Genomic DNA, 69,451 nt, shown 5'->3' on the forward strand with positions numbered 1-69,451 from the left:
CACCCTACAAGGGATTCATATTATCGGAATGTTTTATTTTTCTGGTATTTCAGAATCTTTTTTACCTGTTTTGCCCACATTTTTTGTCTTTCTTGAATTTATACGATGAAAATATCAAGCACCAACCCACAACTAACTTATTGAGGGGATTGACTCATTGCCCTGCATGACCTACTGTGTACCATTGATCAAATTGCTTAACTCCCATTTGGCTGGCCCCACCGCCATCTTAGTTTATTTCTGACACAGTGCCCGGAACAGAGGAATCAGTAAATTATCTCGTTATCTGTCTAACAGTAAATGTGAGAATTGTTTTACAACGAAAGGGTGTGATTTATACAATAAAGACTCGGGTCGTGGAAAACATAACAGTTGAGACAAAAACATAAACAGTTGAGAAGTAAAAAAGAACGATTGGTCCTCATTCAGGTCACAGTCTTTTTCGGAGAACGGGGCATTCGATTTCTTAAAAGTGGCTGTCACAGTTAAAAGGACTGAATAATACCAAACATGTCTGAAACTCAAGTAAGAAAAAAATAAATTAAGCGTATGTCGTCTCAAATTATCTGTTGCTTTAAAATACTCCATCCTTTTCGGGAGCTTTCATGTCTTCGATAACCTCGGGGTTATCGATTACTTCTGAGTTGCCGGCAAATTCTGAGCCCTTTGAAACTTTCAGGGGTTCCCGAGCTGTGGGGCTATCCTCGGATACGGCATTCGGCTCTTCTTTGGCTCCATCCTGGACATCATTCGAGAATGACACTTTTCTGGTTTGCTTGGGTCTGGTCCTCTTGCGCTTTGGCTTCCTAGGATAAGCTTCGGACGTCTGCATCATGCTCATTTGTGGACCAAAAGACATAAGCTGTGACTGAGCAAACCCTTGCGCCCACATTCCAGACATTGCTTGGGTTGAATAGTTCATCCGGGGACCTCCCAGGCGCATCTGCAGGTTTGACTGCATCAATCTACTCTGGCCAGGGTAGTTCAGTTGTAAGGGCACAAATGATTGATGATTGGTCAGCACGTTTGTGGCGTCCATCGGCTGAGATTGCTCTTCTCCCGCAAACATATCCATCGATTGAAACTCCATTTCCTCCTCACCATATTTGGTCTTCCTTCTACACAGACAGCATATAGTAACGATAGAAATCAACACAAAACCACCAAGAGCACTGGACGCTGCTATTAGTGTCTTCATATCGAGCTTTAAGCCAAGAATCGTGAAAATTTTTCGATCTTTTGCCTTTGTTCTTCTTCCTTTATGTGGAAGAAGGAAAGGATTTCTTCGTCCCAGCACTCCACCATAGCATTTCCGGTCGGTCTTACAGCTTGGGGTCTTCAGAAGCGAGCCGTCCGTCTTTTTATAACACCAGAAACATCCGAATACCAAGTTGCAGTCATTTTCCTTCTTGTAACCTTCGCAATGTACACTGAAGCACTTCCCAAGGTCATCTGGATGCTCTTTAAGGGGAGCGTGCGCAGCGACAGGTGGTGAAGGCTGTGCGCATACTGGAATATCACTAGGAAGAAAAATCTATAATGAGAATCCCGGGAGAAAAGTTGGGTGGGGGTGCGCGGCCCACTTCCCAAAACCCTTACCCTATTTATGACCAAAATCTGCGTTTTTCGCTACACTATTTATGACCTGACCAAAAATTCGATAGCCTATTTAATAAAGCTGCGGCTGACACAGTTGGCCTAAACATAAGTTATGGAGGGCTTTTGTTGACGGTCTTATTGATAATGATGAAAAACTAACTTCTTCTAAGAAATATACCCTTTTCAAGACCAGAGTGCAAAAAATCCTATCCTATTTCTTACCGAAATGGCCAAAATCGATACTCTATTTATGACCAAAACGGCTGAAAAACCCTACCTTTTAGGGTCGCACATACCTATATAACCCATATAAGGGAGTGCACCCTTCCCCCCTCCCCCCCTCCCCCCGAGGGCGAGAATCGCTGATTCAAAGTTTGGTTCAATTTTGCTAGAGCTGTCACGAAAAGACAAGTAGTGGATCAAATCAGTAGCCTTCCTTGCAAAAATATAAATGTTAAAGTCCCAATTTAATACAATTGTAAATTACAAGTAACCACACCACTCAACCAAAGGCGCAAAACTTTAGATTTAAAGACGAGTGCGAGATCGAGTAGGAGAGCGACTTTTTCAATTCTAGTTTGCACATCATCACGTCACATACCCATCAGCTACTCTCTCTGTCTAAAACCAACATGAAAATCGAGAGCCCTGGAGAGGTCTCTGGTTTGAAATTGGAAAACCGTACTCGTACTTAATCTCATACTCGCAGTCCAATCAAAATCCTTACTGTTAATACCATGGAAGTTTCATTGCCAAAACTTAAACCCTTGGGGATAAGGGAAAGATACTATCTCTTCTCTACTGTCCAGTAAACAAAGCTGAGCCTACAGATCAGAGGTGCGTTCTAAAGCAGGACCAACTGAACTACTTACCTCTCCCCAGTGAGGTTTGCACTGCAGAAGTTATATTCCAAGCGACTTTTACATGGACATTCACAAGCATTCTTTTCATCCGAGGTGCAAGTGTCGTGGCATGGGCACGAGGCTCGATTAGAGAAGCAGTCAGGGCTCTTTGTTACAATCACAAACACGTTTGTGCCAGGAACCTTGATTATCGCGTAAGAGTCACAAGTTGGCTGTCTGGTTTTCTCACTTCTGTGCATGTCTTTGTCCATCATGATCTGGAAACAAAAGAAGTGAAAAAATTGGTAAAGGCTGCTGCACGCTAGTCGATTTTCTGTCGTGGAACTGTAGATTTTTTTGTCGGAATCAAATCGGGTTAAAATTTGTCGGGACATCAGCTTGCCGTGCACTAGCCGATTTTTTGTCGTGACAAACCGCGTTGAGGCTTTGGGCCGACTCATCCAAAATCAAGATGGCACCTATTCAACCAACGTGACTCTCGTGACATTTCCTGATTGGTTGAGGCGCGCGCGAGCCCCGAAGAATTGTCTTGGTCCACCGCACACTAGCCGACAAGGCCCGACAATACGTTTTGAGATCTAGCACTGTCAGATATCGCCCGACAAGTCCCGATCTTGTCGTAGATTTGTCTGAATTCACCGCACCCTAGCCAACAAGTGAAGATTTTTTGTCGGCCGACAAAAAATCGGCTAGAGTGCGGCGGCCTTAAGGCTCCCCGGCGGTAACTCAAGACAATAGAGAACTTAAGCAAACCACGACGGCAACGGCAACGATAACGCCCCGAAAAGAAAAGGCTTAATGAGGAAAACAATGGTTGTGCATGTGCGTTTTAAATCTTTGTACATTTCTTTGCCGTCATCTGCAAAACAACAACGTGAAATGACTAAGTTCTGCGTATTTGGGGAAACGCCAACGACTGTGGGTAATGAACGCTGTGGAATTCATCGTAGGAAAAAAGATGGCGGATGTACATTTTACCACAAGGCCTTGCGAACCTAACACAGCCTAAAAGGTACAAAGAAAGCCAATATTTTACAATATATGTCCCTGTACTAAGGACATTAAGTAGCCTAAGTTTGAAGATTGTATAACGTTTCTGTGCGTTTTTATGAACGTTGTTAAGGTTTTAGTGCGCTAAGAACTATGGGTAAATGTACCAGTCGCCATCTTTTTTCCTACGGTGGATTGAATGCTGACATTTCATATTAAGCTTAGGCAAGTTCTGAGACCAATAGAGGCTCTGAACAGATATCTGGACATTTGCAAAATTCGAGGGTAAAATATAAATTTGTTTTTTTACTAGGCGTTATCCTCAGGGTCGCGGTGGTCATTGCTTAAGTTCTCTAAAATTTAAAGAGAAAGCCACATCAGCCTGAGCTGGTTTTCATGTAGGTCCTCTATCCTGGTGGAACTGGAATTTGGAGATGTTGGTTTTAATGAAGGGCAGAAAACCAGAGAGCTCGGAGAAAAACACTCCGAGAAAGGCGAGAGCAAACAACAAACGCAGCCCACGTATGGCACCTTGCCGGAATCCAACCCGGGTCACATTGGTGGGAGACGCGCGCGACCAGTCCATCTTATGATTTTTTTGCATCTGAAGTTAGTATACTGGGGACCAGGGAAACTGCAGAAAACAAGCTACCTCGTAGAATCTCTGTAGCTTCAAAAGGTTAAAATTCTGGCATTCCCGTCTGACCATCACTCCACTTCTGATCATGCCACGCGCAATTACAGCGTCTACCACAGTGATGTGTTTATTCAAAACCTTGCTGGAGTCATTGTACGCGTTATCAAAGTTTGGATGATAGACAATATAACCACTCGAATCCACGAGAAAGCAGTGCAGCTTATTGCCAGAACCCAAACATCGTTTCCCGATGTGTTTTCTCAACATGGCGCCGAAGTTTGAGACAGTTAGGTCAGCACCGATGACTCCAAAGAGGTTTTTCTTGCCATATGCCGTTTTTAGTGATTGACTGATCGACACGATGAAGCCCGCTCCCAAAGGATCGAGATATGGAGCTGTTAATGACGCTGAACCTTCATTGGCAACGGCGCGAATAAACCTAAAAAAGATTAAATGAATTTGTATAAAACATACATAAGTCAAGTGATGAAAGAGTACTTGACACAAAAATATATTCATCCTCCCCAGAGTCAGAAGCGATCTCGGGAAAAGAAAAGTAGTTAATTAGCTAAGACCTTATTTCCTCCTTTCAGAGAAACAAATCTGGATATTTTTCACTGCTGTTGATTCTACTGCTGCTACTTCCACCGTAAACATTCATACACAGCTGCTGTTGATGCCATTGCTGCTGATGATGATGAAATGCTGCTGCTGCCGCTGCTGCTCCTTCCCAGGCTACTTCAATACAACTACTATGCTCCTGCTGTTGTCGCAAATGCTACTACTACCGCTGCAATAATGCACTGCTGCTGCTTTTACTACCGCTGCTGCAGATGAACTGCTGTGGCTGCTTCCGATGCAGCTACTATTACCATCACTGCTGCTCCTGTCGCTACTTCAGTACAACTACTATGCTTCTCCTACTGCTGCTACTAATGCTACTACTACTGCTGCTGTTGCATAATAGATCAAAGCTTACCACGGTCGAGAGATATGATCAAACTTTGTTGGCAGTGGTGCTCCAGGAAACAGACGTAGGACGCCATTGTAAGTTCCAATGTAACGACGTACAAATTTCCTTAGGTATTCCTTCTGATTAACCGCACTGAACCAAGTTTCATCCATTAGTGAGGTTAGCATAGCTGTCACTACTGCATCTTCAGCAAATACTTCGCTTTCCTCAGAGAAGTGGGCTCTTCCTATCATCTGCTCAACATACTCTTTAACAGCTTTTGCGCTTTCCTCAGCCTCCAGGTATTTTGATGGATCTTCTAAAGCTTTCGTGGAGAATTTGATCACCGAGCGATCTAAGAGAAACAAAAAAACATTATCCTTCACACTTTTGATCGTTATTAAATAAATATCCAAAAAAATTAACATTCTTCGCGCTTCCGTCGAGTGCCATTGTATAAATTATAATTTTTATTACCCCCGAGGGGGGCTTATGTTAATAACCGAAACGTTGGGTTGTAAAGATTTTTAATGTTCACCATCCTCATTCACTTATCACTACTCACAATGACTTGGACAGTGCTGATGCTAGCAGTATGCAGGACGCCTGCCACATGACCTCAGTTAAATGACCTTGCTCTCCGTGAGTTCACGTACCTCAGTGGATAGAGCGCCCGCCCGGTGTACGGGAGGTCATGCGTTCGATTCCTGTCAGGGACTCAGACCTTTTGTTTTCTTTATCCCACGGTCGTGTCAGGTTGATAAGTTCACTCTTCAGATTTTTAATAGCTTTTTCTTAACCAATGTAACATTTTAATATTCATCATGGAACCACCTGGTTACAAATCAGTTTTTAAAAACTTCAAGTAGAAGTTTATAAGAAAGAGAAATGTTGTGCGAACAGGGGCCGCAAGCGAGTATTTCAATAGCTTTTACGAGTTAAACTTTTGAGAAAATGAAGACGTTATTGATGTTATTGTTGTTGTGCTTCCATAATTCGATAAAACAAAGAGAGAACGTTTTATATTTCTTTTACAAAAAACATCCGGGTTCGAAGTTCGTCAAAAATGTTCCGCTGAACGTATCTGGTGTTTAGAAATGTGGTAAAGCACGTTCTCACATGTTTGATATACTACGTACAAGAGGGTTCTAATAGTAAGTGTCTGGGGATCAAGAGCCGTTGTGTGACCATTTAAATGAAAACTATTGAGGAGTAGTTTCAATACAATGTACTTAAATGCTTCTCAATATTTTTGCGAATCAAGGATTTTGAACTTTCGTACCTTGGGAATTTCAGGAATAAACAAAATTGGTGGTAACTAGCCCTTTTTCCAAATACCTGCATAAGAGACAGTGTCTCTGTAATAACATGTCTTAGCTTCTGGTAGAACATCCATCCGGTGATAAGTAACAGGAGCATGTGACATTTGGTTTTCTAAATGGTGAGGAAACATTAATATCCTATTAAAATCAAAGTGTGTTTATATTTTAATTTAGAATTTCGTATTTACGTAGATCTATTTAGTGTGTTTGTCGGTATTAAAACTTGGCCCTGTTGAATTTGCTACGAATGCGTTCAGTTCCAAAAAGAAATACGAAAAATTAGCCGTAATGGGTCCCGTTGTCGAATTGGTCATTTCGCGTTGTTGATTTGCAGAGGACGGTAAAGAAATACCTCTGTAGAATTATATTGCACATGCACAGTCATTGCTCTGCTCATTAAACCTTTTCTTTGGTGACGTTCTCGTTGCCATTGCCGTCGTGTTTAGCGTAAGGTCCTTACTTTTTGTCTCCAGTCGGTACTTTGCCATTCCCACTAATGAAAGAAAAGGCATCGAGGCTAACACAAAATGGCGAGGTTACACAATGCCATACTTATTCCTTCCACTGAAATACATGTATTCATCGAAATAAAAGAGTCTATTTCACCAAATTACAATCATTATGCGATTAACGGATCTTAGGTACTGACCGATAAATAAAGATTTAAAACTGGCTTCAGTATCCCCTTTCTCCAAGGCAACACACACGATGTAGTCTTTCCTGTTCAGTTCTCCAACAGCAACAGGCATGCATGAATACTTGTAATCCACTTGTTCCATTTGAACTCCATCTCCCAGCATGCCACCTCTTGAAATAGAACGCTTTCTCCTCTTTAACGTCTTCTCCCTGAAAATGAAAAATCGTAAAGCAATGATTGCCCTACGTGTCGTCTCCATTGCATCAAAACTCATCAAATAGGTTTTGGTAATTTCAATTGATGGTAATTTCGTGGAATGATTTCTTACAACGTAGCAAGACAAGCCGTCTTTTCTGTTACGCGCTAGAAAAATGGAGCTGACATGGGTACGTCCTAGGAACAACTAGAGCAAGGACATGATCTGAAACTTCGTTCACGCAGGAGCGGCATGGAAACGAAATCTAAGGTCGATGCTAGTGAAGAGGACTGCCACCGTCCATTTAGAGCGTCCATTTAGACGGCGCCGAAACCTGCGCGCTTAGCCACGTGAGTTATTCGACAATGTTAGGTCGAACGTATAGATATCATGACGTGATTATGCACATGACGTGAACGTGCATATCTATCCATTCGGTCGGGAATTTGATTAAATCTCTGACTCACTTGCTCCCTCTATCTTATGTATTTAGGGAGAGTCATGTGAGTTCCGTGAATTCACGGTCCTCTCCTCAAATGCTAAAATATTTAAGACGTCCTCGAGTTTAGGAAGGATTCTGCCCGCAAGAAGAGTAGTTAGTACAGTCGAACCCCTACTAACGGCCATCTCCCCACAACGGCCACCTCCCTACAGCAGCCACTTATTTTCGTCCCAGTTGGGAGATTTGCTCTTAAATCAACCCCCCAACAAGGACCAGTAGACTCTACCCCTAGGATGACCGTTATGGAGAGGTCCGACTGTATCTAGGCATTTGCAGCCTTCAGACATAAGCCATGTTGTTTTTACCGTGTATAAATAATGATTAAAGATTAAAGATTTTACGCTTACTTTAATCGGCCTGTCCTCTGAACGTCTTCCAGCAATTTCTTGAATTCCTTTCCCTGTTCAAGTCCTAGAATATTTACCAAGTTGGGTTCTTCAGTGATAGCCTCTGGTGTGGGAAGGTTTGGGTGACTTAGCGTGAACCCAGTTTTGGCGTGAAACAGGAAAGCGTAGGATTTTGGACCAGCTTGGTTAAAGTACTGCACATCTGACAACATATCGGTCATGACAATATCTACTCCAGCCACTCCACGGAGTTTGTTGCCATGAAAGTAAGCACTTGCTGCTGTTACCATTAAACCTGAGTAAAATAAGATTGACTAATAACAACACCAAAAGCTAGTTCCGAAATAAGCGGCACTTCAATTTTTGTCAGATTATCCATGTCTTTTAATCTATCCCCGAGCTTCATTCAAAAGTAGCTGCTCAAAGATCAAATGATGGCCTGTTTTAGCTCCTACCTCGCACTCTCCGCCGAGCCCTTTTGGAGGGGAACTTGCTCTACTATAAGCAATGGAAGTGGGGAGGGAGGAGTGTGGAAGAAGCTGCATTGAAAATATAGTCAAAATAAGATGAGACAGAACGACAGTCGCAATAATTCATAAAACTCGATACTAAACTAGCTCTTATAACCTGCAAGATTCTAGGTCTCGTCTACAGGCACAAAGCCTGAGAGTGGGGTCTGAAGATGAGAATGAAGTTAAATAAATATCATTAGCCTTCATACCCAGTCCCCATGAGTCCAAATAAGGTGGAGAGAACACGACCTCGCTCTCTTTAGCTGGAGTGACTTCCATCAGGTAATCGAAGTACGCTTTGAGTTTGGAATAAGGATCCTTCTTGCCCGAGGCAGCCATTGATATTCCATTCTGTGAAACAGGTTATTTAAGGTGAGCATTCTCTAGGTTTATTATATCACTACCCTGTAACCGAGAGAGCTAATAAACAAAATCGATCAATCGACCAGTCAATCAAGCAGCAAAGCTAACTGACAGTCTAAAATTATCTAATGCATATAGGGGTTCAAAATAAGCCAAAGAGGGAACCATTTAATTAAGGTAAGATAGAAACAAGTTTTTCATCAATTTTTAGGCCATTGGTTTCAGTTTAGATGAGTTCCACGTTAGAGATTTATATACAATATCCTGATGAATTGAACATTTTGTTTTATCATTCATTGACCTTTATTTGACTTGCGGCCCGGGATGTTACTCCATCAAAGAGTCACCTCTAAAGCATTATATTCGCTAGTACTCATTTATACACCTAGGTTCGTGGTGAGAGGCAATGTGAAAGTAAGGTGTCTTGCCCAAAAACACGACACAGCGACCCAGGCAAGGGCTCGAACCCAGACCACTCGATCCGAAGTTCAGTGTGCTAACCACTAGGCCACCGCACCTCCGTATACTGATAATATCGACTTGAATCTTATGTCTTTACCGTTTGCTGAGTCAGCGTCTTTATGAACTGTACACTGTTTTTGTCCTTTCCAAACAGCAATGCCAGTAATTTTAAGTTGGTGTCACTATACTCGTGTTTAAACAGTGCAAACTCCTTCGTTATCGCATGTAAACTTTTATCTTCAGCCTCTCTTGGCTTAGGTGCACCGTCCGTGAGCAAGAGAATCATGGAGGGCCTGGCAGCGATTGACTTCGTTGAAGACTTCAAGGTGTTTTTTAGGATCTCGAACGCTTTCTTGAACGCTCTGATGAATCGAGTACCACCTGTAGGGAGGTCAAGTTAAGATGTTTATCCTTACAATAATGTTTCCTTTCATTTAAGCCCAACCCTGAGGAATACTATTAAAGGTAAAGTCTACAGGCGAGCCAAGTGGCGCATCAGGCCGGAGCATATCCCGGTTTCAGTAGCATGAAGCGACCAGGAGTATTTCTACTCCCTCCTGGATGGATGCAAGTCCATCGGAGAGTTACCCCAAAGCATTAATTAAATTCGTCGGTACCAAGTTATACACCTGAGTGAAGAGAGGCACTGTGAGAGTAACGTGTCTTGCTCAAGAACACAACACAATGTCCCCAGTCCGGGCTCGAACCCGGACCGTTCGCTCCGGAGTAGAGCGCACTAAGCATGAGACCACCGTGCCTCCCACAACTATTTAAGACACATTCTTAATTGAGACAAATAAGCAGGCTTGCTATCACTTTGGTGAACTTGTATTATGTTTTAAATGGCATCTGGACCGTGCATTAAAAGAAGCAAATATCAAGCGGTTTACTCTGCCTTGAAAGTGACGAGGTAAGCTGTTGGAAGGCAAACCACTTTCTAAATGATATCCTTAGTTGATAAAGGTAGAATTGTGTACTGCAACTAATTTGGAAAAAAGAATTTACAAACGTTTGGCCCTCGTCAAAACAGAAATTTTCAATAACCTAGTAGAAGTGCCTGATCGAGGTCTCGAAGATGGGCTGCCGCTCAAAACTTGTGCTACGTGGTTTACTTCCGGTGCGTTTTGTGGTCCTCGACGAGAAACATTTGATAAAAAGCGTCTAGCTATAATGAATATGCTTGGTAACTATTATCGCCAAGGAAGACAATCTTATAGAATAAATGTGGCGTTCAAACCTGACGGCTGAGCGCGGTCAATGAAAGATTTCAAGTAATTAACGGTATATGTTCCAGCCACTGCCATTGTCGTGTTGTAACATTCATCTGTGTTGTGGTCCGCACGTAAAAAGATTGAAGAGTTGAAAAGGATAACTGAAACCTACGAAAAAATTGTAACAGTTTCAAGGATGAACACAATAAGCAGGGCGCAGCAGTTCAGCTAATCGGAAAATGGAAAACTAAAAATAGTATTGGGCTTAAATTGAAAAAATAATTTTGTAAGCCAATGGTGATAAAAACGTTGAGTGAGAGAAAACGAGTTTGATCGGTTAACAGTCATTTTCAAAGGAAAGATTCTGCACTAGGATTCGCTTTCAGAGTGAGGCAACAGGAGGGTCAGCAGGAGTTCGATCGATCGAATGACTAACTGCCTGACTGCCTGACTGCCTGACTGTCTGACTGTCTGTCTAGCCTGACTGTCTGACTGTCTATCTAGCCTGACTGTCTGACTGTCTGATAGTCTAGCCTGACTGTCTGACTGTCTGACTGCCTGATAGTCTAGCCTGACTGTCTGACTGCCTGACTGTCCAACTTTCCGACTGTCCGACTGTCTGACTGACTTACTGGCCGACCGTCAATCGATAGATCGATTGATGGTTTGATTGATTGACGGGTTAATTTAATTAATCCAAGTAAGTAGGGAAAATAAGGAAGACATGAACAACTATAGGCTTGATTTCCGCTGCTCTCTCGTGTCTGGCTGGTAATCGAGCCTGTGATAAACTTGACTCCTAATTACGGATTCCACTTGTATACCTTGTCTTGAGGGTTAAGCGTACTGACAACAATTTTAGCTGTATCTTTAGCAGCATCGAGGTTGTTATTGTAACCCATTGATGAACTGGAATCCAGAAGAATCACTATGTTCTTCGGTGACGGTGTTGCTGTGGTAACGTACCATGGTCTTATTCTGTTGTCATACGCACCACACTTTGAAATCCTTGAAGAAGGATACATAGTACTGATTCCTTCAATGGATCCAAAATACTGCCAATTCACCTTGAAATAAAAACGTAAGAGAGGCGGCTGGGAGTATTGCTATTACCTCTAGACGACATCAGGTTAGTCTAACACCAGGTTATACTCCTCAATTTTCTAGCTGTCGGTTTGCCCCAACGATTGGTAAGAATCTATTCATAATCCAAGATTGCCGATCGCTCTAAAGGAAAGGAGGAGCGAAGACTGGACTCGAAAGAGCCGGGGCTTAAATTGATCGTTTGTATACTTTTGTGTAGAAGGGGTCAACGTGAGAGTCTGAAGCTTTTCTGTCCAAGAACACAACACGACGAATATGGCTAGGACTAGAACCCAGACCGCGCAATCTCAGTTAAGATCAACGGGCCGGACTAAACGTTAAGCCACCACGCTACAAACCAAAAGAAAAAGAGAACATTTGTTTCAGTGAGATGGAAGTTTTACAACGCTTTGCTTTTGAACCTAGCTTTTTGTTGCTTTTCTCTTACCTTAAGTTTGTTGCTATCAAAAACAGTTCGAACGTTTGTAAAGTCAATGTCATCTTCCTTCAAATACGCTGGAGCTTTCATTTGACAGAACAAAGCGTCTGTAACTTTATCTCTGTACCTTGGGTCATAAGTGACTTTGTACTCTGAGGGGAGCTCACAGCAACGGTGGTATGCTAGAAGAGTAAAATAATTATCATTATCTCTCCTCTTATACTGGCTGTGAGCTTCTTGCTAATATGCAAAGCGGTTGTTAACTTAGTGTCGAAGGTTAACAACCGCTTTGCAAGCTCATTTTCCTTCAATGAACGCTGTAGTCGGTTCAAAAAATTTGCGCTCTTGACTCAGCGTATCAGCAATAATATTAAAACCAATAAGGGGCGTTTGGCTTATTTTAGCTAACTGTAATTATTTTGTTTTGTTTTTTTTCGCACGGCACCCTCGACCGATTACCTCACTTGTAAAAACTTAAATTTCGGTCAGTTCTTACGTTGTTTTCGTGGTTTTCTGTTGTTAAAAGCTTTCGAGACTGCGTTAGAGATCTGTCGCACTGCGTCGATTTTCTGTTCCAGGCGAGCTGTCAGTTTGTCAGCAAGGTCTCTCACAATCTCGTCACCATGTAGATCACTTCCTTCTTTGATCCACTCTTCGATACTTTTCTGTTAATAGGAAAGCAAGTATCCATCATGAGGAACTTAGTACTTGACTTAATGTACTTTGTCATTCAAAATATACAATTTAAAAATCGCCGGGACTAAAAAAAAAATTGGTTTTAAAACCGACCAGCCAATACAGTATTCGCATTTTGCGATATGCCCCGTTTTCAAATCTCGTGCAAACTTGCTGAATTAAAATACGTTGTACTTTGCGCGCACTTTAAGAGCAAATTCCTCTAACGGTCACCTATACCTATGCAGGATAGAAAAATTCGATTTTCTGAAACTTTGTCAGGAAGAAGGTTTTTACTAACTTATTTCAAAACTGTACCTTTGAGGTTGTTTGGATTTTTATTTTTTTGTAGAGACGGCCTTACGTATTTTGCCCCGAAAAGAGCACTTGCCCAAAAATTACACTTTTTGTGTAGTTTTCTCAAAGATTACTCTCGATGCTGATTTATTATATGATATTTCGTTGCGTGCGTTGTCTTTAGTCGCCAACCGCTAAATGTATGATTTCTTATTCAAAATAAACGTCTGCTTAAGATGCTCGTTTGCAGCCTGATACCTATTTTCAATTACAGAAACTGATCTTAGAGACCTAAAGGCTATTTTAGTGGAGATAAGACCCACAGGCAAACATTTCTGGATCAATGTTGGAGATAGTGATTGCGGCGTGAAAAGTCAAAATGTCAGGCGATTAGCTCAAGTGCCTAGTCTTCGAGACGCTCTCAATTTTTTTGGTTTTATTTACTCAAGCTAGATGTGCGATAAAAACTTAGCTTAAGGGATTCTTTTAACCAGAAAAATAGTTTGGGCAGGTAAATCCATGTACCAGATTGACTCTCTGGTCCACGAAATTTACCTAAATTTTGACGTGACGCAACATCATCGAAGCGTATAATTTTAAAAATTTGCTAAAAATTTAGGTTTGAATTTCATGTTGATCTGACAACGTTAAATGACTGCTAAAAGATGGTATTTTAGCACTATGGGTTAGCTTTTCCAGCCACGCTAATTATTTTGGCTTGCTAACGCTTACAAAAAGTGTAGTTTTCGGGTCAAGTTTTGCTCTTTTCGGGCCAAGTGCGTAAGGCCGTCTCCACAAGAAAGTAAAAATCCAAACAACCTCAAAGGTACAGTTTTGAAATAAGTTAGTAAAAACCTCCTTCCTTACAAAGTTTCAGAACATCGAATTTTTCCATCCTGCATAGGTATAGGTGACCGTTAGAGCAAGCTGCTCTTAAGGTTACAGTATACCTTCAGATCGGCAATTTTCTTCAAATTTGGATTTTTGGTTCAAAGTAATGGTCGAAGAGTAATCTCTAATTTCTGAAAACAAAATTGAAAAAAACTCAATATTGGCGGAGAAATGGAGGTTTTACGTTACGGCCGGAAGTAAAAGTTCCCTCTTGATTGACAGCCCTATAACGTGTACGCAATCAACCGAGACTACTTTCGCGGGAATATATGGATACCACGAATTGGCTGGCTACTCAGATCCAAGCATTTTTCGTATTAGATGTAATTCTATTAAGTTATAAGTAAACATGGACCACGGAAAACTCTGTTTACCAGTTCGAAAAAGCGAAGAACGAATGAAAACACATCAATGAGTGAAGAAGCGAAAGTTGGCCTCACGGATGAAGCTATAGCTATCGTATCAAGCGGGCAAAAAGATCGAGTCAAGAGTAGAGAAAGATTCTGTAAAAGTTTGGGAACTCGACAGCTATAACAGCGACGTGTACATTGACTCTTTGAGTTGAGTCCGATACCGATGAATCGCCCAACTCATTGAGATCCATTGGAATATTATCCATGCACATTTGCTCCGCCGCGCTTTCTTTTGTTCAGTTTGTTCTCGTCGCCCAGTCACTCTAGCGTTCGTATCCTTTTTCGTCTTCCCCATTTTGCCAGACCAGCTTCAAGAAAAACCGAGCTACAGAAAAATTATCTCTCCGCCTTGAGCGCATTGCGAAACACAAGGGTTTTTTCGAGATTCACGCGTAAATTTCACCGCGAGTTAATGGTAATAAATTTTCCAAGCGCTGATTGGCTCAGTGATCTGAGAACCCAGTTGAAGGCGTTTCTGGGCGGAGTTTGTTTGCGAAGCAAGAGATTTTTCTTAGCGCTGTTTTCTCGAATAAATTTTTTCGCTTGAAGCAGACACTTTAAAGAGTTACAACTCAAAGGGGATTTGTTTGATTGCCCTCAAATTTGGACAGTAGCTACATTAACATATAAAAACCAAAAACGTGTCTGCGAATTGTTTATTTCGAAATATTTTTTCTCCGAGAGCAATTTTTGTACGGTCACTTCACATTTTTTAAATCCTATTTTGAAAATGGTCTGTAACTTTTTACTGCAATTGAATATGGCAAAACACAGACACGCTTTTTTAGCGCTTTTTGTCCTGAAACCGAGGAAAAAAATAAATTGGCGAAAAACAAAATTCGCTTTGACTTGTAGCTTCCAAAAGGTGATTAGGACGCTCGCATTTAGTGGCCGTGAAAAAATCGGCACTTCATTTTATTTCAAAATTTTTGGTATGGTTTGATAGCCAGCTCTGTAAGCTTTAATTTGATATAGGGGTTTAGGTATCTACAGCTTAAACCGGACGCGCTACATCGCTTGGACGTGAGACACCCCTGAAGGTATACGGTAACCTTAAGCAAGAGAGTCGGTTCGCGGCCTACTAAAAAACAAACTGACAAATAAACAAAACAATTAAAACAGAAACATTAACTAGAAGTGAACAATATTTAGACAGATTCAGTTACCTGAGCTGATTCCACTCTGTTTGCCTTAGAGCCAACATTTTTTATCTCACTACTTAAGCGTTCAACAATGTCTTGCGGCTTAACATCTGTGGGGTTTACACCACGTCTGTGGCGAAGTTTCCAGGAATTTTCTTGCACAGTTAGAGTAATCAAAATACAAAAACATAAGACCTTCAAACATGCGCCCATTCTTAGCATCCTACGTTACGATGTTCATGTTAAGGCAGTTTGCTGTTGCATTGCTTGTTTTCATTTGATCGGAAGACTGAAGCTGTATTTAGAACAGGTGACGTCATAGAGGTCCGCGCGCGTGTTCTAATAAGTAATGGTAATAGGACTGAGGCTCGATTACCAGCCGCTGTTCGGGAAAGGAGCCCGCGCTCCTCCCCCGAGGAACGTAGACCGGACTCGAGAAGGCGGTGGAAATCGAGCCTATCATCATAAGAGTGATAACAAAATCGGACGACCGCGCAGCGGGAGTCCGATTCGTTTATCACGAGAATGATTACAGACCGAATTGGACGACGCGAAGTCTTATTACCCACAAATCATAAAAACTACAATTTCCGAGAAAAGAAGAATAGCCAAGTTATGAGAGAAAGGGAAAATTTGCATTGAAATACCTACAAAGGAGATGTAAACATTCTAAGGCCACCGCGCCTCCTACCGGCAATTAGGCGCCAAAAACACAAACGCGAGCGCGCGCACGCACACACGTAACTACAACTTTGAACGTGATTGGCTTATTGAACTATCCGATAACAAACTGTCCAATAAAAATACAATGTTTAAGCAAGCAACCGGAACGATAATCCTGCTGGTATACGTTAGATCAATAGTGATCTAATCGGCTTCACACATAAAATGAAGAATACAAAAGCAGAAACCGACACAACGTAGAATGATTTTTTGAAGGTCTACTATATTTCGGCTGGCCAAACCAGCCTTCTTCAAGTACAATGAGAATTTTACAGTGGGACGTGTTTTATGTAGCATATTTTCGTAATACCGGAAATACGTAAAACTATTTGACAGTGCAAATTAAAGATAAGCATACGGTAAAATAAAAGAACATAATAAAAGAACATAATAAAAGGAAACAATTAATATGTTTCTTCACGGATGTTCAGACCATCAGGATCAATTGTTCTGCCTTTTTGAAATAAAAAAGCTTCCCTGGCTTTAAGGATAGAGTCTCGGTTCGAAAAGATTTTTTCGACGGGGATTAATTGCATGCCGTTAGCAGTGTGGTTAGGAGAAGACAGGAAATGTTCTGCGGCTGTAGTAGGTTTAGATTGGTTGTTAGGGTTATCATAGGTAGGGCGGTGCTCATTAAATAGGTCTTTTAATCGTCGTTTCGTCTCTCCTATGTATTGTAAATTACAGCGGTTACATTGAATCATGTAGATGTGGTTTTTAGTGTCACAGCTCAGGTTAGATTTTATGGGGCGCGTTTCCCCGGTAGAAAAGAAGGTATATGTAGTAGGTCTGTGAGAAATGTAGAGACAAGTAGCACAGTTTTTGCCACAACGGAAAGAACGAGAAGGAAGTTGGGGATTGGAAGAATTAGAAGAGAGTTTAGCTGCAACTAATAAGTCACGAAGGTTAGGGGAACGTCTGAAGGCTACAACAGGCAAATGCCGAAAAACGTTTTTGCAGCGGTGAGAAGAAAGCAACAAATTAATTGTAATGTTTTTTGATGATGTTAGAGATGGGAGGAAGTGATGGATTGAAGGTGGTTGTAAATAGTATACGTTTAGGTTTGTTGACATCTTTGGTTTGTAAAGTGAGTCTGCGGGGGATGTCGGCGGCTCGTCGTATTTGTTTGATGATGAAGTTACGGTTGTAACCTCGTTTAAGGAGGTAAGTGGTAAGTTGAGCCGCGCGAGCATTAAACGTGGCGTCGGTAGAACAGATACGTCGTAAGCGGAGTGCCAGGCTGAAAGGAATGGCTTTTTTAGTATGTAAGGGATAGCAAGATGAATAGTGTAGATGTTGGTGTTTGTCTGTAGGTTTGGTGTAGAGCTCAGTAGATATACTACCGTCGTTAGTCAAAGAGACACTAACGTCAGGAAAAGGTACGTTAGTAGAAGAGTGTGAACTGGTGAATTCAATGGTGGAGTGAATGTTGTTAAGATAATCGAGGGAAATGTTTAGGTTATCTGGACCTGCAGTCCAGATCATAAAAATATCATCGATATATCGTAACCAAGTGTGGGGTTGGATTGGGGCATTTTCCAAAGCGTTGGCTTCGAAATAACCTAGAAAAAGGTTAGCATAAGAGGGGGCCATTTTAGTACCCATGGCGGTGTCATGGATTTGAAGGTAGTGGTTATCATTAAAAGAGAAATTATTCACGGTGAGAATCATGCGAATGAGGTCACAGAGTGTGCCAGTAGGAATGGTATTATGAGAGGAAGTACGTAAAAAATGCTCACAAGCATTAATACCTTCATTATGTGGGATATTAGTATGTAATGATGAAACATCAAGTGTAACTAGTAAGGAATTAGCGGGTAAATTACCGATGATAAGGAGTTTGTTGAGGAAGTCGTTAGTGTCCTTAACAAAGGACGGCAGGTTATGAACTAAAGGTTGAAGGTCGTAGTCAACGAAGTGGGATATGCGTTCAGTGGGATGGCTATTAGATGAAACAATAGGGCGTCCTGGATTACCAGGTTTATGTATTTTAGGTAGAATGTAAAATCGTCCTGGGTTAACGTCAGACTGTGTAACGTATTGTTTGGTTTTGTCGTTCATGAGTTTGTCCTTTTGCATTCTGTTAACGTAAAAGGTGACACGTTTTTGTGTGTCGGCAGTTATGTCTTCGTTTAAGCGTTGGTAGAATTTCGTGTCAGTAAGTTGCCTGTTACAATCGTCGACGTACCAAGTTTTGTCCATAACAACAGTACCAGAACCTTTGTCAGTGGGTTTTATAACTATATCTTGTCGTTGTTTAAGTTGGCGTATGGCCTGTCGTTCTGTGGCAGTAAGGTTATCGTGAATAGTGTTGGGTCTAGACGCGTAAACTTGCCGTAAACAAAGATAAATGAATTTTATTCAAAATGACGCGAACATTGTCGATAGCTTTTCTTACTTTTTGATTGGCTACTTAAAAAAGTCCATAAAATCTCATTGTTAAAAAAAATGATAATTTGACAGCTGAAATTTGAACTTGAAAGCTTTCATAAATTAAAACTTCATCCGTCTGTACTTTTATTGATGATAAAAATGAGCAAATCAGCACGCGAGAAATTAGACAGTTTTTGTAAAATTGTTTTTTTACCACAACATCAACTAATAAAGCAAACGTTTTTTTCAGAGCGCGAGCTGCAAAAGGCATTGCGTGACACATTGACGTGTGCAACGTTGTCTGGAATCTTATCGACAACGGCAAATTAGCCAATCAGATTGCGAGATTAGTAGCAATTGTGGTAAAAATCTTAATTGACCACTCCCCCAATGAGGCTTTTCAGGGCCAATGAAACCAAATGATGAAACAAATAATGCAAATGAACATAACATGGTTAAAAATGCCAACGGAGGGAGGCAGACCAGTTGGCTATTTACGCGACCAAGGAGTTTTCACTCGGTTGTCTCACGATGGAGTCACTTTAAGATGTAGATCGCGAAGTTTCGACTGCTATACTGCTAGTCTATAGTGACCTATAGTCTATACTCTGCTAGTCTATACTGCTAATCTAAAATAATTTCCTTAGAGCCTGTCTCCTTGCTGTCTTTAGTCACGTACGTGTTGAATTGGTACAAAACATGTCACCGGCTTAGTGTTCTATAAAATCAACCCGCTTTTTTCTCATAGTCGAGGAATATTTCGAACACTGTTCTAAAAATAGATGAAAGTTCCCCTCAGCTCAAGGACGTTTCACGGTCGGCGGAAAACAAAAATAAAGTTTTCTTGATGTAGATGACGTAGGTTTCAATGGTCAGTTGCATCTGGAGACGAGTTATTCGGTAGAAAGGACATTTTATCTGAAGAAAGCAAACTTTTAGAAAGGTTGTCAAGGACAGCTATCGACATAGTCAATCCTAATCTTTATTCTAAAGACGATTTCCGCTGTTTCAGGTTGCCAAAATGTCAGTCGCCAATAACAGTTCTTTCCCTGGTTCTTTCCAGTCACGGATCGATTGAGATTTATAAAAACGCCCAGTCAACTAAGTCCTCATTTACTTTAAGTCCTAACCATGGTTGTTTTTGTAGCCTATGTACATCCGCCCCCTACCCTAAAAAAACCTGATCTTTTGAGGGGAAGCAGGCTATTGTTTTTGCAGGGTATTCAAAGTAATTATAAAAACCTATTACGCAGAATATATAAATTGAATCAATTAGTATTGAAGTTCCCTTTGCCATGTGACCAGTCAAGGAAAACAATCACTGAATATTTTGCGTCGTTACGACAGTTATTTCTCCTCATCCGATATTTCTTTCTTGTATCCCGGTGAATTCGTGACAAACAACATAAGTATCAAGAGTTTCCCTGACTCTGAAAGGCATCCGGTAATTAGGAAGGAGTTAAAACAAATCGGGGGTACTTTTGATGGGGGTGTGCAGTTACCCTTGAGTAGACCACGATCGGCGCCAAAAAGGCCTGACCAACTATTTTACACTGAACACACATTAACTAAACCAATATCCTAAAAAGTCAAATCTGTTTATGTGAAGTTCTCACTTCCGAGTTTCAATTTCTGTTATTAATAGAAACCCGGGTAAAGAACCCTGTTCTAGACTAAATTATGTATACACTGGCCACTTTTCCGGTTGATTATACTCTTGAATAGACCACAACTCTGTCTGAATTCTAGTGACCTTTTCCCAGACTAAACTACCTGAAAACCATACCCTTCACAGCGGCGCATACCCATAGCTCATACATGGGAATACCTCTACTCCCCCCGCCGGGGCTGAAACCGGCAAGCTCAAGGTTAAGGCACGTGATCTTAAAAGTATTTATGTTTCGTTCTCAATTCTCCATACTAATTGCTTACTTTTCTCTCCATATCAGCTCTGAAAATTTTCTAGTAAACTAAAGAAGTCGCCCTGTTGTCTATGATTGTTTGCATTCAAGATATTGGCGTGTTTGAAAGTGTATTGATATTAAAAAACAAAACAAAACAAAACAAAACAAATTAGACTTGGTCATCTATCTGCGTGAGAATAAAGTTTTCCTCAAACAGCTGCAAGGAAATAAAAGCGGCAGTCAAGACCGTTTAAGGACATAACAAGAGCAGAACCGGACAAAAGGATTTATCTGAAGGAAACAATTATTATTTTTTAAACAATGCATCTTTTAAAAACAACGATACAACTATGCAGGTTTTCTTTTTAAATCATTGTTCCGTTGAGGATGTGTGACGTGAAACCTTCTATGAATAGACTATTGTATTAGCCTTCCAGGGTAATATCACATATTCGCATACCGTATATGGGGTAACGAAACATGTTGAGTGTCTATTGTGGTGGCAACAGATCACAATATTGTCATTTTGAGCGGAAGTTCAATGGAAGACGTGTTATTGTCACGCTTTCACGATCGAAACTACAAAAGAGTCCGAAACCATTTGTTTAGCGATAGTTATAAGCAAGGATCTCGCTGAAATAAGCTCATAAGACAAGAGGCAGTATTTCATTCAATAGCGAGTGTTTACGCAAACTTGACGATCGAAGAATGGCTCAAGTTTTTAATAGGAGAAAGGTCAGGGCTGTGACAGAGGATCAAGAAAACCGTCCAAGTGCATCCGAAGTCATAAAAACACTGGCTGAATTACAACTTACGAACCCAGGCGAGGGCAAAGTACTGTACATTCAAGGAACTAAGAACAACTGGTCCTGGCGACCCATGTGTTACGCTAGCCAAAACTTCAGAGCTTACTACACTCTGCAGTTATTTAACGCCCGAGTAAACTTGACCACAAAAGCTATCGAAAAAGCCATCGAGGAAGGCCATGTTCCGCAACGATTCTTTAAGACTGTTAAGAGCATAGCAAGCTTAGGTTGTGGCTCAGGTTCGGATCTTTGTGGAGTGAAAACGTTTCTGAGCGAAGCGTTTCCGTTTAGCTCAAGAGGAAAGCAAGCGCCGCAGTTTATTGGCTATGACGTTGAACTGGGATGGATGCACTACTTGCACAGTCTGGGCTTCGATTTTGAAAACGTTGAAATCAATCTAACATTCGTCAACGACATGAAAAAGTGCGACGTTATTTTGATGTCGTTTTGCGCCAAAGAACTTTGCTGTGGACTGTCAAGCGGAAAGAACGATGAAACGCTGTGGAAAGCAATATCGCAGAAAGCGAAATTTGTTCTGGTTATTGACAACGAAAAAATGTCAAATGATTTCCCCTCTGAGAAAGAACAGTATAAGCAATTCAATTTGAATGATATTCTGGGAAACAAAATTGTCGTTTATTGTTACTACTCAGCGGCTGACGATTAATTCTTTCCGTGCGGAAGAAGTTTACTGAAAGGAGATACATTAGGAAGTTTTAAAGGTCAAAGTTGTTATCCTTTTATTTTCACAAGTTCTTGCAAGAGAACACTTTCTCTTGGTTCTTGTTTACGTCAAGCAGGTGACACATAACGAAATTCCGAACAGTTAGCATAATTTCAACTGTATTTCCATGTTTTTTGTTTCAAATTCATTAATTAACAGTTAAGAAACACTGATCTGATAAAAAATGACAATTAACACGTACCAATAGGCCTTTTTCGACTGGGTGGTTTGTGCCCCATTTCAGACCATGTGATGATACTCTTGAGAATTCTTTCTTTCAAATTTCCAAATAGTCGTGTGTATACGGAATAAATAATTTTAAGATGGATAAAACAACAATTCTCTAAAGAATATTACGTGCTCTGTAATGGGAAAACAAACCACCCAAGCTAAAATGGTCTATTTAAGCAATATCATTATATTGTCATGGACGTTATATTAATAAGAGAAAATGCCAAAAGGTCAATAAATGTAAAATGCTATTTATTACATAAATACACATCACTATTCGATTGTTAAGTCGCTATGTATTACTTTGAAACGTTTGAAATTACATAATTCTGTTAACCACTCCGGTTGGCAAAAGTTTTATTCCTTGAACACACACACTAATAATGAATGAATGTCGAGCTAAACTTACAAGTTGTTATACTTATGTAAATGTTAGAAAGTTCAAGAAGCGTCTCTGCATATTTTAGCGTTTGCGGGACCAAGCACACTAATTAACACTCTATATTGCGACTACACTTGAAAGGTGATCGAATGAATAGAATTACAAAAGCTGATTATGTAACAAATTCATCAGATGAACCGATATCAAAATCTTGCTTGTAACGGATTGGGAAATAAAAGAAACGTTAAACTTCTTTGCCGTAAAAGATTGTGAAGAAAGAAGCTATCGTAGAATGAATAACATGGCTAGTTATCTTAAACTGATAGCGGACCTCCTTTACTTTGATTTGTAGAGCTTCTTCATGCTATCTTCAGCGATGAACAACTGCCGGACGAACCCTTGGCCCGCAATGCAACCTTAATTTGATTTTAAATTTTAATGGTCTCCAGCTACCACTGAAGGCAATAAAAAAACTAGTCTTGACCGGGTTTTGGGCAGTAAAATCGAAGTAATTAATGAGTCCCTTCAAGAGATTATTTCTTGGTCCCTTTTGAAATCTTTTTTAGTTGAGTTATATTAAAATAGCCCATATCTTATCACCTGCTTTCGTGTAGTGTGCCATATGTCAAACTCAATTCACGTATTTGCCCATTTCCCCTAACATAGCGAGTCTCATCTTTAAGAACCACTGAAGTGCCCTGACAAATGCTTTTCAGCACGCTACACGCAACTGAATCAAGCGGCGATGACGAAAAGCGTTGAAGAGTCGAAGCGCTTTAACTGTGATTGCATAGCATGGTCGGACGTTATTTTACTCTGTTATTTATAAAGCCGACTACTGGCCAGTACTGTTGTAAGTTCGGTTTTCCAATAAACAAATATTGACCTGATTTTCAACACGGTCAGAAGTCGGTTTTTTTTAAAGATTCCTTTAACAAACGAACCTGCCAAGTTGTATCGTAGCGAATAATACCGGTTTCGCCCCATGGCGAGTTCGCGCCCACCGAGTTCGCCCCCACTATAAAATTTCTATTTCGAGTTCGCCCCCAACTTTTAGTGTTCATGTTTACGCAGTTGTTATCGAGCTATTAAACGTTTTCGAAGAACCATTTCAGTCTATGTATGTTTGATAAGCTTAGATGATGATTGTTCGCTGGACGGTTACCGGTCATCTCGCCACCAAGCGAAGTCACCTCGCCACCAAGTGAAGTTTCCTCGCCACCAGTAATCTAATAAGGCAGTGGATAAAAGAACGTGGAATAATCTCTATATGCGACTCGATCTGGTTGGGGGCGAACTCGCCATGGGGCGAAACCGGCAGCTACCATCGTGAATGCCCAGTTCAGAAGTATGAAGACAGAATATATATCAAAGACAGTTTATTTAGCCTGCGAGCACGCTCACCTTTGAGTCACGCGCGCGAGAGGCGAAAAGCAAAGCGAGCCGGTGTGAAGGAGTCTGGTGAAGAGGCGCCGATTTCGCGCTCGTGGCTACGCCGCGCGCGCTTTTGTTCCAACGCTTGTGCTCCAACGTGAGCCTGCTCGCAGGCTAGAGTTTGCTATACTAAACACACAATATGTTGAGAAGACAGTTCCGAAGTGGCGTGACGCGCGAATACCGCGCGCGCGCACGGAAACATTTTGAATTTAAGTTACGCGTACGTTAGTTGCGCTTACGAATTTAAGTTGCGTGAACGTTTATCGGCAGAGTTTTAGACAGTTTCCACTGAGCAGTTGTTGTGCCATTTAGAGAGTCTTGTGCCGTTTAGAGTTCACCGTTTTACCGATTTTGAAGTGTTTTGGTCGAGTACCGTTTCCGTTTACCGCTCACGAACACAATAAGCAATGACCATTTCTAATGCAGGAGGAGTTGGAGTAAAGGAAACTATAAGCGGAATGTAAGGGCATTCAAGTGTTTGTGGGCTTTGCACAAAATTGATAAGAATAGCGACACATGTGATGCGTACCTTGACTGGAAACTGATTTACACCAATAAAAGGAGTAACGCTTTATTCTCTCAACTTTGGTTCGTTAGTTCATGTCATACTTCTTTCTAATTATCTTATATTTGACTCCAGGGCAGTCCTGCACTCTACCACCTTCAAACAACACCACACCATGCTCCTGCAACACTGCTTTCTCGCCAGGAATATACGCAGTGATAACTTTCCCACTGCTAAGTTTCAGCAGCGCACACTTCCGGTTCCCAGAATTGGGTTTCTTTGGTTTTCGGGTAAAAACCTTGATACAAACTCCTTTTCTCTGAGGGCCACGAAGCACCTGCCTTGATTTAGGAATAATTTTCTTTGGCATATCTGCCTTGGTTCTAACTTTTTTCCATCTGTATTGGTTTACGGTGGCAAGACATCTTGTGCTGTTTCTGCCTGAGGAAGACTGCATCTCCAAGTTTGGCCAGAGTTGGTTTCTCAAAATGGCAAACATGATTGTTGATTGCATCCTCAAAGTTGGTTGTCGATTTACAAGGGGAACTGCAAAAAAGTGATGACCGTGGACTGATCGTGTTTGTTGGGGTGCATATATTGAGAGCTGACCACTGGTGTTGCTGGCAACTTGCTGTAGATTTCTGGTGACAGACTGAATCTTGGCTGGGAAAGATTTAATTTCAACACATTAATAACACAGCCACGAAGTGCAAGCAGTTCAATTCTACTGTATGCAGATGTAGTTCTTTCATAGACCATTTTTATGAAAATCATTAAGGAGACCTAAATGTTTTCTCTGACTACAAACACAACAGAAAAATAATCTCTGGCAATAAAATATTAAATAATATGAAATAATATTAATTAATAAATAATATAATTATAACATAATTAATTATTAAAAAATATAATCATGTGGTTGCGACCTCATGTTGGAAGTAAGACTTGCTAGAGCATGCCTCGTCCCCAGTTGCCTGCGCTCCTCACTCACCACCAGCTTCCGCTCATGCTTTTTTTGCTCACTTTTAGTCTCCCAATCGCTATTTGCACTAAGAAATAAAAAGCCTGTGCGGCAGGCAGTGCTAGAGTGAGAGCAAAGCTCTCTACACTCCTATGTTAAACCCATTTCAGTCGGAAGACAATGGCAGAGTTGTGTAAGGACAGTAAGAGGCGAGCAATGAAGTTGATTGATTTTCAATAAATAAACCTTCAAGCAATGCTTTCTTTCTACCACATACTATCAAGTGTGCTAACAATAAATTAAGAGCCATTTTCACATGAGTATTGAGAAGGAATGGGTTTTGCATTACTGTGGTACATGATTGGCTTAAAAAAAGACCACACCTCTTTTTCATCCAATCAGAGGTTAAACTTAAGCCATTTGTGACTCATCTGCATATGTTTTCCAGCTCTTCCCCTAGGGTGCACATATTTACTTCAAGTTTTGATTGGTTAATTGGATTTTCTGTGTGCTTTGTGCCCAGAGAGGAGGAGGGGGGGGGGGGGGTGGGGGTATGTCCAGAAACATTTGGTGGGGGTGTGTGGCCCACTTCTCAGAACCCTTACCCTATTTACGACCAAAATCTGCGGTTTTCCTTACCCTATTTATGACCAGACAAAAAATTTGATACCCTATTTATGACTGTTGCAGCTGACACAGTTGCCCTAAACGTAATTTTTGATGGGATTTTGTTTATGGTCTTATCAATAATGATGAAAAAGTAGCTTCCTCTAAAAAAACATACCAAACTCAAGACTAGAGTACAAAAACCATACCCTAGTTAAGAACAAAATGGCCAAATCGATATACAAATCGATACATATAACCAAAACGGCTAAATAGCCATACCCTTTGGGGCCCATATAAGGGAGTAACCACAGGCCTTTGTGATTAGCTAGAGTGATTACATCGGTTTTGGCTTTACAACACTCAATTGAAAACTGCTCTAAGAATTAATTTAGTTTAATAAGCTTACCTGTAAAACAGGAATATCCCCTTGTTGAAAACATCGACAAATTGTTCACGTGAATTTTCTAATACGAAATGACCAAAATAGTTGAAAATTACTACGTATGCAAGCTTTTAAATAAAGCTCATTAAAATTCGAATTCGAACTGGTCACAAGTCTGGAACGATGTTACAAACTTTACCAAAAAAAAAAGAAATCGATTGTATGAAATGTCGCTAATAACGTTTAGATTTTACGTCACATCTAGTAAATTATGTATTAAAATAAAAGTATAGCCTCACATTTACGATCAAGGTGGCTTGAAATCCGCATCTCCAAATCCCACTCCGACCACAGAGGGCCGCCATCTTTGATAACGAGTTTGCTGACTTGCGTGACAGATGGCTCATTTATCCCATGACTACACGCGCTCGTGCAGGTAACTGCGCAATCGTTGAAGTACGCCAAAATGGCGGCTTCAGGAGCCCTTGAACCTCGTGTCTTAACGTACTCAATTCATAAGTGTTCAAGCCATTCTGCAAATTATTTGCCCACGTAAGAGCTCGTGCAGGCTTACATCTTGCATTTTATGGAATTTTTTTGATGTGACAGTCTTTAATTTTGGAACATTTTCATGTTGTATTTAGGAATATTATGGTGGACAAACCGAATGATCAATCGTCACGATGGTCTTCAGATAGCAATTATCCGCCCCAGGTAAAAAGAAAATAGGAATCCTAGGATTATTAGCTATGAAAATTGTTCAGTTTCCTGCTGAACACTCCAGCTCCCGCTACTCTTACCTTAGATGGGATGAATTTCAAATTTCCAGGTTCAGTGTATATGTACTACCACATCATGTATATAAACTGTAGAAAGCGCAGCTTAATTCGTTAGTTAAGGCTTTCATAGTCAGTACAAGCAAATGCAGTGATTTATATGTGCATTGTAATCCTTTTTTCTTTTCGAATACTTGATTTTTCGAAACTCTCAATTCCTCGAACCAAAAGTGGTTTCCTCCACTCAGTCCAACACTGGTTTTACCCACAATCTCTATTTAAAACTGCTAGATTTTTCAAACCAATCCCAGTTTCCTTTGGAGGTTGGAAAAATCAGGATTTCAATGTAGTTTCGTTCTGTGTTTTGAGTGGCAAATGAATAAGTTAATATAGAAAATAATAATAAATGATCTCTGAACTTTGTTATTTTCTGCAGTTTCTTATACTAAAACTGGAAAAACCAGCCATTGTGATGAGCGCCACATTTGGCAAATACGAAAAGGCGCATGTTTGCAATCTTAGAAAATTCAAGATTTACGGAGGACTGAATGATGAACACATGACTGAGTTGTTATTCAGGTAACAATGTTTTCAATATTTGATTGGATTGTCATGCAACCCTAGTGACCCTTCAGGCAAGTGCTTGTCTTGGGATATCTCAGCATGAAACCTCAATGAATACTTCCTCCTGGATGGGATGCTATTCCATCACAGCATTACCCTCTCCCCCTCCTTCACCTCACTCTCTCTTTCCACAGCATTTAATTTGCCAGAACCTACATGTATTTCATTAACTGGGGAGAGGCACTGTGAGAATAAGGTGTCTTGCCCAAGAATACAACATAATGGCCCCCAGCTGGGTTATGACCCAGGGCTGCTCAAGCTAGAGTCTAGCACACTATTTATTTGGCTACTCTGCGTCCCATGTACATGTCTTTTGTAAACTAACAAATTGCTATTGGTACATGTAGTTGTACATTAATTGAACATATAGGAAACCAGCCTGCCTGAATATGTATATTTATGGATGTTCCTACCTAAACAATGTACAGTGCAGACTTACATGTAACTGACCATTTGCTCTTTAAACACAACAGTTACTGTAAAAAAAATCCCCTCAGAACATGCTTGACTGTACATTCAAACTGTTGATCAATACATAAATTCATAGTAATAATACTCTAACTGTCTATCGTTTGTTTCTTTTAGTGGATTAGCGAATGATCATATGAAAGAGTCATTTGAGCTTAAACATGAGTTGGATGGGAAAATGTTTCCTTGCCACTTTATTAAGATAGGTGAGTTCAGAGGCTCACTAAACACTTCATCAAGATGGATGACTCCAGTTGCTTGAAGGCTGTATAATCGTATCCACCGAATAAATTGCTATGTAGATGAGTGTTAGCAAAACAAACCGTGCTGTCCACTGGATAGTTATTTATACGGTGGATCAGCGTTATCTGCCTTTCAAACAACCCAGGCCAGGTGATCAGATCCTATGCAGAGGCTCACTCCCTTGAATCTCAATGTTTCCCTTGCCTATGCTTCAGGAAGCATTGAGATTCTTGTGAAACAAAATTTACTGCTTCCTCCCGTTCTGGACCAGTCATTAACAGTTAAATGTGGTATCCCTACAAACTGTAACTAGGACTGTGGTAGTTTATGCACAGGATGGTGTTTAAGAGCTGTGCTGTGTATTGTTTGCAGTTCCTATCATGTCATGGGGTCCCAGTTTCAACTTTAGTATTTGGTTTGTGCAGCTGTCAGGAGTTGATGATCCAGTGATTGTTCAACCAAGTCTGGCATGGTTTAACACTGTAAGTATATGATGGTATTTTGAGGGTCCTCCCCCAAGGGAAAACTGCATCATGGTGACCATTATTTGAGCTTTAGAGCTTTGGACAAGCTTTAAACTATGGTGTACATGCTTCTGTAATTTGAATTTCTTCCGAACATTTTCCTGTAAAAGCCGAACTTGCTCATTAGGCTCGATTACCAGCCACTGTTCAGGAAAAGAGCCTGCACTCCTCTCCTGAAGCCACGGCTGGATGTGTTAGGATTCTTTTATTAGTCTTAGCCAATCAGATAACCGCCCTCAGATTTTTATCGGGCATAAATTATCTCGTCAGTTCAATGGTGGGCCTGGATGGTGGACAATGTGAATTAATAAATGTCTTGTGAGAGAACTTTAGAGACGTTTAAGATTGAAAGTTTGAAAATTCACAATGAGGAACGCTAGAAAAGTTGTGTGATGGCCAAGATGTTTTCCTTATTCAGCCGACAGGATCGGGAAAATTTGAATCTTAAGTTCCGAGACATCAGATAACAAAGTCAACAAAGAGAGGGATAAACCTAAACATTGAGCTTGAGAGACAAAATATTCAGTCAAATAGATTTATTACCTTCCTTAGGGATGGGGATTCCAGTCTCTGGCAAAGCCAGGCAAAATTAAACTTTTAAATGAGGTAAATTGTGGGTAAAACAAACGTAACTAGCAAAACTTAAATAACAGGGAGTCAACCTGACAACAGAAACCATGCAGACCAACATGTGACCTTTGACATGACCAATTTGCTACACCACAGTGGAACAGCACTGCTTCCTTAGAACGCAGTATCTATGCATACAGTGCACCCTTCTGCAGCAGTAATGTGAAACAAAATAGGTTGGAAGAATTGAACAAAATCTTTAAAAAGAGAATGGAAAATGTACAAATGTTTCGAGCTGTAGGTGTCATGTGGACCTGTTCAGGTTGTAATCAAATGACATTCCCGGCGACCAGGAGCGCCCCATGTTATATTATAAGTATACATCACAGACACGCTTTGTTACTCACACGTCCAGCTGTTCTTCTTGTGGAGGAACATAGATCAGACACAAGAGAGCAGTGGAAGTCGAGCCTACATGTACTCATCAAGCAGACAAGCGAAAAATAAAAGCCACTGGCCCAACTCCACTGAGTACTGTGAATTTTAATACAATGTAAAAGGAACACACCACACAATGTAACATACTAATATGTCATTTTTTCTTCCAGTATCGGGAACGGGAAGCAATACGCCTATGTTTGAAACATTTTCGACAGCACAACTACACAGAAGCTTTTGAGTCATTACAGAAAAGAACAAAGATCTCTCTTGAACATCCTGTTCTGACAGAACTTCATCAAAAACTGGTAACAGTTTTTATTAATTACATGTATTGATAATTACTGTTTTGATACTTGCTAATAAAATGAAGTAAAAGATGAGGTCTAGCCTGGATTTCAAAAGAAAGCATCCATAATTTCATAGACATACAGGACCAAAATCTCCTCCTCCTGGGTGCTCTCTCAAGAAAATAATTATATACACAACACTCAAAGACTTTTAAATTAATTCACTCACAAATAACTATCAAGCTTGATATATATAAAGAACTAGATGCCTTGCTACGTGTACCCAGGCAGTCGTTATATTGAGAAGCACCAGCTATATTGCAATTGAACTAAATGTTCTGAATTTGAAGTCGTATGAAATTCAATCGAATAGATGTGCTCAAACTATTCTGCCTTTGATTGTATTTCTTGGGATCGATTAATAGCTTATTACTCGTTTGCAGGCCTTTAGGGCGTGAAATGAGTCAAGGTCTTTATATCAGCCTATAAATGTTTCAGTGTATTTTCCTTAGCCTTTGTCGTTGTTACTATTATTATTATTTTTTTTTTTGCATTTCTCAAGCAAGTGAGACATTTTGAATTTCAGAGTTATGGTGGTGCGTGACATAGAGCTACGGACGCGTGTGTCGAAAAAACATAGTTATCTCGTGATTTTTAGCCCATTCAGAAGTTAAAGTATTAGGAAAAGTGCTTATGAAAATGCTTGTTTGTTCAGTACAGATAATCAGTGGCCTAGATAGCCAAAGTACATGTAAGTTCCAGATGTTTACACTATTTTCCGGCTGCAATGTTGGTGTACCATGGAGGTACACCAACACGGCGGCTCCACACCGTGCTCTGTAAATTTGGGCAAAATATTTCAACGAATATCTGAGGTTTTGGAAAACGTGCAGAGAAGTGTCATCTTTATTAATCTCCTATAACATTACAATTTCTTGACTTCATCCACTGATGGTTTGGGAATAATTTTTTATTGCATCAGGATTGTGTGACAGTGCAAACCAAGAATTGTTTTGCTGGGGTCAACATACATTCGTTTCTTTCACCTTAAATGTACAATAATGCGCTTCATGGGTTTCATTATTGTAAAGACACATACTGTAACTCTCTTACAAGAAAATAATGAGAGAATATCGTTTAGTTCATGATTTTAACTTTATTATACTTTACAAAGTTTGTCAGAGCGTTTTACTTAGGTGTACTCGAACAGATACATTCGTAAACAAATTCTCTAACCTTTCTGCTCTTGTTGCTTGGATGTTCTTGGGTTCTTGCTGGGATTCTACTTGGTTCATGATCACATCTAAAAATTCGATGACACTTCTGAAGATGCTTTTTATCAAGTTGAAGAGTTCATAGCCCTGGTTGATAGCTCCTTTGGTATAACATGATTTTTGATAAATTCACTCAAAAGGTTTACGCGTATTTAAAATTGATCTCTCGTAAGGCTTATAGACCGACCCATTCTTAAAACGCTTAACATCCTTTAGAGTTGGTCTATCGCAAACTGTGATTTCATTGCCCTAGAAATCATGGAATCTGTGCTAACTTTTCATGACGACAACTTCTGTAAATTCCATGTGCTGTACGCCTGCTCAGGTGACGCATGCACTTTAGAGACCAGACGGCGATTTGTGACTGAATGAGGAAAACAAAAATAGAGCCGAAATTGAAACCCAGGCCGAACTGCCTGGGTAATTATTTTTTTCCCCAAAATGTGGACATCCACATGATGTAGAGGGCACAGATCTGGTTGACAGCATGATGAAAACTTTAATATATACTATGCTATATAACCAATGGCTGCATTCGTGGAATGATGAAAGCATACAACTATCAATTAGTTGTACGCTTTCATCATTCATGAATTATAAAAACTATTAATAAAAATATTATTAATCTGTTGTGTTCACAATTTTGTATATTGTTCCGTTTTCTGTTCAAGGTGATAAATAATGACTTTGATGGATGTGAAAAAATCATAGAGCAAGCTTCCAAAGGTAAAGTTGTTTGATCAACAGATGTTGGTCTATATATTTTTGTTTTCATTGACTTGCCATACTTATTAATTCCCTTTCAGTCTTTGGTTGTAAAGTCATTTTTACTTTCTATGGTGCATACATGTATCTCTAACAACTGAGTGGCACACAAATGTACAGTGTAATCCCATACTGATGATTTTCCTAATTCTTGTGACCCATCTGCGGGATAGTTATTATTGCTTTAATTGCCGGGTAAAATTAGATTTTGTCAGATCATTCTAACTTGTGTATAAAGAGCGTTACGTCTGCAAACACACTTTGGTTCAAGAGTACTACTGTAGTCCTTTTATCATGGTCAATGAAAGTAAATGTCTCTCCTGTAGAAGAAGAAAAGAGAAAACAGGTCATTTATCATTGGACATGTATGCTTGTACACAAAATTGTTTTCTAAACCAGCATTTCTGTTTATTTTTCTGCAGATTGTTTCTTCAGTTATTATATCAGTCAACAAGACTATAAGCCTAAATGGACATCAATTATTCCTCTTGCTCAAGGTATGTTTACCCTAATGCCTGCCATCCTTAGACTTCAACAATTATTATAAAAATATTATGCATGTATTAATGATTGATTAATTTGAAATTTGACTCCAGATAGTCCAGTACAAGAGTAAAGGACATGTATACTGCTCTTGTCAATAACAGGCAAAAACTCAGTTGTTCAGTGAATGGTTTCATGTTTCACTGCCATCAATTACATGTATCTTAGCAGACTTCTCAGGAAACAGAAGTTTACATCTTGAAACACATTGAAAAAATAACATCTGTAGGTTGTGATTGGTAGTATTTGATTCATTTTGTTCTTTCTTTTATTTCAAGGTTTGTTGGTTGTTGTCATAAATGATGGCAGCCTAAACCATCAATTGTTCTTAAGTTAGGCTTTGAACCTCAGAGCTTGTATGTTATTGGAAGGAACAGTAAATGTACTACATACAGTTGATAGTGATACTGGAGGTGCAGTGGCCTCATGGTTAGTGCACATGACTTCAGATCAAGCAGTCTGGATTGGAGCACTAGCTGGGTACATTGTGTTGTGCCTCTTTCCATCCAGGTGTATAAATGGCTACTGGCGAATTTAATGCTGGGGTGTAACCTTGCAATAGACTTGCATCCCATCTGGGGGGGGGGGGGGAGGGGGGGCAGTAGAAATATTCCTGGTCACTTCATGCTACAGAAACTTGGATAAGCTCTGGTCTGATAAGTTAATAAAGATGGTGAATTTTAAGCTCGGTGATGAAATGTGAAGGTGAATTAATCAACATGACACGAGCATGGGACAAAGAAAACTTCCAAGTCCCCGACAGGAATCGAACCCATGACCTCCCGAACACCACGCTGGTGCACTATCCACTGAGCTACGAGAACTCATGGAGAGCAAGGTCACTTAACTGAGTTCATATATGACCTTGCTCTCCATGAGTTCTCGTAGCTCAGTGGATAGAGCGCCCGCGCGGTGTTCGGGAGGTCATGGGTTCGATTCCTGTCGGGGACTCAGAAGTTTTCTTTGTCCCATGCTCGTGTCATGTTGATTAATTTCACCTTCACAGCTCTGGTCTGGTGGGCCACTTGCCTAATCTGCAGTCTTCACGAAGTTATACAGTTGATATAATTTATAATGTGTAAAGCTTCAGAAGTGCCTCCACCATGATGTGCTGTTCTGATCTCAGGTGAAGACAGCAGTTGTTCACGTCCTGGCATGAGGGGTGGGCATCAGATGTCAATTGACATGGAAGCTCAAGTTATCTACTTGCTGGGTGGCTGGGATGGAATGGTCGACCTGGCTGACTTCTGGTCATTCAGTGTTGAGTCTGCTCAATGGACGTGCCTGTCGCATGATACTGAGCAGGAGAGGGGACCGTGTGCAAGATCCTGTCATAAAATGTGTCTGGATGGTAAAAGGAAGTTGATATATACTTTGGGCAGATACTTAGACTCTGAAATGAGAAACTCAACACCACTTAAGGTACCATGCACGTCATACAGTGTATGTTGTAGTGTAGTTTGATAACCCTGTACATATATTATAATTATATGACTAGTGATGGCTCACCTTCTGATTTCGCCCAGTGGTCTTGATTACTTGGCGTGAACCAAAAGGATTGTATCATCTGGGAGTGAGATTGCTATTCCATTCAACACGCTAAGACTAAGAGTTTATCAAACTGAGTAGCCAGAGCTGGCAAAAACCACCCTCTTCTGTGAGATCTTGGCCAGTTGTTCGGCAAGGCAATTCCTCTGATTTGTTAAAAAAGATGGCAAAATCAGCTGCCTGCTCCATCAATAAAGCTGCCTACATGTACCTTAGAACTTTGTGAAAACCCTGCCCCGAATACATGATATTGACCATCAAATGGTTTATGATATACTGTGAACTGTAGTAGTTTATGTTTGAAGATTGTATCTATCAAGTTCAAGTTACAAATATTTGTTCTATTCCCCAACAGAGTGATTTTTATGTTTATGACATAACAGCAAACCAGTGGACCCTGATTAGTGAGGATACGTCATCTGAAGGAGGGCTGCCTCTTATCTTTGATCATCAGGTACATGAATGTATTACTCAGTAAATACAAACAACAAGAATTAAAAAAAAAAAACAGATATAAAATGAATAATACATATTAACCGGTACATGTACATGTAATTCAAGTGTTACAGTCAAAAATGACCATACACCTTGTTCTTTACTTTTTCAGATGTGTATTGATGTCGAAAAAAGCACAATTTATGTGTTTGGTGGTCGTGTCTTGACTAGGTGAGGTGTTGTTGTTGTTTTTTGTTTTAATTTTATTATTTTTTAAGTTACATTTTTAAATATATGAATTAAAAAAAAAGAAAAGAAAATTATAATAAGACATTGTTAGAGTCCTAAATTGAGGCAGGAAAGCCCAATAAGTCAACTCAAAAATCTCTTAAAGCAAGGCAAGGACCAAGAACACAGAAAATCATTTTCTAAGTCTCGAAACGATGCTCCACAAATTTTGTGAACCACATGACTTGTATACATGTTGCTTAGACCTTACAGCTGTTTCAGAGAGGCTCATGTCAGCCTGAGTATTTCGTAAAACATCTGTTTAGTTATTTTTCTGTTAGTGCACCTTACTATTGCTATTCTTTGTTAAAAATCTCCCATGTTCTTTGCTACCCCCCTACTGTACTTCATTCCTGCATTCCACCCTCCTAATCGGCCTCACTCAGCAGGAAATTTGTCGACAAGAAAGAAAAGATGACCCCCATAGGCAGAAATGCCTTTACATGTAGATGTTTATAATTCATGTAGGTTGGGTGAATTGAATGTTTTCTTTCTGTGATATCAGCACAAACAGAGATGAGAGAGCCCAAGAGACATCTTTCAGTGGACTGTACTCTTACAACTGTCAAACCAATACATGGACTAAACTCAAGTATGAATGCTGAACCTTGATACTGTTGTAAATTTGACTGATGTTAAATAATCAACCCTCTCTACAATGCCACCTTGGTGACAGATGAAAGAGGACGTTATAGAGAGGTGACCGCTATGGGGAGGTAGGGGTGTAATATGACACCTGTTTTTTTTTTGGGGGGGGGGGGGAGGTACAACAATTTTTTTATTTAAAAGATGCTGACTGTGGCAAAGAAATACCAAACAGACGCCCTAACACACTCAAAATAAATCAATAAAACAGACCAACGAGGCGCGGTACGGATCAAGTTTCGTGACCTTTTACACTATAACATGGGGTCTAGTAAACACCATTCATCAATCGTTGATTAACTGCCCATTGAGGAGAGGTTATTTCGTTACTTTGGGACGCGCTTTAGTGGAGAGGTGGCCGTTGTAGAGAGGTTAAAATAGGAGTGAATGTAAGAACGGTCTGCCGGGACGGAAAAAAGTGGCGGTTGAAGGGAGGTGGCTGTTAGTGGAGGTTTGACTTCCAGTCATTTCCACTCTTGGCCATCTTGGTAACATCATTGGTATTAAAATTTTGTATTTGCTGTCTTTTCTGTTTGTAGCTTGCTTTACGCTTAGAAGTGAATGCTTTATTTTTGTAGAGATGATTGCCCTGATCTGCGATCAAGAATAGGACATTCTATGCTGTTTCATCCCGTAAGTGACAGATGTGGTGCTCTCCAAAATATGAAATTGTAGTCTGTTCTGTAAGAGTAACATTGATGCCATTTTTTATATCCATATCTGCAGGAAAAAAGGCTTCTATATATCTTTGCTGGTCAAAGAGGAACTGAGTTTTTAAGGTACTACTAATTTATTATTTTCCAATCTTTTCTCTTGAGAAACCTTGACAGATGTAAACGTATTTCTAATCATTTCATCCATGGTCGCACATTGGAAATCACCTTTTGATCAGGAGTAAATGTGAGTTTGCAAAATAATTCTTCACACCGGTAATATATTCTAAACTTTACCAACTTCTTTCATTCTTTAGTGACTTTATCACATACAATGTGGACACTCATGAAATATCATTTATAAATGATGGAAGCAAAAAGGACTGTGATCAAGGTAATGGCAATATCATTTGTTGTAAAAACATAGTGCATGTACCTTTGTAGCTCTGGCAAAGTCCCTAAAAAAATGTTTCTTTTCTGACAGTTCCTGCTGCTGGTTTTACTCAGAGGGCAACAATTGATCCGGAACTGAATGAAATCCGTGTCTTATCTGTAAGTTGTCCCTTACATAAAAATACGAATTAAAAAAGTTTCTTTCAAATTGATGGCATGTAGCAGACATTGTAGTGTAGTTCAAAGTTAAAAGGAGCTCAGTCACGGTATTTTGACTTATTCTGGCCACGTACAAAATTATCTTCAAATTGAAAGAAATTGAAGAAACCTGAAAATGGTAGTTAACTAATTAAAAGATAGAAAATTACCAAAAAGATAATGATAAACCAGACAGGAACAAGGATGGTTAAGGATGGGGAAGATTGACACGGATTGCAATCGGCGAACATGAAAAAATTTCGGTTAAACTTTTCAAGATGCACAAACAGTGACATAGCTGATGGTTACAGTTGTTTCTACAGGGTTTGAGTAAGGATAAAGAGAAACGAGAAGAGACAGCGAGAAACTCCTTCTGGGTGTACGATATAGAGCGTAAAACATGGTAGGTATTTTTAGTGGTGATACCTGAACCGCTGTAAGTCAATAACCCTGACCATGATACATGTACATATCACAGTATCTATAGCTTATCACGGTGACCGTCCAGTAATTTATGAATGCAATGTATTACTTGAAGTTCACAAGTGAAGATCCAATCTTGGGCAACATCTCAAGTTTTCATTTGGAACAAACCATCTCTCACTTCACTTCAGATTTGCTTTCTCTGAAATGTTGATGATTTTAAAGCACTCTCTTGCAGTGTTAGTTAAGAGTTTGTTCACATCGCGTGTTTCTGGTTCGCTTGGACTAAACCGGCGGCGGGCCATTTTGTGCTGAACGAGAGGAGACACACTGCAACTCTTTGTAGTGATGAAAGACGTTGCATGACGACTCAAATACCTGCTAAGGACTGGAGAGTGTATAGCCTGTTTCAGGCTCTTGGTCAGTGGGGAGGATCACAAAAGCAGGCGGGCTACAAGGGGGGTCTGGTATAAATAAAGGAGAAGTCCAGGATCCCGCTCGTCGCTGATCCCGCTCGTCGCCCACTCGCTTTTTGGATCGTCCCCGCTGACCGAGAGCCTGGAACAGGCTAGAGACTGTAACGCGTGACAATCAAAGCTATTTTGTGATGTTGCCACTTTTCAGGTCGTGTGTGTACAAGAATGAGAACATAGGTCAGCAGTACTGGACTAAGATGCAGAATGTAGAGCCATGTCCTCGGTTTGCTCATCAGCTAGTGTATGATGACATCCATAAGGTGCATTATCTGTTTGGTGGGAACCCTGGAAAAGCTAGCATACCTAAGATGAGACTGGATGACTTCTGGTCACTCAAGGTACCCAGTGATCGAAATATTAACTCTCACTACTGAACGCCATACATATCTTGGATGTGAGGTTTGAGAGTCTGGTGGTAAATCAGCAAACCTGTGCACTTTATATAGTAAAGAGGAATTTATTGTCTTCATTTCACGTTTCAGCTGTCAAGACCTTCCAGAGAACAGTTACTGCGCAGATGCCGATATTTAATTCGTAAACAAAGGTATAGGAAGTGTCTGTCTGACTGTTTGTCTGTCTGCCCGACAGCCTGTCTCTCTGTCTCCGTGTGTCTGTCTGTGTCTAACCGTCTGTGTGTGTGTGTGTGTGTGTGTGTGTGTGTCTGTGTCTGTGTGCCTGTCTGTCTGTGTCTCTTCTCGTCACCCAGACTAGTAACGAATTGTTTTGGTCACTTACATGGTGTATGTGTTTAGATTTCAGGAAATGGCATCACGTGACCCGTATTCAGCCCTCCGGTACTTGCAGGTGATTGGTTTTTTGTTGTTTGAATCACACTAACACTGACATGCAGATCTTTCCCAAGAATAACTGACTCACATACCGTTCAACATCACTTACTAATATTTGATACTTATTGATGCGCCATTGTTTTTAAGTTTTTCTTTTTTTTTCATTCAATTCACAGAACGAGCTCTCAGAAACAGTGGCCCATGATGATCCAGAAGAAAGCCAAGAGGTGATTGAACAATAACTTGAATATGAACTTGCAGATTCCCCTTAGAATATCTATATATAGACGGGTAGACGGGTGACGAGAATAAAGAAATTCATCAGTAGAGAAGATCACCTTGATTGACCGCTAAAAATACTCATACTGCTTTGTGTCACAACTTGTAGTAGAAATTGCCTAATATAACACACAAATGAACATTTCTCGCAATCTGTCCGTTGCAGCAAACTTTGTACAAAGTAAACAGTGTAGTATTTGTACTTAATGTTGAAAATATCGTTCTTAATAAGTCAATTTTCAATATGTTTGTGTATGCATTATAGTTTCAGTTGTCTCCAATTAGGAGGCTCCCTGTAGCGAGCTAGTAGTCTGACACAATAATAAAGTTGTTGTATTATTGTATTGTATTGTGTTTCAGCAAGAGAATCTTAAAATATTCACAGTTTTAAAAACCTGGTTCTCCAGAATTTGTTTTGATTTCTGTTAGGTCCAGGTCAAACGTCGAACGTCACATGAGACGAACTATATTGCAATTTGAGTCGATCCAAACGCGTAAAGCTCCACAGTTGGGTTGAACGTCGAACTTTACATCATTAATTCGAATTAGATCGATCAACACGTTCTATTCGCCTGCTTCAGACCGATAGAATTCAGTCGGGCGAACTCAGTTAGGTCAAACGTCGAACTTATTATGAACTTGATTCGCTCAGTTAAAGGAGCTCAGTCACGGTATTTTGAGTTATTCTGGCCACATACAAAATTACCTTTAAATGGTAGGAAACCTAAAAATAACAGTTTAATAAAATAGAAGAACACCAAAGACATAATGATAAACCATAAAGGAACAAGGATGGCTAAGGATGGAGAAGATTAACACGGATTACAAACGACAAATTTGGAAAATTGAGGCTAAACTTTTCAATATGCGCAAACCGTGACTGACCTCCTTTAAGTTCGTCTCATGTGAGGTTCGATGTTTGACCCGGGCGCTATTCGTGTCTGACCATGAAATCCACCCATTTCAAATCTTATTTAAAGCACTGAGTAACAAAGTGATCTACTTTTCTCTTTTTTCGTTGCACTAAGGAACGTTAGGGGCAAAGTTGTCTTTCAATGGCACAGCAAAATGCGACAGAGTCGTGGCCACTTTTTCCCGTATTTGTTTTGATCGCTAATAAAATACATTATGAGGTTGGTGATGTGCAAAATGGCGAAAGGTCGGCTGAGTTCGCAAGTGAGCGATTTTCTAATTGAGATTTTGTTTTTCAGTTTCGCCTGATTGCATCCAGCCTCTTTTCACATTCCATCTCCTCACAAGAACGAATGGTGACTGATGCAGGTTAGTTGTTATCATCTTGTAACAAATCCAGCCATCAATGATAATTGTAATCTAGTCAATATAATTATTGGTTAATTCCTGTTATTACTCAACTTTCATACACTGTACGAATTCCAATTTTCTGATTGGCTGATTTGTACCACGTGATACTGGGTTGCGACGAGACAACCACTTTGACGTCATTATCGTGGTGTAATAGCCGTGGTGTAAATTCAACACACTACTGTCATTACACCATGGCTTCGGCTGACTAAAATATAGTGGTTTTAATGCAGTGTTTCTTTGTGTAGTGTATTCAATTTGAATAATAAAAATGTTAACGTACTCATTGCTCGTGAATTATCGGGATTTACCAGTACTCGTTCACTAACAATGAACTCGAAATTTTCAACACCGCACTCGGCAAAGCCTCGTGCGGTATTGAAATTTCTCGTTGACTGTTAGTGAACTCGTGCAGGAAAATCTCGATAATTCTCTCGCTGAGTGCGTTAACCTGTAAATACACTAAAATTCTTTGTTAATCTTTAGAATCTCTGTCGCCGCCCTTGCGTAACGGTTTCACTGGAAGAACACAGGTGAGATATCAACTTTATGCTGCAGAGATCAGCTGCAAACCACGCTGGGGTCACGCCTTCCTTTTTACCAGTAACTGTTGCAGTGTCTCTTAAATTTGAGTAGGAAAAAAAAACAACAATCGGTAGGCGACAACCGTAGATTTTAACTTCCACAGAAGTTGATCATGCGATTAATGAATTACTCCACACTGCTTTCGCTAAATCGTTGAAGTTGAAGAATTCTTCGTCAATTTGTCTTTTGTCAAACGTCATTTTTCGTCATTTTGCCATCCATGCATCCCGGGTTCGATGCCGGCCCGGTGTCATATGTGAGTTGAGTTTGTTATTGGTTCTCGCCTTGCTCCGAGGGTTTTTCTCTGGGTTCTCCGGTTTTCCTTCCTCCACAAAAACCAACATTCGACCAGGATAGAGGACGCGCCTAAAAACCAGCTAAGCCTGATGTGGCTTCCTGTCTAAATATTTGATTTATTTGTTTGTTTGTTTATTTGCTTATTTATTTATTTTATTGCCATATGTTTCTTGTTGCAGTTGTTCGATACGCTGGTGTCCTTCTTTCCCGAACACATGACACAGCCCAAAGGAAATCTAGTTGACTTGATCACTTTCTAACGTCCTGAAAGATCGATCAAAAATGAACGGACCGTCATCAAAAGGATTATCACACGCTCCTTCAGAGACTTCTTTGAACTACGTTACATTGCTACCGTTGTGTTAATTTGGAAACGTTCATACATCGTAATTTCCTCACATGCCGTATGACGTAACCGGAAGTAACCTAAACCGGAAGTGTTCGTAACAATGTTGAAGGCAGCTTTGACAGCTGGAGATAGTCGTGCCCAAACCTGGACACCCGTGTAGAATCTACCTGTTTTCCATTTACTGAGAATGAGTATGGATACTGACTCCAACAACAAATCAAAGACATTACTTTGAGGACGCGAAGGATTATTCAGCTTGCTGAAGATGTCACTAGGGTTTGCCATCTTTTGTTGTGAATAATGGACTTCTGTTTGAATGCTCAGGACTGCTCGTTAATTGACACTTGCTAACGTTTACAACAACTAGTTGGATTTTTTTTTACAGCGGTTGCTTTTAAGTTCTCCGTTTCCTGGGTTTTGGGTTTTGACTAGTCAAGCAATGAAAGAAAACAACAAGACAACGAAAACCAAAAAATGTGAAGTATTGACGGCAAAGCTCGTAAAATATAAGTTACTATTATCAAAGAAATTTTAAATGTACAGTTTAAGTTCAATACTGTTTCAAAGCTATGTTTTGTATCTTGTTCTTCATAGTGTGAAAGAAAAAAAAACTATTCTCTCTCGCGAGAGACATTTAGCTTTTCGTTTCACCTCAAACGGATGTTAAGCGTCCCTCCAATCTTTTCAATGCCCTCTGGGCATTCCAAGCGAAAGTGTGGATTTTATTTAAGAAGGTGATAAACATCGACTTTCCATCTGCACCGCTCCACTCCCCCTCCCCCTCAGGTACACCAATCACCGCCCTATTTTAAACAGTTACTTTCAGTAGTATGTCCTAACTGTTCACAGCTCTCTATTTTCTCGTATTTTTATTCCATCGTTGAACGCGCGGATAGAATCGCGAGAGAACTGGACGCCAGCACAAAACGGAAGACTTGACAGGGTAGGGGGGTGGGTAGGGAAGGCAAAACCCCACCCCCCACCCCCACCCCCGCGTGTTTCGCGCTCGCTTCGCTCACTTTTTCTTTCGCGTCTGTAAATTGAGAGGCTGTGAACAGTGTAGTATATCCCAGTTAACTAGACCACTTGGTTTGAAAATAAACATTCCAGAAGTCTTCTGAAGTGTATTTAACAAATGATAAACAGACTGTAATTTTTTTATATGAGAAGTACGTGGTGTCCGCTTTATCGAGAGTCAAAACAATAAAAGTGTCATTTTGGTACCTCGAAAGTTTCCGTAATTCCGTAATAGCGGGAGTCATTTGCAATCAAACCTCTAGCTTTCGCCAGGGATCTGGATTTTGTCCGTAAATATAGCGAGTGTCCGTAATAGCGGGGTGTCCGCAAGGCGAGAGTTGACTGTAAATTAGCCATTACACCAAACTCTATAAATATGGTAAGTGTACGGGTAATTTTTAGGGGCTTTATTTTTATTTCAGTGTAGTTTTCTGTATTTTGGGGTCGTTTTTGATAAAAAAAAAAAAAGTATTCCACTCGCGCTTGTTGGATATAAGATGATTATAGCCAAGCTGGCGCTATGCGTCTCGGACTATTTACCATCATATCCAACGCGCGCTCGTGGAATATATCTTGATACAAACACTAAATCTCCGTAGTTTAATATCATCTTCCTGTTTTGGTTTTTATTTTTCCCATTAGTCTATCCACAACGTAAAGTCCCATGACAAGGAAAAAACTCGCCACCAGTCCACTGCGTTCATGTCGCACAATGGTCGTGTCGTCATAATTATCAGTTATGACGAAGATTGAAAAATTCGAAGCACAGCGCATGCGGAAATCAACATGTGAAAACCAACATGTTGTCCTTTTTATTTGGTGAATCAGAGCCGTGGCTGTTAGCATCCACAGCTGGTATACTTGGTTTGTTATTAGTTGTGCATTTAATGTTGAGCATAGGTGGACAGCGGAAACATCCAAAACCTGAGGAAGAAAAAATCTCTACGCCTGCGCAAGTCGACCCGCAGATCGAAGTAGTAAAGGTAGGTTAACAAATCCCTACGAAAGGTGTTCAGTTAGCGAGGAATATAAATAGATCTCCGTTGTATATTCGATAGAATAACATAAACTGGCATCAAATAAGCATCTAGATTATCCTGACGACCTTGTTCCAAATTAGGGCAGGCAAGGCAAGGCTATACAAGGCAATTGGCAATGCGCTATTTGAATAGCGTAAGATAAAATATCAAAAGCAAAACTTGCAAAAAACAAACAAGCAAAAACAAAAAAACAAAAAACCTTAAATAAACAAACAAAACAAGAATCATACCGTACTGCGAAAATTTAGCTTTCATGCGCAGCCAAACTTGAAAATATTCACAGCATAATTTCCTGGTCCAGCTAGCCGAAACATTTGTTTTCTTCTCTGCGCGCGCTTAAAATGAATAGAAAACGTGAAAAGGAAAACCGTGGAGACAAGAACTCATTCAAGTTCTCCCAAATTTGCTACGAATGTTTCCTGAAATCTGTGGTAACAAAAAACGATGCAGGAGAAAAGGGCATCTTGATCACATTCTTTTTGGCACAATTCTCATTTGATAAGTGAATAAAGATGTTGAAATTTTAAGCTCGGTAATGAGATGTGAAAGGTGAATTGATCAACATGACAAGAGCGTGGGTGGGACAAAGAAAAAACCTGAGTCCCAGACAGGAATCGAGCCCACGACCTCCCGAACACCAGACGGGCGCTGTATCCACTGAGCTACGAGAACTCATGGAGAGCAAAGTCATTTAACTGAGTTCATATGTGACAGGCGCCTTGCGTACTGCTAGGATCAGCACTGTCGAAGTCATCGTGAGTAGTGATAAGTGAATAAAGATGGTGAATTTTAAACTCGGTAATGAAACAACATGAACTCACTTAAATAACCTTGCTCTCCATGAAGCTCCATGTGTTCACGTAGCTCAGTGGATAGAGCGCCCGCCCGGTGTTCGGGAGGTCATGGTTTCGATTCCTGTCTTGGACTCAGATTTTTTCTTTGTCCCACGTTTGCGTCATGTTGACCAATTTACCTTTCACGATTCTCATTTGGTTTACGTTGAGTTATCATACCTATTTTAGGTATCGTTAGGTGCGCATAATTATTTCAGTTCTTCATAATTTTTTCTTAGCAGGAAGAAAATGAAAGCTCGACGGGTAGTGAAAGTGAAACAGAACCGCTGACCGCCTACTGTAAGAATGGATGCCAAGGCGCATGCGCATGTCCAGCTCTAAACCCATCAATGAAAAACAGCGAGCACACTTTGAGCCCGCATTTATCTTTAAGTGGACCTGACGTACCACCCCCTCAGCCCTTCCCGGAAGTCACTGCGAACGGAAGTCAGAGCAGTCTGCGGAAAAAAAGCAGACCGACTATCCAGCTCTTCAAGGACAAACTTCACGGATATCGCGCAGGAGGTGAACTGGACGGAAGTGAAAAGAGAGGGACTCAATTGAACGGAAGTGGAAGCAAAGGAAGTGATATTCTAAACGGTGAACACAGGACAAGTCGTTTTGCCGAATGGCGGAGAAAGAACTTTGGTAAACGGCGAAGCAGTGAGCAAGTCAGTCAAGCGAGCTCACATCACAAGACTGAATCGCCCAAATCACATCGAGGAAAGAACCGCGAGCACATTTGAGGCTCATTTCGTAGACCCCCCTGGGGCGTAAATTTGGACAGTCTATCTGGAGAGCACTTTTTAGCGTCTGTTTTTTCTTTTGCGTTTCATTTTATCCTCAAACGTTTTACAATCCGCCAGCATTTTTAAATAACATCTACGACTACACCTTTTGAAGAAGTCAGTGATGTCATTTGTTTTGTATTGGAAAACAAATAATTACTTGTTTTATTCGTTTTATTTTCTACACTTTCATATGTGCTTACCTCAACACAATTTAACAGATAATTTAGAAATTCAGTATTTCTACTTTTGAAGAATATCAAAGAGCAAACTCGACATTTTTTTACCGTAATTATTTTCGTTCATATAACTAATACATCCACACGATTATGCTGTCGTATTTATCTTGTGTATTCTTTTTTACTTTCACATACCCACTGTATTTCTACCAATTTTATTTTATTCTGCGTGTCAGGTTTACATTGATCCTCTGAACCGATTTTTGGTGTCATTTTTTAGTGTCATCTTAGCTTAGTAAAGATCTTTTTTTGTCTGAAAATGAATTAAAGATCATCCTATAAACTAAGAGACCTGGTTCGTTTCCATTGGCAAAGTCCAGACCATGTCATGGCGGACAAATTCGCATTTGTAACATGGAAGCAACAACAACAACAACAAAATTAGACCCACATATATTGTGCTAATTAATTTTTATATGGCGCTTTAACCTTATTTTGAGACAGTTTTGATGGTTTCCCAGCGTACAGTAAATTCATTAAATCCAGTAGGCAGTATTAAAAGGCCCCGTTCACACTAATTCGGAGGAATTTGAAAACGCAACAGTCACCGGTCATTTAGGGTTTGTGTTTGAGGAAAACCCGGTCAGGGACTGAAACAACATGATTATTGTGACGCCATCGTTTTCGAAAAGCTCCGTTTTCAAAATGTTTACCGTCCATACGAAAACGAAAAATCGGCGTTTTTAAATTCCTCCGGTTTGAAGAGCGTTTTCGAAAAGCTTCGTTTTCGTGGCGGATTATTGTGGACGGTAGGCCTGACCGCAGAAACAAAGCTACGCTTTCAAATTTCTCCAGTGTAGTGTGGATGCGTTTTGGCCTTTTGTCCGCACTAAAACGACCAAAACGCTGATGAAAACGGAGGCTTACGAAAACGGTTTCAAAAGTGGAGCCTTTTGAAAACGAGTGGAAAATAGCTACTGCTAGTTTCTAAAAGGTCTATAATTGCGTGTTTTAATCATTGTCTTATACATTCTGTACAGTTGCACTCCTTCGATCATCTCTGCCCCTTGAGGTAAACTTATTTATATTTAATGTTTAAATACTCGTCGGGGTTGTCAAAATAAGCCGGCAACCGGCACATTTCACTGGCTATTCCAAATACTGCGCCGGCTACTCCGAATGTTAGTAGGTCAGTTCTGAGCGTGATATTGGAGAAATAAAACGGAAATAAAATTGTTCAGGTACTAATTTGTTTGAACCCAAATTGGATCGGAGGGGACAAAAAAAAGTGCGTGACACGATTCGAAATTGATTTTAAAATAACTTGTCTTTTTGAAAAAGACAAGTTGTTTTCAAGATGATATACTGTGCCAGAGATGTAGTTTTCTTCATGTGCACCTCAATTTTTCAGAGTTTGTAATTGCACGGCATGTAAAGAAAATAAAGGTTGTGACATGCATATTGACCGTAAGCTGTCCAGTTATACATGTCTTCAGTTATCAGTATCTCATAAAGGAACATTCCAGAACTATAAGATCAAATTAAGAAAGCCATCTTCAAATTTGTACAATGTTTGCTGAAAATAGCCTCACATGGCATCTCAGAGAATCATTTTTCAAAAATTTTCCCTCCGGAGGGGGCGACCCCGTTCCCATACTCTCCCCGAAATAAACATGCGCAGTGCGCATCGTGACCAGCCGCTCCGCCGCAAGTTTTCAGTTCAGGCACACCTTAGCTGCCTACTTTTTGGATGGAACCTGCTTCTCAAAACCCTACTGACAACCCTGATCTTCCTTATTATTAACGTCAACTTACAACTTGAGATTGTTTCCTCGTCTCCTTGCTGAATTGGTGAGGGATGTGACCTGGAACAATCTTTGAAAACAGTACTTGAAGTATACTCGCAGTTTTGGACCAGAATACTTAACACTAAAATGATGTAGTCAACAGGCAACTTTGCATACTCCTCAAGTGAGGGAAGGAAACTTGAATTAGGTACATGTAGGTCCAAGATTAGAAAGTTGTAAGTAAGTAAGACCTTATTTTACGAGGGGAACATTTGACAGTAATAAAACTGATAACCTAATGGCCCTCAAAAATTAAAATTTGAAAAAGAAAGAAATCGTAACAATCGTAACAATATTAAAAATAATTAAAATAAAATAATTAAGCCTATATACATCGTAAAATATTTATAAAATGTGATTATTTACAAATTTTTAATTTTGAAATTTTGGTCTGATTGGGCCGTTATCATGCATATCCCAGTTGCTAATTTATCCTGTTCTTGTAGCAGAGCAGCTTAAACCTGTGAATAGACTCAGTGTCCCTATTTGCTGAATAAATAGATGGCCTCGTCTGCCAATCAAGGTGGTCCCCTTTTAATCCACAATTTCAACAAGAGACTCGATGTTTGCGTTGTTTACGCGCGCACCGGTTTTTCAATAATTTCAAGTTTTTAAAGTCAAGAACCCGTTTATGTCCTTCTTTTTGTCTTCTCAGGAATATAATTATCTATTTACATTTAAACTTTCTCCCAAAACTTCGGAAAAACGATAAAAACGTCGCATTTTGTGGACGACCGACAGCTACTGCATTCTAATGGCTGATAGTTTAGGAGTAGCTCAGCCAATCAGATTGCAGCATCTGCATTAGTATACTGGTAGAATTCTACTAATGACCATTACGTGGTAGTATTATTATGGTTGCCTGAAATAATTGTTACTCGAATTTCATTCTGAATGACAACAGCAATAGATCATAGCTAGAGACTATAGATCGATTTCCAAATATAAAAGAAAAAGATGAAAAAAGGGTGATTTTGAAGTAGGAAATTTCTTTATGTTATTATTTTTCCTCACATGATGTAGCTGCTCCAGATTGAGAACCGTGGGCACTGTGAGAGCTGAGAACTGCCTGCAGGATCCGGTTAGAATCTAAATTAATTTTAATAGCCATAAAAAAAAAAAAAAAAATGATTAATTTGATTATTTGAATACTATGTAATAATGCTGTCAGTAAAATTCTTTATTTGGCACAAGTCAGAATAATAAAATACGTAAATAAATAAAATTAATATTCTGAACTAATTTTTGTGTTGTTTTTGTTGTTTTATTGACTGATTCAGAAGTAATCATTACTGAAGGAGAACTAATGGTTATAATATGGCCAACGAACCCAGCTGCATTATTTTGTCTTACAGAAACCTCTGGCAATGCCATCATAATCATAATCACTACTCCAGAACAAGCACTTAGAAACATTGTCGCCATTATTTCAAAACTATGATTTAATTTAATAATTCTTCTTATTAAGATAATCATTGGCACCTTGTACAATCATCTGGATTGAATCTTGCCCTGCCATGTCTGAGGGCTCAGAAGTCTCCACAATAGGATGACCACTGGACTCCTAAAATACAATGGCATTATAGATATAAGATATATTTACAGATTACACTTTTATATTGACCCTGTCACTCCCAGAGTCCATGCTAAATTTATATGAAAAGAGAAAATGCTATTACATATTTTGTGCCTGTGTATAAAATCCCATGGTGTTACCATCTTAATGAAACCTCTCAAGCAGTGCTTTATCCATGATGCTATTCATTTTGTCCGTAATTTTGTCTGACTAGTGTATTTTTTTCAAAAGGCAAGTTATATCAAGGATTTTTCTCAAATATTTAATACATTAACCATTGTTAGGTGTCAAAGGATTTACCTCAATAGTGCATGTAATTGAAGTAAATGCTTACTGTATAGAAAACTGCTGTTCATTTAAATTTCATATTACGACAAAATCTGATAGAAAATTGCACAATTTCAGTTTTTAGTGGACAAAAATCTGGTACCAGAATAACTTTAAGTATTTCACAGTCCTTTTTACATTTTCTTAAAGCTAGAGATATAAATACATGTAGTTCCCTGCAATAACACCGAAAACAATTCATTTCCCATGGGAATGAGAGAAAATGAATTTCGACGTTCTGTAAATTGCACAAACATAGGTAAAATTTCATCATCAGCTTCATTTCACTAGTATTTTCAAGTGTTTCATACAAAGGTCAACATTTGTTTTCAATGCTTGGTGTTGCTACAAATGATTTTTTTGGAGAAGATATTTAAAACAGTCATACAGGAGTTTGCAATACCATGTAAATAATGTTGGTACAAGGTTTTTGACCACTTGTTACTCCAACCTCTGGTGGATTCCATCAAATAGTCATACAGCTGAACAATATTTTGCCTCTTTTGCTCTATGGCTGCCTTCCAGGTCTTCACCTTCTTGTCATAGTTGCATGAAGCCTCCTTAATTTTCATGTTCACTGCTCTCTTTCCAACACACAAACCAAGTCTGGAAAAGCCCTGATGTTATAATGAATTGCAAATACGCGTACCACATCATGATCAATCAAGAGTCTGTCAGTTACACAATCTGTTAATCCACCCCTGACTGAGATAATATGTATAGACACAGAAAAGAGCATGCAAACTTGTTCATGTGCAACAGCACACATGTATGCACTGGATGTAATTCTGGAAAGAGAGGAAGAGAAACAATAATGGCAAACATTAATTTGAACTACAACATCACAGACAAAGTAAGTTAAGCTTGGTTGTGTGAAATGCATGTGGTCATACAGTTACTTGACTAACCCACATGTGCTAAAGCGTGCATACACAATGATAACAGAAAAGAAAACAATTTAAGGAAATGAACCTTACATGTAATTCTTTCTTGTGCGGCCAAGAAAAAGGCAAAGGCCCACCAGGTGCTGAACTGCAGACATCATTTCAGGGTACCTTTCAGGGTATATTTCAGCCAAAAATAATTTGACAGAAGGTAATGTGTCGTTGTAGTCAATTTGCACCTCTTAGGGGTGAAAGAAATTTGAGCTACGTCTACAAAACAGGACCTTGGCCCCTCTTGGGGGTTCTTTTCAAAATTTCTGACAAGTGCCCCATCCTTTTAATATGGAGGTCCCCCCCCCCCCCTGGGATAAATAGTCCGATCATCATCACTATCATTGTCATTATTATTGTTATATTGTTGTGTTCCTACCTCCACACAAGTTCCTTTACGTGAACTGCTTGATATGGCAAAGTGTTCTTGACGTTTGACAGCTCACTTCATTGGCGGTCAGAGCGCTGTTTTAGCTAGTATTCGATTTGCCCCGGTATTCGATGGCCCGGCATCTTTCTCAAAATAACTCTTTCAGTTCCTTTATCTCCTTTAGTTTAACTCAGCGGGAAAATTGCGTGTTTAATTCTTCGCAGCTGCTCCTGGATTAAGCCTTCCCACTCCTCTAATATATTTCCAACCCTCTGCCCACACGTGTCACACACTGCGCGTTCGTCGCCCTCCAAAATTTCCACACCGACCACTGTCTCAAAAATTTTTGCGAATTCCCAACAATATTTCGTTACCTTCGCTTATCCAAAAAAACTCAAGCCCACACAATCTACAGCAATCGACCTCACACTGTGGATCCATACTTCAGAGTTGCATTTTGATTAGGCGCGATAGCAAGGCGGTGCCTACACTGTAATTAGCAGTAATTAGCCGATCGTTTCCACGTTCGGTCGACATAGTTGCGTGGCCCGTGCAACGGCGATTTGCACGTTGTGGAAAGTTTCAGAAGTTGTTCAACGATGGAGGAGAAATAAGCTTAATAAGCTTAAGTAAGCTTGTGTAGTCGACTAGCTTTCCCCGCAACCAAAAAGACCCAAAAACAACAGTGTAGAAATCGCGTACATTAGCTATAAAAATTTACGATACATCTTCGATAAATCAGCCGAGAAAAGTGATGGAAGAGTTTTGCTTCCTAGCCCCCATGATACGGCTTGCGATTTCCTCGGCTTCATTGAATCTCTTTTCCAGAAACTCGATCGATGAAGAAAACTACGTCGTGTAAGTACTTCGTGTAGTACCTCGTGTAGTTCTCCGTGTAGTACTCCGTGAAGTACTCCGTGTAGTACTTCGTGTAAGATGGCGACAGAGTTACCTGGCTGGACCTCCTCGCTGATTGGCCAGAAAAATATTTTTCTGGCTTATCAGCGGAACGGAATTCAACCACTTCCGGAACCTCTTCAGCTCTACAGTTCTTGAAGTAGACTTTCGCCCAAAAATATCGCTCGCTCGAAAATATCCCATCGTCCCGGCTAGTAGCCCCTGGGTCTCCGATGATGCCTTTAACCGAGTTCAGTCATTTATAAATTTTCACCAGGTTTCTAAAATGTAAACCCAGTTCTGCTCTTAAAGTAAACTGGGCGCCCATAAATATCGCTCGGCCGAAAATATTGCATCGTCCCCGCTAATAGCCCCTAGGTCTCCGAGGATGCCTTTAACCGAGCTATTTGGGAATTTTAACCAGGTTTCTCAAAAATAAACCCAGTTAGTTCTTTAAGTGCGGTCGCAGCCATTATCTACAGCAGAATAGATAGCGAGTAGCGCAGCCAATAAAAGAACGGCATTTTTGATGGAACACTAGCAGAAAGATAAGTTAACTGATCTTTAGTGTTGATCGTATTATAACGAACGCAAACTACACAAAGACTTTTTCCTTCGACAACTGTCAAATAAAGTCAGACAATTCTCAATTGAGTGATACTTAATGGAATACTGAGCGATGAATACATTTTTCACTTTCTATGTGATTGTATGTCATCATCGCCTCCAAATTTATTTGGAATCTTTACAAAATATCTATATTATCAACAGTATGAAATCACGAAGGTTTCTACAACCACTTGGAGGTACAGTCGACTACAAAACAAACTGTCTACCAAGTATTGCAAACAATACCTTTTTGAACAATATATTATTGTTTCGCAAACGTGTTCTGACGAGAAGTTCATCAGTAAAATGTTAAATAACGACATTTCACTTGGCTCCTCTGTACAGTTTTCTGGATAATTTGAGAAGCTGCCGATGTAAGCTTGCAATTTTCGCTTTAATATTTTTATTTCTTATTTCTTTAATATCATACACACTGATTTTTTTTCTACCGTTTAGGTTATATTTGTGTCCGCAGTCTGCAAGCTCCACGCTGAACTGATATAGAGGTACGATATCTGATTTACTAGAATTGTGTGGGTACAGCAAATTCGTTGGTAGTTTGACGAAACAGTAATTCGGCAGAGTCATATGAGCCCGGTAACCGGGCTGGCTCGGTTACCGGGACGAATTTTGTTGTCTCTTGATATGGGAAATTTCGGCCCGGTAGACCGGGATGAAATTCAGGAAACACAACCAAAATGGTGCACCATAAACTTGTATCATTCACGGCTGTCGTAGCTTTGAGGACTCTTGTAACTTTACTAATAAAGCTAATTCGCATACAATGCGGAAATACATACAAGACAGAAATCATGCCATTTTGGCCGCTATGACGGTTGCGAAAGCGAGGCTATTTTGTCGAAAAAGTTTCGTCCCGGTTACCCGGGCTGGAGTGTTCATATGGAAAAATCTCGATCGATCTCGATCCGCGATCGCAAAAACCGGGATCTCGGTAACCGGGCCAGGGGCCCGTTTCTCGAAGGTCCCGAAAAGTTTTCGCACCCGAAAAACCATAGCAAAATCTCAAACCTTTTGACTTCAGAGCTGTTTTATGCACACATTCTTAATATAAACAGAGGTTCTCTTCATACAAGAAGTTTTAGGCGTATACACCTCGCTGTCTTGAAATACCAATGAACTAAAAATGGCTTTACAGGCCCGAAAAGTTTCCGGGGCTTTCGAGAAACGGGCCCCAGCCCGGCTTCTCATATGAACACATCGAAATTTTCACGGAGGAAAGAGTGGCGAGGCGAGATCTCGGAAACCGAGCTAGCCCGGTTGACCGAGCTCATATGAAGAGGCCCTTAGTTCTTTTAAATAAACTCGATTATTGTTGGCGGCTCCCTCCATTATTTGTTATATTATTTGTCTCCTCTACTTGTAATAGAAATGTTTTCTATTCGGCTGAACGAAGCAAAATAGAATAGAACTCATGCCATGCTCACGAGAATAAACTCAGTTCAGAAAACACTTTTATCGAGGTGAACATTGTCATCTCTGTTAGGTTTTCGCTATTTTCAATGAGAGAAAAATTACGTTCATTAACTACCACTCAGATTGCTACTTGTCAGTAACTTTACTTGGACGATTTTCTTTTATAAAAAGTCACGCTATCTTGCAGGTTGATCAGTTGAAGGTTAATACCGCATTCGACGAAGCATTTTGCTTTATGCGGACCGCGGATCTGTTTTTGAGTAAGAACCACTGAGCTACTTCTCAAGCTGAGGAAATGTGCGTTAGCATGGACAATAATTTTCTGTGTGTGTTTTTTCCGGCAAACGTTGAGCGAAATGTACAAAGTGCTATCCACGCGAAACTCAGAAGGAATTTTGTAGCTATATTTCGTAATAATGGCGCCAGAGAAAAAAAGTATATGTAGACAGCCTAGATTCCAAAAGAATTTTCAAAACAAGATTATTTAATTCAGACATTCTTAAAGAAAAACATGATATACTCGATTTCCTAAACGCAGGGCAAACCGTGATGGTTTAGTAAGAAAATTTGAACTTCACATTTTTAGAAATAACAGAAATTAATACACTCGATCACGCAAATCCACATATTTCTTACAAACCACTTTCATAAAAGAACGTCTATCACCGTTGAGAGAGGAGCTAATAGATTTATTATTATTCCCTTAGGTTGATTCTAATCAAACACTGTTATTTTTCCCTTTTGTTTTATGTTTTAGCTTTTCATCACAAAACTGAACCAGGCCACTGTTCTTTAAAAGGTAAGTGATTTAGACGCCTGAGAAGAATTACCTTGAAAACACCTTGGCACGATTGTCAGTAGCTGCCTGCTGGGTAACTCTCTCAGCTAGACAGGGATAAGCTTAGTTGCAAAATATTCGATACTTTGAAAACAAAAACAAAAATTGCCATATTTACTCTTTTATTCTTCAACTTTCCTAGACTCACAATGAAAAAAAAGAGCTCTTAAATTTTTTGAGTACTCGAACTGTTGAATGTTATGAAAGGATTGCAAGTGTAGTTTGTTTTGAGAAAGCGATGGGAGATTAGTTTTAGTTTGGCGATCAAGTCAAAATTACAGCGCAATTCTAAGCTAACAGTAAATTTTGAACATCAGTTCTCGTCTATAAGTTTTAAAATCGGGTCGGCTCTCAGTTCACAATTGAAATTTTGATCTATCAGTTCATAGTATAAACTCTATCCAATTCCTCTGTTTATCGTTGGGTACTGCGACTTAGAAAAAAACAACAAAACTTAGTTCTAGCTGGATTCTTTTAATACTTGCCGGTGCTCTAATAAAGATCGATACAGTAAATTAGGTAACGAGTCATTAAATAAGGACCCCTGTTTGTTCCAGTTTGGCCCTGTTAACTCGTTGCTGGGATTATTTTATTTGTAGATTCGCGTACAGCACGACACATCATGGACCAAAGGTTAATTTTAGTGGCAATGATACTCTTGATTCTTCCGTCCATTGTAGCATGGGGTAAGATTATTTCTTAATTTTATCAGACTTTTTATTCAGGCGCTATAAAGTTTTTGGACGAGCGGATAAGTGGAAGTGTGAAATAGAAAGAAAAAGGGCATTACAACTTTTACAATGAGTCAGTATGTGAGGTTACGGAAAGAATATGATTGTCAATGACACGATTATTAATAATTTTATTTATCACTGATAGTGAAGTTATGTTCATCATGACTCAATAGCTAATTCATTAACTCATATATTTTTGCCCCATTTTCTTTTCTTTTCATTTCTTTTCTTTTCAGATCCCTGGGTCAAAGCAAATCTCCGTCCTGTATGTTTTGGCACAAGGGATAGCAAGTATGGCAGTTTCAACGTCCCTACCAGTGGCAAGATAGTCGCTGTAAAATTGATCCACCTCAGTGGTTACGTGAGTTGCGCTATAAGCACGATTTCCCACTGGTCTTTCTGGGGCTGTGGTAACCATGGTTTAATAAAAAATCACGTCAGTCTTGCCATCACAACATCAAGCAATACCCTCCTTATGCCGCCAAACCCGTTTTTCACGTTCTCTGGAGGTGCTGGAAAGTGGTCCGAGTTACCGGGATATAACTCGTTTTCTCCTGAGATCATCCTGCCGCGTTTTTCTCTTTACTCGGTGAGCTCGGGCCAAGAATTGCGACTGTGGTATGGTGAGGATTTGGTGGGCCACACTGAAATCGACAATGGAGGATTGGTCTGCTGTAATGTTTATGTTCTGTACGTCTGATAACAGTCCTAGCAAGTTTCAGTTTCAAGTTTCAGGCAGATATTCTGTAATGATTCTTTTTTTTTTTTTTTTTTCGCTTTCTAGCTGCAGACTGAATTAAGGGTTCAATTAATTCTAGTAACATTTAGTATTAAAGATATTGCTTTACGTCGTTGGAGGAAAAGGAAAAATGGATATAAGAAATAGAGAAAGCTATAAAACTAATATCTTTGAACTGTGATTAAATGGTACACCACAGAGCACATAAAAAGGGATTTTGCTTTGATTTGGGCAGTTGAAATAAAAAGACGGCATTTTAAAAATAAAAGTGTTGCTTGTTTGTGTGTTTTCGTAAGCCGCGTTTTCGTAAGCCGCAGTCGTTACTTCAGTTGTCATGCAACTTGAAGAAGTGTTGCGTGACAACCCCAGTAACGCCTTTGAAGGAGAATAGAATCACAAAAAGTTGAAGGATCTTTTTTGTCCTGACAAAATCGATATATAGCGTCAAGTGAAGAGCTGTCCAAAATATGCTCTAATTTTGTAAAAACGATGCTCAAAATTGCCCAGAAAGTTGCTCAATAAATCTAAAAGTTGCTCAAAAGTTGCTCCAAAATCTCTAATTTGCTACAACGTTTCTCAAAAAGTTGTTCATAACTTGTTCATAAAAGTTGCTTCCCTGCCATGTTGATGTTATTTTATATCAAGTAGTATTTTTTAATAGACTAGAGCATAACATTACCAGGTTTTTCCTTTCTGAAAAAAGTCTTATTATATCTTTTAACACTGAAAAATATTGGTGTTATCCCGTTTCCTAAGGAGTTTCGAAAATGTATTTTTAATGAAGCCAAAAGTCGTCTACATCAACTTGGATTTTCCTTGAAAGTGTTTGGAAAGCTTGGAAAATCTTTCTGGAATTCGGAAATTCTCGGAAACGTTTGTATTCCCTTTGGGAAACATTCGGGAAAAGTCTTCTGGAAGTTCATGTCACAGAAATCTGTCCTTGTCCTTATTAAGCGGCCTAATGTTAACGAGAGGATATGAGCCTTTAGTCGGAACAGGTAAAACTGTCCGAAACGGAGGCCGGGGTTCAAATATATGGGCGCGGTAACCACGGTGCCCCATTCACCTCTCCTACCCAGGTCATATACTAACAACAACTACAACAACAATGCTTTATTTACTCTTGACACTTAATACACATTTGCGATGAAAATTACAATACTTTAGGAAAAAGAAGTGAGCTAGTGAGAAGTGAGTGAGGAGGGAAACAGTGACTTTTGTTTCCCCGAGACCCTCAAAACATTGAGGTCTAGGGGAAACAAAACTCGCTGTTTCCCGCGGGACCAGTCATTAAGTGCTTTTCCTCCCAACTCAAAAATAGAAAGAAAAAAAAAAAAAAAAACCGCGAAGAAATCGTTTGATTGACGCCGGCTGGCTCACAAATTTGCCGCGGTTTCAAGGTGCACGACCCGATCATGTGCGAGTCGAAAGTTCAAGTTGTTGTTTCCATAGGGAGTTAGTGAGTTTTGACCCACCACACGTGACGCGTTCTCCTCCAATCGGAAAGCGTATTTGAGTTGGGAGGTATAACAATGTCGTTTCCATCAGCGTTTTCGGGCGTTTTAGTGTGGACGGTAGGCGAAAGCGTATCAAAAAGTATACGTTTTCAAATGAAAACGAATTTGTGTGGACAAGTGAAAAGAAACCGAAAATGCTAGTGTGGGGAAAAATATTTTGCTTCTTTTAGTTAAGATGAAAACGGATACTTTTAAAAATTTAACGCATTAGTGTGGTCGCGACCTAAGTAATATGAGGTCATCATTTCATGTAAAGGACTTTAAATGAAATATTTCTGGACGTGCTACCATTCCTCCAATTTTCACTGTCATGTCCTTAATCCTGTAAGGGTACAGGGATGCGGGCCCAAAGGTTTGTAGGCCTTGAAAACGTCTCGTGAAAATTTCAGCGATCTAGGATCTGTTTTTAAAAGGAACAAGTTTTGGAAAGCCGGAAACTTTCATTATAAACAGTGTTTTAATTTAATCATCCGATCTCAAAACGACGTTTCTGACTATAATTTTTACGAAAGTGTACCTGAAAGACCCTTCTATGTTAGTCTAGCTCTTAAAGAACAATCTTTAATTTCGTTTCATTTCACTGAATAATTAATACTCGACGATGCAAGTCAAAAACCTTCACTGCAAAGATGACTTTATTCAATCTCTAGCCGTGAGTTTATTTCAGACCCGTAATAAAAGCGGTAAGAGAAAAACAACGGTGACGTTCATTAAAATAACATTTATTATGAACACAAACATCACTAATGTGACTTACACTTACATCATAAACTTTCGTATATGCTTGCTATTATTTACAGCAATCTTTTTAAATTACATGGATTACAGTTGAGGGCGATTTTCAAGGAGTGATGCAAACTAGAATCGTAATGATCCAATGTGACCATAACTGAAGCGAATGAAAGGAACCTGCGTGAAAAAGTTGACCGGTACTGGATATATAGATATATTTTTTTCAATTTTCTTTTTCACCAATAACAGACCACACTAACTTAAAATTAATTCCGAGTTCCGTTCGACACTCAATCAAAAACCGCTCTGTTACCTACAAAAATTTCCTTACAATGATTACAACGCCGCATTTGATACTTTCAAAGCTGCGTTTTCATACTATCCACACTGCTTCGCCCTTCTAATTCTTTGGTATAAATTGATTAAAAGATTTTATTAATTACAGCAGGTCACAAACTTATGTTACTTACGGTGAACGACAAAAAGGAAGTAGAATGACTCTCAGTAATGGCAGAAATTACACCACTTAATGAGGTGTAAATCTGTTTTTGCCACCTGCCATTTGCGCCTCTTCTCGCGAGGACGAGGTGATTTTTGCGCGCGCGCTCGTGTTTAGCCACTGACTAACTATGAGCAAAATGAGACTCCTCGTACTTTGTTTGTTTCGTATTCTGGTTGCACTGTGCACCATATTTTTCAGTGGTAAAATAAACGGGTCAGTTAAAAACGTAATGTGATATCAACAAGCAAAAAAAAAATGTTCTATACAAAATCTCAGCCTTTGGTATATTGTAACCGGTTCTTAAAATTTCGTTAATTTTCCCCTCAATATTCGCATAACAACAACCAGCTATTTTATTTCGCCAGATTTACTAGAAACGAAAACAAAAACAGCATAAAAATAATTATCTTAATTACTCGGAATAGTAAGAAAACTAAACAAGCTGAGTAGGTAGAAGTTCGAGTGACAAGCGCGGACAAAAACTTCGTACCGAGGTTATTTTACATTGTATGGCAAACTTCTTTGCCATACAAAAAATATGATTTACAAGCCACGTTTACACTTCTAACAACACCAAATGTCGAAAACAAACGGTTGAAGTTTATGTGAAACACTGAAAGTTCTGGTGAAATGATGACGATAAAATTTTACCTGTGATTGCACAATTCCTTTCAACTTTGAAATTTATTTTCTCAAGTTCCCAGAAAATGCAAAAAGGACTGTAATATACTTAGTTACTTTGGTACGAGGTTTTTGTCCATTAAAAACTGAAATTGCTCGATTTCCTATCGGTTTACCTCGGTTGCAACATGCATAATCAAAGAGAGAAATACACACACAAAAATAAGATACAAACAAAGAGTTAAGTGGATGATAAAAAAAGAAAATAAAAAGTAATTTAACCATACCAGTTAATGATAAGACCACGTTTATATGAAGGTTTGTTTGGAACAAAAAAAAAAAAAAAAACACTTAATAATAGTAAGCCAGCATTGCGCATTATAGGTACTTACTGAACCTTTTACAGGTAATTCTTGATTCAAATCACTCCAAACAGAACCAGAGAGGCGCAAACTAAATTTGCCATAGTTAGTTCTAACACGATCAATACAATAAGCTGATTGTTGATAGAAAAGATTCTTGAAAAACAAAAAAAGGTGTACTTAATCCGCGAACGAGTTACTTCACAAAACGATATTATTTGACACTCATCCATTGTTTTCCTTTGTCTAGTGTAAAATATTAATTTAGCAGTAGTTAAGGACGGGCTATATAGCATCATCTACCTACAAAATTTTCGCTTCCTTTAATAATTAATTTCTACTGACAATAACTTATTAAGCGTACGTGCCTCTGGCTTTGATCTGATTCGAATCCCAAAGGAACGAATCTTTCGCTGTAATATGCAAGTCTGTCCCATGTCTTGAACAAGGTGTACAAAAGTTTACTTACGTTTCAAAAAGTCCAGGTTCCGGACAAAACAGTTCATTTGCTGTCAATTGCCAGGTTTAGCCGTGTAAACAGAATGGAGTAAAAATCTAGAGGTTTAAGAATGTCCTCGTACAGCAGGGCAAGTTCCTCGTTACTCAATTCCTTCGCTGCTTCAGTCAGTCGAGGTTCGTCTTTCAATATGGCGCGATCGATTGACGGGCACGGCGCGCTTTGAATTCGGATACGGGAAGGAGCTGCACTGAGCCTTGTTCCGGTCGGATCGCTCGCTCGACGGCCAAGGTTTGGTTTACATTTGGTCGGCTCGCGTTGTATCACTGTGCACGATCTTGGTTTCCTTTCTCGGCTACAGATTTCAGCCCTACTAGGTTCCATGGTGATGAACGCTCTCGGCCTGTTCTCTCTGTTTTCTCTGTTTCGCCTTTCTATTTCTTCAAATATTGACGAAAAATTTGGAAAATTATCGATATCGATAACCATACTCATGTTGCCGATGCTTTGGAGTTTGGTTTAAATTCTTGTCGAAAATAAATCTTCGGTGGTTCGATTCTACAATTGCTGTCTACAAATTGCTCACTGTGTTCAACTCTCAGTTGATTTTTTTGCGGGTATTACATAAATTTGTCATTTCAAGCAATAACCAAGAATTAATTTCTCCTAAGAATACAAGGCATTTCCAGGCTGGAGCTAAGGAGAATAAACTAAGCGAGCAGTAAAACACAAGATCTTGCCGCCAAATTCTCACAAGCACTATGAAAAATGGTAAGTAATTATTAAGGAGAACTTACACTTTGACAGTTTGAGCGATGATTTCAAAGCGACTCGAACATCAAACAAGCCGCTCGTTTGGCGGTAAATATTTTTTCATTCCGCTATTCAGTCGCTATGGCGCCATTAAGACAAAAGCTAAGAGTATTGACGAAAATCAAACAGGCAAAAATTGGTGGAAAATTTTTCCATGGCAACAAAAAGGTGTGGCGAATGTATATTTGTTGGTTTCCTCTATATCAGGATTCTAACAATGCAAGAGATTTACACAACTAGTTATAGATTACGAAATTACGAAATAAATCGGTCCTTACCTCAACCTCGCTGAAATAGCCTTATCTAAGACGTTGGGCGAATTACGTAAGTTCAGTTTTGAATGAAACACACGGCATCCATAAAAATGAGAACTTTTACTTTTAATTATTTTGTACTCGAATTGGTAGTTAGTTTACATAAAGGTCTTTTTATTTTGTAGCTACTTTTATAACATTGTTTTAGTTCTTGAGCATTAAATATTCGGATGTTACTGAGAGGAAATGCCGTGTGTTAAGTTAACCGTGGACGACACGTTTCTCTTCACGTCCAAGATTCGCTCTCCTGGCCTCGTCCTTACATGCCCTCAAAAAACGCTATTGATAGTAGTACTAGTGCTGGCAGTTGCATTATTACTAACTAATCGAATAAATGACAAATTTCAAGGTTAAGAGGTTTTCAGGACCACTCTTGGGTGAAAAGGTCAGTGGTATGTTTCACCTGAGCAAGGCTAACATCAAGAAGTTTCCCGTGGCCGCTTAGACTAGCTGGTCGTTTACAAACGTGGTCACCGTATTTTATGGAGAGTTCGCTCTCTACAGCTTTTTATTAGACTTTGAGTGACATTTCAAGCGATGGCCAAAGGTATTGTTAATCTCAACCGGTGGGACACTGCCAAAAATAAGCAAACCAACTACTCTGCAATGCCTTTGTAACTTGTGTCTTAATGAGGAGTAATGCGCCTTCATCCGGGATCTGCTAAGTCACTCTGCCCAAAATACCTGTGAAAAGTGATAAACGTAGAACTGAATAAAGTGCAAGGCTCAAAGCCCTGAGGAGTCCCAAGAACAGCTTCGTGCAGTCTCTGACTCTCTGACGGGGAACACGAGCATGGCATGCGGTTTTCATTAGAGAGGTCGCCAAGCGACCTGATGTATCTTTACGGCGGTATAGCCTGTGAACAGGCTCTCCCCCACCCCATTCTGCCCTAGGCAACTTACCCTCAGCCAGATCCTTTTTAGCCCTCAAGCCGTAGCCTGTTCACAGGCTCCCACAACAATATGGCCACATTGTGATTTCACTCGAGTGTCCATGAAATATTCCGATTGGTTAACAGGACTTTTTGATATTTTTTAATGAAAACCTTTTGACCTTCGAGTATGTTGCTCAACTCACACTGTTTGTAGAATCAGTATTAGTACGTGTCTTTTTTTCTCTTTTATGCTAATATTGTAATTTCAAAACGTAAGTGCAAACAAAGTGAAGTTGAAGTTGAAGTATCAGGTTGTATAACGTATAACAGTATTCCGAGGGGAATAAAATCACGGGACGATTTTTCAAAAGCTCCGACATTCTTTGGAGAATAATAAGCACTTAATGACTGGCCACAAGGGAAACAAAACTCACTGTTTCCGGTGGGGCTAGTTATTTAGTATTTTGTTATACCTCCCAAATCAACAATAGGAAAAACTAACAGCTAGCACAACAACAAATGTGCTGTTGATTTCAAGGTGCACGACCTGATCACGTGCGAGTCGAAAGTTCAAGTTGCTGTTTTCAAAGGGAGTTAGTACGTTTTGACCCATGACACGTGACACGTTAAACGTGTTTGAGTTGGGAGGTATAATTATCATCTTTCGGTCAACTGCAGACTACGAAGATCAAACAGAAAGCGCAGACACTGTTTTCTAGTTTTTATTATTATTATTATTATTATTATTATTATTATTATTTTTTTTTTTTTTTCCATAATGCTTTCTGAAAGAAACAAATAATAAAATAAAAGAATAAGGATGATATGTACTATACCTTGAAACAAGTGTGATAATCAAGTTCAGCGGTGTAACCAGCTGGTGATATGGAGACTCCTGAAATATTAATTAGGCACATCATTATTCTCAGCTCCTATGAGGTCCCTCTACCAGAGGGAATTAAAAGGCCCTCTGTGGAAAAAAAGCTAACCCAAACTTTCAGATTTTTTGTCGTGCGCCTTTTTTTCAAATTCGCGTTTTCCCCTCCCTTCACCAAGCAAAACAATTCATTCTGCACAGGCTACCGGAAACGACAACAACACGGCAACAGCGTTCATTCTCAGTTGAATGACGCGAGATCGCCTCTTTCGAGATTTGGTAACTAACAACCATGAAATTTTCTGGCAACTTTGTAAGAGTCATTTTACAGTACAGTACTTAAATGTACTTAACTTGACAGTATCTTTCATTAACTATTAGCACGATTTCAGTCAGTTATGTAGGGTCATGTACGGGGCACATTGTAACTGTTTAAAGAACGTAAACTGCAGCGAAATATGGATACCACAGAAGACTAAACCGCACATAAAAATAATTGCATATTGTTACGGAAAATTGTCTGCGTCTAGTTCTAGAACAATCTAGAATCGGAAGTCATTCAGCCGTGACCAATTTGTGTAAGAACATTCCAGAACATTCTAATCCTTATGTAATTACTCAGATTAGAAACTGTGTCAAACTACTTAATTTAGCTTGTAATAGAAGTTTCTAGAACTTTAAGCCTCATGTATATTAGAGCGAGAGGTTCTGCTGTAAAAGAGATTGATTCAAATTTGAAGAAGCTTAGTACTGTAAATTCGCGAAGTTACCTTACGGAAATAAATCAGTTTGTTGCTGTTAACGGCGATCCTGAGTTCTGTCTGGAAACAACCCTGCTCTACAACGATACTCGTAACACAAATCAAGTTCTAAAACCACGACAACATCCATACGTTCGTCGTTTTTGGCTGTTACAGTATAGACAAAAACAAACACAAACAAACAAACAAAAAACACAAAAACAAGAAAAAGACATAAAAACCTTTCACAGCTATTTTGAATGCTATCAAAGAGCTTTTTCCGAGAGGAGCTTTCGCTCGTAAGTAAATGGCAAATATTTGACAAAGATTTGCGATTCCAGGAGACTCATAACCTAATAGACACCATACCACTGTATAATAATTTTCATTAATTTTACAACTTGTCTCGCAAAAATTTATCTTCACAATATAAATTCACCAAATTAACAACAAATCCGGACTACTGCAAGCGTCGAAAAGGCGACCTCGTCACAGAGATTTCAAACTAAATTATAAGAGATACATATACACCCAAAAACGTATTTACGAGCTAATATACACTTCATTTGTGGCTCTTATTCGATGTAACATTGAGTGACGGAATTGCAATTAGAAGTACATTTTTCATTACTCTAATTTATAACAAATTCTTAACGTAATTCTGACGCAGTATGCACAACTGGTATTCAACATTTCTATCGTTTGCTCCACTACGACGCGACAAAAAAAAAAAAAAAAAAAAAAAACTCGCCAAGAAAGTATCTTGTTCACAATGAAATTTGTTTCACTTTTCGTGAAGTTCCATGTCACAGGTTCAAGTCTTCGCTTTCTCTTCTTCGCTCGTGAAGAATTGAGTTAAAATCCAGAGGTTTAAGAATGTTCTCGTACAGCAAGGCGAGTTCCTCGTTACTCAGTTTCTTTGCGGCTTCAGTCAGTCGAAGCTCGTCTTGTAATTTGGCAGGATCGATCAAAGGACATGGCGCGCACCGAATACGGACGCGAGGTTCAATTACCCTAACACTGCTACTGGACGCACGATCACTCGCTCTGCGTCCGAATGTGCTGCGTTTTGTTGACTCTCGTTGTGTAACTGCCAAGGATGTTGTTTTTCTTAACGTTTTGTGAATTTTGGCTGTGTTGGCTTCCACGGCGGTGAATGCTCTTGGTGTGTTTTCTCTGTTTTCTCTGCTTCGCCTTTCTATTTCTTCAAATATTGCCGTAAAATGTGGCAAATTATCGATATCAATTACCGTGCTCATGGTTAGTGATCGTTCTTGGAAATCCGTCGAAGATCTTGCCGAGAAAATATATTTGATGGTCCGCTGACTATTTAACTGAGCTGAGCTGATTTCGGTGTGGTAAACATGTTTTTATAGGCGAAAAAAAACACCGGTATACCAAGCTGCACCTGAGCCGTGAACATTTCAATTTAGAAAACAGACCTAAGAAAATACGCGCGCTGATTGGTTAAAATCGTGTTTCTATAACTCGATGGAAACACAGAACTAGCACGAGTTGTTGACGCAATGATCGCGCGAGCAAGAGAATTTACATTTTCATGATCAAAGTAAACAAGCTGTTTTTCTTTTTTTCGTCGCGGTGTTTTTAAAAGAAATAGAAAACATGTCCTCCGTGTTTCTATCGAGTTGTAGAAACACTCGTGAAAGTTTGGGAGAACTCGAAAAAGCTGTGGCAGCACTCGCCTGCGGCTCGTGTTCCCACAGCATTCCTCGTTCTCCTAAATTTCCACTCGTGTTTCTATGACTCGATAGAAACAGGGTACATGTTTTCTATTTCTAAAATATTACAAAAAGTTGCATAACACAGCATAAATATAAGAGTTGGTACGAGAATGTAGCGATCGCTCAGCAGTTTGAAATGCGTAATAAGAATGTATTACTTCAAATATTCGTGACGTTTGAAGGCCATTACAAATCGATTTCAGCGAGTTTTAGAGATATGTTAGGATATCTCGTTCCGTAAAGCAGTGTTATGTAACTAAGTGTAAAAAATTAAAATGTTCACGGCTCCCAAGAGGCTTGGGAGACCTGTGGAAAAAGGCCCGATCAAAACAGAATTTCTCCCAACAGCTTTAATACGTCATTAGTGAAACTGGTATCAAAAATATGTTGTGTTACCGTGGTTTCAGGTAGTAAATCGAAAATAACAGTATTATTAACGGATTACGGACATTTATAGTAATTAACAGTTTAAAAGACGTGAATACAAAATGACGCAAACGAAAGATTAATGACGTATAAAATCACATGGTTCAGGTATTGAATTGATAGTAACATTTTTAAAAGATGTGTTAGTAATTAAACGTTTAGGAAATGGGAGTGCAGAATTACGTAAACGGAGGATTCATTACGTACAAACTTAACGCCAGCCTGCGAGCAGGCTGACCTTTGAGTCACGCGCGCTAGCGGTGAAGAGCAAAGCGATCCGGCGGGAGGGAGCCTGGTGAAGAGGCGCGCGTTTGTACTCCAACGTGAGCCTCCTCGCAGGCTAACTTAACGCATGAAAGTGAGCTACTGTGTTGAGCGGTGTGGAAGAAACCGTGACGTCGAAACAAAGGTCAAGGAACATCTCTCATGGGAGAATGCCAAATTTCTAGATTTGTTCACTGCTAAAGCCGTTTGATCCATTGAAATTTCGGAACTTGTGAAACGGAAAATGGTGCGGGAATTATTTCCTTCAAAAGTTTCCGGAAAATCGGAAAATTATTAAACGCGAACCATTCAAACAAATCACACGGAACCGAAATTGCCGGTGAGAAATTGTCGAAAATTTGGTAAAAGCTCGCGAGTCTGTTTTCTCCAGAGAAATTCCGGAAAATGCCGTACCTTTCGCCACTGGGAATGCAAACCGCAACCTTCGGACCAATTGAAAGCGCCTAAAGTCCCGTTATCATCAAAACACTCCATGTGACAACAGCGCAGCCAATCAAAGTAAAGGAAACTGGTTGTTAGTCCCATGCGCCTGTTTTACCGCTGATTGTTTGATTAGAAAATGCCTTTCCAGTTTTCCTTTGGGTCGTCACGCAATTTTCCTTCCCTGCGAAAATTGCGTGACGTGCCCTGAGAGCGTCTGCGCAGGAAGCTAGTTGTATGTCAGCGGCAGCAAAATATAGAAGGCTAACAGCTCTCGAATAAGAACGTTATTAACGGTAAACGTACCATTTGTGGGAAGAGCAGTGCTAAGGGTAGCTGGTGTGTCAAGTTTCTCTTTCATGTGGTGTCACACCTTATATATAGCTCAGTGTATTGAAGGCAAGTGTGATGGACTCCGACCTACTGCCTCACTTCACACGGCAGTATCACCGGGAACAAGCGAATTGTTACGTACCCTGCGAGCAGCTGGTTTGACTTATGTCGAGCAAGAGAGAAATTTTCTCTCTCGTTTGGCGTAGGAGAAACCTACTGCTCTCAGGGTAAATGATTCGGAAAAACAAAACGAGGTAAATTGTTCTCCCCGGTTGATACCTGACACCAGGAGCCATGGTCTCCTAGTGACACTTAGAAGACGTTATAAAAATGTAAAAGAAAATATAAATTGAAAACTGAGAAGGTAGAAAACTGTCAGTGTCATCTTGTGAAAAATCACAAACATTTTGTGCATAGTTCTTCCTCAGTGTGAAAACCGTACTCTCAGGTACCAGGCAGAATGTTTTGGAGCAATCAGCGATGGAATAGCATCCCATCCAGGGGGAGCAGCCATGAGCCCAGTGCTAGCCGCTTCATGCTAGAGAAATGAATAAAATAGAACTAAAAGAGAAGAAACATACCAGTGACGCTCTCAAAGTCGCAGAAAGCCTGGCAAGTGTGCGAAGTAAAGACGTGGTTTCGGGCAATAGCGGTTTCTCCAGGCAAACTAGAAGAGCGTAAAACCATCGTCCCTGCAGAAAAAAAAATTGCTTGGTGGCACCCCTTGACAACTCACATAAAGACGTTGCTACTTGGCCCTTAGCCTGATTGTCAGAAAGTCCAGGGAGAGAGTGCTTGGCCGCGAATGACCTGGACCGTCTGAGAATCAGGCTAAACTTGACTCTTGACTAAATATGGTGGCAGCGTGGCCGAGTGGTCAGCACGTTAGAGTACCGGGTTCGAGTTCCGCTCTGATCACTACCTGGATTTGTTTCTCGGTAGCCCCGAGTTCAAATCCTCGATCACGCTTGTAAATAGCCAACTGGTTTCCCTCCAGCCAGTTGGGATTGTTAACAATGTGCTATAAACGATTCGCCGAGGTCAAATAAAGGTTACTATTATACCATTATTACTCTACCTAAGCCTCTTCCAGGTACTCGGCTACTTTAGAATCAGCACAAAAAATGGCAAGAAAAAAATTTACCAGTCCTGTAAAATGTTCAGCTTGCTTTAACAAGATTTCTAACAAGGGCGTCTAACTTCAGCAAAGGCTTGGATGAATCTACATTAGTTTGTGAATTACCTGATTGTGTGAAAATCCAATTTCTTCTAACCATTCCACATGATATTCTAAAACTTGTAATAAAGTGGCCTGGAAGATAAATCACAGTATTACGTCTTTTCACAGGCTTGAAAGCCAAACTGAGCTGAGATCCCCATGGTAAAAGGTACCCTCATTACAGTTAACAGGCCATTGATGGAAGGTTCCGATAAGTCATAGCTGGCAAGGGATGAAAAATCTTGGTTGTTGCAGAGTCGATGGTTTGTAAAGGTTCACCCATCAGTTAACCTACAATTTCTTTGTTTGTTGGTTTGTTTGTTTTCTGTAAATTGCTCATAGAGCTTGTGATATGTTTTTTGGCATGACACAACATTGTCTTCTACAATCATACAAATAAAATGGATACTGGCAAATCCATGGTTTGGGGAGGAGAGTAGCTTTGGATAACACACCAACATTCCAAGCTCGTTTTTTTCTTCTTCAGAAGTTGTCAGTACAATATGTACCAATATTTCTCAGATGACTTCATGTCAAATGAAAACTAAGAGAAAAATTAAGTGCTGGTAAGTTCTTTACTTAAGTTAATAATACCACTTCTTAAGCTTACTTGATTAATTTGTCGAAGAACACTAAGCAGTGGTGGAGTACCTTCCTGCAAAAGGAACATCAAGGGTTAACTGAGGCATAACACCCTCAAAATGACATTATTTTAAGCCTTTCTACCAATCTGCATGCGTGAAGACATGCAATTATGAAATCCTTCAGGTCTGGTTTCTAACACTTCTTCAAGGTGTAAAACTCTGAAATATACTGACAGCATACAGCGTGTATGTAAACAAGAAAGAGAAGTGACGGAACTGTGAACAAATGGACAAGCCTGCCTAATGGAGGTTGCTAACTCCCACAACGGCCTCAACAACCTCACATATTTGCTATGAGTTTTTCACTGAAATTTCTGTGCATTTTTGTGCATATTTCAGGCTCCATTGAGGTGATCACTCTGAACTGGTTATCACTGATAAGCTCTTTTCTCCCGCAGAACTTGAGCATAGATAATGCCAATTTTGGTCAAAGCTGATGAAATCAGAAGTGGAACAAACGCCAATGCTCGTCACAGCTGGTTACAGGTGGCATGGGAGTCAATGGGTTAAAAAATATACATGTACAATAAGCAAAATTGATCAAAATCACCTGATTAGTGCTTGATGAATCAATGCCATCTGACAAGTACTCGCCATTTTCTGTTTTCTTACTGCCTTTCCTGTTTAATGAGTAATGAGTTTAT

At 39.7% G+C, this 69,451-nt stretch overlaps 7 protein-coding genes and 1 long non-coding RNA gene across 10 annotated transcripts in view; 4 read left to right on the plus strand and 4 right to left on the minus strand.

Annotated features, from left to right (window-relative positions):
* Positions 1-574: 574 nt before the first annotated feature.
* Positions 575-8,911, minus strand: LOC110044861 (VWFA and cache domain-containing protein 1-like). The gene is made up of 9 exons (XM_089280940.1): positions 8,702-8,911; positions 8,501-8,584; positions 8,046-8,359; positions 6,970-7,209; positions 6,380-6,501; positions 5,069-5,396; positions 4,105-4,528; positions 2,472-2,719; positions 575-1,520 (listed from the first exon to the last, which is right to left on the minus strand). The coding sequence occupies exons 1-9, from the start codon at positions 8,894-8,896 to the stop codon at positions 575-577; spliced, it is 2,901 nt and encodes a 966-aa protein (XP_089137066.1). The 5' UTR covers positions 8,897-8,911.
* Positions 8,912-21,037: 12,126 nt separating this feature from the next.
* Positions 21,038-22,929, plus strand: LOC110044728 (uncharacterized). Its single transcript, XM_020750300.2, has one exon. The coding sequence runs from the start codon at positions 21,242-21,244 to the stop codon at positions 22,004-22,006; it is 765 nt and encodes a 254-aa protein (XP_020605959.2). The 5' UTR covers positions 21,038-21,241; the 3' UTR covers positions 22,007-22,929.
* A 1,739-nt stretch (positions 22,930-24,668) lies between these two features.
* LOC110044791 (uncharacterized) lies at positions 24,669-26,992 on the minus strand. The gene is made up of 3 exons (XM_020750378.2): positions 26,870-26,992; positions 26,595-26,652; positions 24,669-25,281 (listed from the first exon to the last, which is right to left on the minus strand). The coding sequence occupies exons 1-3, from the start codon at positions 26,975-26,977 to the stop codon at positions 24,707-24,709; spliced, it is 741 nt and encodes a 246-aa protein (XP_020606037.2). The 5' UTR covers positions 26,978-26,992; the 3' UTR covers positions 24,669-24,706.
* On the plus strand, positions 26,987-42,988 carry LOC110044862 (muskelin-like). 2 transcript variants are annotated; one of them, XM_089280947.1, is made up of 24 exons: positions 26,987-27,122; positions 27,215-27,284; positions 27,783-27,925; positions 28,556-28,644; positions 29,054-29,163; positions 30,384-30,521; positions 32,449-32,503; positions 32,965-33,039; positions 34,212-34,507; positions 34,989-35,087; positions 35,241-35,299; positions 35,862-35,948; positions 36,580-36,634; positions 36,728-36,780; positions 36,972-37,048; positions 37,139-37,206; positions 37,557-37,648; positions 38,293-38,482; positions 38,627-38,688; positions 38,897-38,948; positions 39,109-39,159; positions 40,423-40,492; positions 41,021-41,067; positions 41,596-42,988. In XM_089280947.1, exons 1-24 carry the CDS (start codon positions 27,037-27,039, stop codon positions 41,674-41,676), a joined length of 2,205 nt encoding a protein of 734 aa, XP_089137073.1. In that variant the 5' UTR covers positions 26,987-27,036; the 3' UTR covers positions 41,677-42,988. The 2 variants fall into 2 exon arrangements, with proteins under 2 accessions (XP_089137073.1, XP_089137074.1); XM_089280948.1 differs by having other exon boundaries at positions 37,569-37,648.
* Positions 42,989-43,387: 399 nt separating this feature from the next.
* LOC149096683 (uncharacterized) lies at positions 43,388-45,454 on the plus strand. The gene is made up of 2 exons (XM_089280949.1): positions 43,388-43,765; positions 44,898-45,454. The coding sequence occupies exons 1-2, from the start codon at positions 43,583-43,585 to the stop codon at positions 45,399-45,401; spliced, it is 687 nt and encodes a 228-aa protein (XP_089137075.1). The 5' UTR covers positions 43,388-43,582; the 3' UTR covers positions 45,402-45,454.
* Positions 45,455-45,882: 428 nt separating this feature from the next.
* On the minus strand, positions 45,883-51,595 carry LOC110044709 (uncharacterized). The gene is made up of 4 exons (XR_002296142.2): positions 50,687-51,595; positions 49,776-50,160; positions 48,952-49,033; positions 45,883-48,558 (listed from the first exon to the last, which is right to left on the minus strand). It is a non-coding gene; the product is annotated as an uncharacterized LOC110044709 (long non-coding RNA).
* Positions 51,596-54,033: 2,438 nt separating this feature from the next.
* LOC110044893 (uncharacterized) lies at positions 54,034-56,196 on the plus strand. The gene is made up of 4 exons (XM_089280941.1): positions 54,034-54,052; positions 54,375-54,416; positions 55,055-55,141; positions 55,426-56,196. Exons 1-4 carry the CDS (start codon positions 54,034-54,036, stop codon positions 55,887-55,889), a joined length of 612 nt encoding a protein of 203 aa, XP_089137067.1. The 3' UTR covers positions 55,890-56,196.
* A 5,095-nt stretch (positions 56,197-61,291) lies between these two features.
* LOC110044909 (gem-associated protein 2-like) overlaps positions 61,292-69,451 on the minus strand; it is a 10,396-nt gene continuing 2,236 nt past the window's right edge. Inside the window, exons 6-11 of one of the 2 annotated variants that reach the window (XM_089280811.1) lie at positions 69,358-69,427; positions 68,774-68,818; positions 68,188-68,256; positions 67,526-67,636; positions 62,958-63,016; positions 61,292-61,930 (exon numbers count right to left, since the gene is read on the minus strand). In XM_089280811.1, the coding sequence (XP_089136937.1) occupies positions 61,894-61,930; positions 62,958-63,016; positions 67,526-67,636; positions 68,188-68,256; positions 68,774-68,818; positions 69,358-69,427 (391 nt within the window). In that variant the 3' untranslated portion in view covers positions 61,292-61,893. Of the gene's footprint in view, positions 61,931-62,268; positions 63,017-67,525; positions 67,637-68,187; positions 68,257-68,773; positions 68,819-69,357; positions 69,428-69,451 lie in introns of those variants that run through there. The other variant, XM_089280810.1, reaches the window with a different exon arrangement.

This window comes from Orbicella faveolata, unplaced genomic scaffold, assembly GCF_042242905.1.
Source record: "Orbicella faveolata isolate gen_17 unplaced genomic scaffold, um_ofav_v1 contig_48, whole genome shotgun sequence".
Lineage (NCBI taxonomy): Eukaryota > Metazoa > Cnidaria > Anthozoa > Scleractinia > Merulinidae > Orbicella > Orbicella faveolata.

What these genes read in the sequence shown, in the direction of transcription:
- LOC110044861 (XM_089280940.1), bottom strand. Translation starts at nt 8,896, where the DNA reads ATGGCTGCCTCGGGCAAGAAGGATCCTTATTCCAAACTCAAAGCGTAC. An exon ending in AGACACTGTCTCTTATGCAG is followed by an intron (nt 5,397 to 6,379) that starts GTATTTGGAAAA and finishes TGTTTCTCTTAG; the next exon opens with ATCGCTCGGTGATCAAATTC. An exon ending in GCAAACCTCACTGGGGAGAG is followed by an intron (nt 1,521 to 2,471) that starts GTAAGTAGTTCA and finishes TTTTCTTCCTAG; the next exon opens with TGATATTCCAGTATGCGCAC.
- LOC110044728 (XM_020750300.2), top strand. Translation starts at nt 21,242, where the DNA reads ATGGCTCAAGTTTTTAATAGGAGAAAGGTCAGGGCTGTGACAGAGGAT.
- LOC110044791 (XM_020750378.2), bottom strand. Translation starts at nt 26,977, where the DNA reads ATGAGCCATCTGTCACGCAAGTCAGCAAACTCGTTATCAAAGATGGCG. An exon ending in AAGCCACCTTGATCGTAAAT is followed by an intron (nt 26,653 to 26,869) that starts GTGAGGCTATAC and finishes ATTTCGTATTAG; the next exon opens with AAAATTCACGTGAACAATTT. An exon ending in GGGATATTCCTGTTTTACAG is followed by an intron (nt 25,282 to 26,594) that starts GTAAGCTTATTA and finishes AATCTTTCCCAG; the next exon opens with CCAAGATTCAGTCTGTCACC.
- LOC110044862 (XM_089280947.1), top strand. Translation starts at nt 27,037, where the DNA reads ATGGCGGCTTCAGGAGCCCTTGAACCTCGTGTCTTAACGTACTCAATT. An exon ending in CAAAAAGGACTGTGATCAAG is followed by an intron (nt 37,049 to 37,138) that starts GTAATGGCAATA and finishes CTTTTCTGACAG; the next exon opens with TTCCTGCTGCTGGTTTTACT. An exon ending in ACGAATGGTGACTGATGCAG is followed by an intron (nt 40,493 to 41,020) that starts GTTAGTTGTTAT and finishes GTTAATCTTTAG; the next exon opens with AATCTCTGTCGCCGCCCTTG.
- LOC149096683 (XM_089280949.1), top strand. Translation starts at nt 43,583, where the DNA reads ATGTTGTCCTTTTTATTTGGTGAATCAGAGCCGTGGCTGTTAGCATCC. An exon ending in CGCAGATCGAAGTAGTAAAG is followed by an intron (nt 43,766 to 44,897) that starts GTAGGTTAACAA and finishes TTTTCTTAGCAG; the next exon opens with GAAGAAAATGAAAGCTCGAC.
- LOC110044893 (XM_089280941.1), top strand. An exon ending in AGGCCACTGTTCTTTAAAAG is followed by an intron (nt 54,417 to 55,054) that starts GTAAGTGATTTA and finishes TTTTATTTGTAG; the next exon opens with ATTCGCGTACAGCACGACAC. An exon ending in TCCGTCCATTGTAGCATGGG is followed by an intron (nt 55,142 to 55,425) that starts GTAAGATTATTT and finishes TTTTCTTTTCAG; the next exon opens with ATCCCTGGGTCAAAGCAAAT.